The following is a 72089-nucleotide window of genomic DNA, read 5'->3' on the forward strand; positions in this document are numbered from 1 at the left end:
TAATAATAATGTAGTGTATACTGAAATTTGCAAAGAGAGCAAATCTGAAGTGTTCTCACCACACACACAAAATTATTACTATGTGAAATGATGGATATGTTAATTAGCTTGGTGGTAGAAATCATTATACCAGGTATGCTACACCAAAACACCAAGTTGTACACCTTAAATATATACAATTTTTGTCTGTCATACTTCAATAGAGCTGAGAAAGAAAGAATTAAAAATGAAACCCTCCCCAAACCTTCAGGTCTCAGAGACATACAATTCTAATGGTAGATTGGACAGGCTCTTGGTCTAAAGAGGACTCCTAATGTTAAAACAAGCTGAAATAATTTAACTTTCATTAATGTAATTTTTTTTCATTCAAAAAGTTGATATGGCATATTTTTATTAAGTGACCACAATATACCAAACACTGGTCTAGGTCCTGGAAATCCAATTGAAAACTGACAAAGTCTTTGCCCCACAGAGATTAGAAACTAGTGAGGGGAGATAGAGAGTAAACAAGCAGACAAGTAATAATAATTACTTTTAAAAATCCATGTGTTACATATTATGAAGTGCTAAGGAGATAACACCAGGTCATGTCTTATAAAAAACAACTGGCAGACCCTGCTTATTGTTTCCCAGGCACTGTTCTCAGCACTTCACATGCACATTTGACCTAGAACCTGAATTATGTGAAGGAGAAAGTCAAAGCAAGATTTTAGGCTCAGGCAGAATCTCAGACAAAATAAAAGGGAGGAAGGAGCTTAGCCTGTTTAAGGAATTGAAGAGGAGGGAGGGAGGGGTTGGGTCGGGTGTGCAGTGAGGAATCTGCATCGTGATCTCAGTGCAATGGGAAGCAGCTGCAGAATTTTAAGCAAAGGAATGATATGGTTGGATTTACATTTCAAAAAAAAAGCAATCTGGGCACTTGGAAAGAATGCAATAAAGGAAATAGGTAAGAGTGAAGTCAGAGTAATGAGTCTGGACACTTTTATTTTGATGAAACAGTAGATGATGGCTGTTTGGAACAGGATGGCTGTGGTGGAATTTCAGTCTGACCGATTTATTTCTCTTTTGAACCCCTGTAAAATTTTGTTTATAGCCTTGTTTGTGTCGTAGTAATCCTGTACTTTAGACTCTTTTGGTAGCAGGGACTAAATCTTACTCATTTCTATTTTTTTCTCTTGGTTTCTGGGTACTTTCTATATAACAGGTAACCAGTGATTGTTTTATTTAATCAAAGTAAACAAAATTATAATATTCTCCTTGTGCACCTGTACTTTTACATGAAAATGTACATGATACACTTGGGTAACAAAAATTCAGAGCAAAATATTTGTCATGTTTTAAACCTTTGATTACATAAGATTTTTTAAAAATTTGACTTGATTTTTCTTTCCTCTTATAATATTGACAAGTGCAAAGTTTAAATCTACTTTTGAGTTAAACCAGTACAAATAAAACTTCAAGCAATTTTTAAGAGGAGGAAAAATGCTATTTTTTTGCTGTCTCATAAATAACTGGGCCAATTTAATCTACTCTTTCTAAAGTGATGGTGTTAGGGAGGAATAGTAGAGACAGAATGTGGAACAAATAAAACATAACATCTCTCATAAGACTAAGGCTGCAAAATTTCAAACCCAAACAAATGTCTTGGGATGTTGTGAACAAGTAAAGATGGAAGTTGAAATGAAAATTCCTTTCATCTTTGAAGGAAAGTTCCTGCAGCTTGACATCAAAAGTACTAAACTGAGATAAATCTTTTTGGTTTTTGAAAAGAAGAACACTTCAGGAAACCACTGCTTGAGGAAGTCATATGAATATATCTCATACATCCTTGGTGAGAAAAGACTGTGAGAACATATTGTGGAAAGAGAAATATGAGAATAGCAGAGGTTGAATTTAATGATGTATATTCACGCTCATTTTTTTCTTCTCTACAAATTATAACTTCTCATAGTTATTTCCTACCCCTTACAAACATACAATTGTTTTGTCCTCTGTGATCAATATCACTCCACCCTACACTCATGCACACACCCAGGAAAAGAATCTCATGAACTCCATATTATTTTGAAACACTTGACCTTTTACAATTTCAAAAGGAGGGAGCTAATGAAAGAATTGAAGACAGAGGAAATATTTATGAGACTTTAAGAGCGCTCTGCAGAAAAGGCACTGCATAAAGATGTGAGCTAATACTTGGCCAAATGGGAGAAACAGGAAGGAGGTGCTTATTGGAGATTCGTTTGAGGAAATCTGCCCAGCAGAAGCTGAAACAACCCCCAAAGAGATATTCGGTACTGTGCTGTCAGAGGTCTCATCACCTCCCATCAAAGTCTCCTTATTATTGTCTATAAGTTACCATCTCAACTTTGAGAACCAGCTCTAAGTTAAGCAAATTTCTCCTTGAAAAGATAGTTACAGCAGAAAGAATCTCCTGCTTATTCTTCAGATATTGCTCAAGAGATCTTTCCTGACTAAGGGAACTTTCTTTGTTATAGGCACTCTTGGAACTGAATTCCTGTCTGTCTGAGGATATGCTTCAACTTTTTGGATTCACTATCATGATTAATGCCTACCATTAATTCACTAGCACAGTTAACGATTTGACTAATGACTGTGTTATTCACCAAACTGGAAAGATTTGACTCACATTGGTATCCTCAAGGCCTATACCTAGGCACTTCATAAGTACGTTGAACCAGTGAGTGTAGTGAGTTTGTGACTTGAATGTCTTAGCTAGCAGCTGCTATATACATAATACGATTATTTTTATATATAAATTGTATATTAATATATACTGCTGCATATAATAGTCATTATATATAATAAAAATATAATAAAAATGCACAATACATAGTTATTTATATATTATAATATATATTTATTATATAAAAATAAATATTTATTACATATAATTCATAAATTGGGCCCCATCAAAAATATGTCATATATAATATATAGTATATATATGATAATATATAGTAAATATATGATAATATATAGTAAATATACGATATATATTTACTGGCAATTTTAGTTAATTCTTTTTCAGCCATACAACTGCTGAGAACAGAAGAAAGAAAATACATTGAGAAATTTTGATAAAAGATATGTGTGTTTGTACTTATTATACCCAGAGTGGGACTTCCATGTAGGCAGAACAGGGAGTAGAGAGCTAAGGAGCTGATCTTCTCAAATGCCTGTGTAGTGTGCCACCATCCTCAATACTGGGCCATAGAACAATCCTTAACAAGTATAAAAAACTGAATTGCTACAGTGTCTTCTAAACACAATGGAATAAGAATTAAATTAATAACAGAAAGAAAATAGAAAAATCTTTAAATTTTCTGAAACTGAAGAACATGTTTCTCAATAATCCAAGGGTCAAAGAAGAAGTTTCAAGGGAATCTTTGAAAAAATGTGAATCTGAAAATGGGTTATGAACTTCAGTATAAAATGTAAAACTGTAAAGCTTCTGTAAGTAAGAGAAAGTCTTTGTAATCTAGGATTAGGCAACGAATTTCTAGACTTGACATCAAAGGCATGACCCCTAGCAAGGAAAATTCATAAATTGGGCCTCACCAGAATTGAAAACTTTTACTCCATGAAGTATTCTGTTTAAAGTATGAATGATAGATGAGCTACAGAATTGGAGAAAATACTGGCAGATGATATGTATGATAAAAGACTAAGACCTAAAATATATGGAGAACTCTCAAAACTCAACAGCAAAAAAAACAAACAATCCAATTAGAAAATAGGAAAAGATATGAAGAGACATTTTCCAAATTATACATCCAGAAGGCAAATTAGCACTTAAAAAAATGTCAACATCATTAGCCATTAGGGAAATGCGAATTAGAAACCACAATGAGACACTACTACACTAAGCAAAATAACCGGAAACACTTATTTAAAACACTGAAAACACTAAATACTGGTGAGGATGCTAAACAATGGAGTCACTTACCTATTGCAGGTGGAAATGTAATAGCCACTCTAGAAAAAAATTTGGCAGTTTCTTAAAAAAATAAATAAATAAGCAAGTACATATGATCTAGAAATTGCATCCTGGGTACTTATCACAGAGAAATAAAATTACATTCATACAAAAAATCTGTATACAAATGTTTATGGCAGCTTTATTCATAACATCCCTGAACTGGAAACAGTGCAGCCTATCTTTCAGGGGGTAAAAGGTTAAATACTACACAATACTATGAATTCATGCAAAGGAGCAAAGGAGCAAACTACTGACAGTCAGCCATCTGGGCCATCTCCAGAGAACTATGCTGAGTGGAAAAAAAACAAACCCTCAGTCTGAAAAGGTGTCTGTATGGTTTTATTTAAATACATTCTTGAAATGACAAACTTGTAGAAATGAAGAACAGATCAGTGATTGGCAGGTGTATAGGAACCTGTGGAGGTGGGAGGGAAATGAATGTGGCTGTAAAATCACAGTGTTAAGTGATCCCAGTGAAAATGCCCTGCATCTTGGCGGTGTCAGTGTCAGTGTCCTGGCCGTGATGGCGAGCTGGGGAACTGGAGCAAAGGGGGCACGGGTTCTCTCTCAGTTATTTCTTACAACTACAGGGGTATCTACGATGATCTCAAAATAAAATGTTTAACCAAAAAAAAAACCCCTATGAGATAGTACAATTATTATTCCCATTTTAAAAATAAGGCAAGTGAGGCAGAATGAGTTTAAATAATTTGTTCATTGTGATTTGATTATTAAGTGATAGAGCTGGGATTTGGACCTCCTGGGTTTTGACACCAGAATCGTCACTCTTAACCAACAAGCTTTACTGTTTTTACTTTTCTTTTTCTGGTCCACTAGTAAGTGGGCTTTTGCCTATGATTAGCCAAGTATATTTCACAAAATAATATTGTAACATTCTAAGATAACCAAAATTGAACAAGATAACAAACAAAATTGAATAGCAAGGATTCTTATCGATACTTCACTACAAATTTCTTTACCTAACACATTAAGGGACAGTATTCAAACTCTCGTAAAGGATAACAAATGTGTATGACTTATTATATGCAAAATTAAATTCTTCTTATGAACTAAATTTAAGTGGCTATTCTAATTCACATTTTTGTGCAATAGCTTATAAAGACTACTTGCTTATTTATGAGTGATTCAGAAAAAAAAAATGTTTTTCAAAGAACTGCTTAGAAATCAACCAAGTTCTTACAGGTCTTAATTTAGCCACAGAAACCTTCTCAGTTAAAAAGCATCATGATACAAAATACAGCTTAATTCTTAAACCACTAACAGGACTGATTTTTTTAGTTCTATTGAGACAGCAACCCTACCTTAAAAATTTTGTGATCTAACACAGTAAGAGATTGTGGAACTTATCCATGAGCAGATTTAAAGATGTTCTAAGTATCTTCATTTCAATCTAATATAAGTGGTCATAATTATTTGAAGTTATTTCTTTACCTTCTTGACTGGTTTTTAATTTTTTTGTCCATTTTATTCTCATAGCCCTAAGAGGAAGAGGGAATATGATCACCTATAATGACAGATGAAAAAACTGAGACAAAATGAAGGACCTAGTTTTTGCACACACTTCTAACTAATAATATAAGCGAGTGAAAAGTCAAGTAATTTCATTTGAAAGAAAGAAATAATTCTTATGGGTTGCCACAAAGCAGAGTGACAAAATAATGACTCAACACAATCTGAGTCAAAAGGTGTCAATGTATAAATCTTGTCCAGAAATCATTTATTGAAGCACTCCAAAAAATGAGAAATTTCAATCAACGATAAACTGTATCTTTAAATATTTAGGAAACAGTATAATGTAGAGGTTTAGGAACAGAGCTGTCTTCTGTATCAGATTGTTACTGTGCTTGAATCCCAGCACGATTCTTTTCTACAGGCAAGCTATGCAATCTTTCTCTGCCTCACATTTCCCAGAGGATTAAGAGGAGGAGATGCTAACAACCACATGTGGTTATTGTGAAAATGAAATGAGATACTTTACCGAAGTCATAGAGCAGAGTTCCTGGTTCAAGCAAGTGGTCAAGCAGTGATAAAGGCAGTGAATATTGGAATCGTACTCATCTCTGAACAAGGAGTTTTATTAATGCTAAGAGGGAAAGGAAACTATTAGGAGGATAACAGCAATTGTGATGGGTGCTTTGCATTCAGTACATCATTAACTCTAGTCAAGGACAAATACACACCTCAAGGTTACAGATAAAGCATGGATGTTTTGCCAGAGTTTAGCGAGGCATTAAATGAGTTAAAGCAAACATTGGTTCCAAGAACTGACACACGGTAACAGTTCAGTAAGTGTTAGTTCTTATTAATATCAATATTACTACAAAGTAGTGAAGAAAAATTAGATCTTGTCTTGTCAGACACAAGAGCACATGGTCCATCACAGGACCATTTTAAGTTAGCTATGCTTTTGTGTTTAGGTTTTAAGCCATTTGCTAAGAGTGGTAAATATCTATACACAAATGGAAAATTCTGAGTAAAATGTAAGGCCCTTTAAGCTTTCTTTAGTAAGTGGGGTGAAGAAAGACAGAGGGAAAGACATGCCTGGTGCTCAGCTGAAAACAGCCCCAAGTTTTGCTATCACCAAAAGTAGTCTCATTAATCTCACTAAGTAAAGGCCACACGATAAATGGGCTTGGACATTCAGACATTAATAATGTGCTGTCTCCTCCCTTGAGAAGCTCATGGACACGGAGGAGAAACCTTCATATAAACAAATAATCTTACACAGTGTGGCAATGACAGTAAGACATATATAAAGGATGATTGCATAATGTAAATTGATTAATTCTCCCAGAAATCAAAGAGGTAAAACTACAAGGAAAAAATATATAGCAGAGGTATTTCTAAGCATGCTTGTAAGTCAAGTCATTGGATTTATTCAAGTGATAATCACTTTACTTGACCCAGGTATTCAGTCAAAAACCAGACCAAGTAAAATATGGTACAACCCAGAAAATAGTCTGACATACAGTAACTGTTGTCTTTCCTATTGGGGTCATCTCTGATATTTTATTACATTTCAGAAAGATGAGTAATATTTCCTAATAATAGAAACTCTGATTTCAATTGCAAAGTTTATATTAGAAAATTATCCATTGTTCGTCTCATCTGTCCACAGTGTTATCAATAAGAATTAGTCCATGAAAACAGAGATGTTATCTTATTTTTTCAAAGGAGACTATTATTACCTAGAATTAGAAATAGCAGTGTAATAAATATATGAGAATATTTGTTACTGATTGCTTTAAGTAGACATTTTGCTTAGTACATGTTCAGATTTGTCCCTGTGAAGGGTAGCATCTGTTTATGCCAAAAGAACTTCATTACATGGTATCCTCACCCATACATAGGTTTTCCCATGGAAATTAACTGCATTCCTTACAGTGAAAGGTATGTGGAGGTTGAACAGGTTTTTAATACTTTCCTATTCAACATCACACATGGAGTGCCATTATAATAACTGTGTTGTAAAATAATTTAAATGACTATATGGGAAAATGATGGGGCTTGGGATAGAATGATCTTCTGATGTAATAAGATTATCTTTGTGGAAAGACAATACTAACTAGGACCCAACTTAATGCATAAAAGAAAAGAGCATAATGTGTTATGAAATTATAAAACAATAAATAAAACAGCATGGCAAAAAATTCAAAATGCAATTTTAAATATTAAAAAAATATTTATTTAAAATTTAAATGTACTTTCAAATAAATATTTTAAATTTAAAATAATAAACAATGAAAAAAATAAGGATGCAAATAAACTCAAATGTTTGTTCACTGCTCCCCTGCACCACCATTTACCAAATTAAGGTGAGCTCCATTGGCCCTCTAGTGATGAGACATTAGGGTTATAGATTCTCACACTGGAAGGGTAAAAAAGCTATCTTGTTTCAAAACTACTCAAGTGAAACATGTCCCTGCAAATGCCAAATTCTAGAAATATATTTTTAAATCTCCGAGTGGGATGTAAGTAGAAAAATTTTCCTCAGCCAATGTGGGGTTTCTTCTTGTACCCCTCAATAAAAGATATGTCAAGTGAAGATGACAAATTGGGATATCACATGGTATATCATAATAACGCAGTACTTTTGCCACGTTGAATTTTGCAAAAGGTTGCAAATGAGTCACAACACAAAGTTCTGCAAGAGCCGTTGCATATCTCTGTTATACCTTCATCCTTTTCAGCAAGCCTCCTCTTACTGGAGCCCTGGCATTTTCTTCAAACGGACTGCCAGTTGCATTAATGTTCTCAGGTGTCCAGAAATGACACTGAGGTTTCAGACTAAAAAGCAAGTGCAGTCACCTCCTGCTTTACCTTCTTTCTCACAGAGCTTTCTGATTTTTCTGGACGCAATTACTCCTGAGAAAGCCTTCCCAAGATTTTACACCATCTATGGGACATTTGGTTCTTGGTTATAACAAGCAGTGGCCCTTAAGGGGAGGATGTCACAGCTCCCTTGACATTAATGAGAAGCATGATGAACTCATTTTTATAAGTTAATGCACAAATGCTGTAGAATGAATCATTAGCATTTAGAAGCTTCCTCCCCATTTGTCTTGAAAATAAAAGCAAACCAAATCAAAAGCTTTGCTACAGCAGAGATAACCTATAATCATATAACTGAAAGCAGCATTTAGTCAGTTGAGCTTCCCAGCAAAAGGTGATCCCAGAGCTCTGGAATCAGTGGTCAAGGAGAGGTGGGAAGTTAAATATCCATGTGCCTACTTACTCCACAGTTACTGGGGACAGTGTGGGTTCACATGAACAAGTTAGCATTATTGGAAGGAATGAGGGGAGGAAGGGATAGGATGGGGAGACGGAGGAAGGACTCAATTTATCCTGTTTATATGAACACCTTTTAGAGCACACTGCTTCTGCAAGACCAACAAAGAGAAAATAAATCATCTTCCAGTAATTTACTGTGAGATTCTAAGAGCTTTACTTTATTTCTTTCATTTTCCTTTGAATATCCAGATGATAATCAGGGTTAAGATATCATGAGATTGTAAAAGCCAAATATAAAATCAGGTGATTCTTTTGCAACCAAAATTTCCTTTATTGTACACATTTAAGAGAGTTATGGTAATTATTCTGCTTTGCTATAAAACCAAAGAAGTATCATTTGACATCTGCAGATAGAAGCAAGTTATGTTCACTTAAAATTCATGGTAATAGCATATGCTTTTTAATTTCATTTTTTAGAATTAATTTTCCTCTATTCTAATGCCTAGGATTGTGCTAAAGAGAATAATTTTCTAATTTTTTTCTTGTTTTTATAAATATCTAATGCTACTGTGATTTCAAGTATGTTCCTTAAAGAAAGTATGATACACATAAATATATGCAATTGATAGGTAAGTAGATGTATATGTACATTATTTTTATGCATGCTATAATGTGCATGAGTATATATACATGTGCACACACACACACACACATAAATCTCAGCCACTCCTGAGATGCTCAAGTTTTTTCTCATTATAAACTTTATTATATATTTTAGAAATGTGATGAAGTTTGAAGAAGATTGAAAGAAAATACAGCTAATAAAGAAAATAAAGCTAACTAATAACTCAAAGATTTTTCTTTCTGTCTAATGTAATATAATCATGCAATGAGAAATCATTTTAGAATTTAAAAATATTTAGTAAAATCATCAATGTCATGGATACAATTTGGGCTGCAATTAACCACACCCATATAGGTCAACATACATACTTCAGATGCATCCTTACAAATTTGAAGTTGGATATTTCATCTAACTTTTTAGGTCCTTTGAATTCTGAGTCTTTAGGGATGCCTTATAGATTGGTGGCTAACCCCATGAAAGATGAAACAGACAGACCTAGGTTGAATCCTAGCTCTGCTCTTAAGTACTCTTGTGCCCTTAATTTAGATACTTTTAAGTCTCTGAAACTGTTTTTCCAATTGTAAAATACTACCTAGTTCTAGGGTTAGTCAAATGATTAGAAGAGACAAAATACGTCAAGTCCTTTTGCATAGAAGCTTCTATTACATTATATGGATTTGGCAGATGGTAATGCATTATTTTTACACAAAAGAGTGAGTACGGCAATGCAATAATTTGGTGCAAGGATGGGAGTAGGGGGATGAAAGGCCAGGGGGAAAACGAGCAGGCTGGTTACCTGTTTTGTAAGAAATGGGATATTTAGAGGGATTGAATTCATTAAATAATTTTTCAGCTCTCCATTTCACTTTGCATTTTTGTTTATGCCCCTGTGATTTTTGTTTTGTTCACAGTCTAAAGTTTATAATCAAGGCTCTTTATGGTGAGGGAGGTATAAATGCAGGTAAAATGATTGATGGAACACTCAAAAATTAATTGTACTCTCATACACTCAAACAAGAGGGATATGAAATCTAACTTGGAATGTGCTATATTCTCTGGTAAAGTCAAATGTTAAGTGTATGCATACAGAATGAATTATAATTATATCAGCTTTTAAAATGAAGCAAACATTTGGTTCTGCCAAAATGATACGAAAGACAAAAGAATCAGTTATCTTCCTGTCACTGAATCCCATTAACAAGATCAACCTAGAATTAAATACGAAAGATAGAATTGATTTCTAAATATCTTTTAAATGTCTCCTCTTCATAGACCAGACATATCCAAAAATGAGCAGTATTGTGAGCTGATTTCAAATATGAGGAACCAACTAAACAGAAACTTGAAATCCTGCAACCCTGGGATTGTCCTCAATTCTGCTTTCCTGCTTCTTCATTACGATAGTCATCTGAAATTCAGAAATTAAATTAAGATGGAACACTGCAGTCTAAACTGAACAAGAGTGTATGCAATTAAAGCCATAAAATGGTTTACAAGGTAATAATGTTTTACTTTGAAAGTGCTAGATATTGAAAGCAAAACCTTGACTTCAGCAGGACTGTCAGGTTTGGGGGACAGAAATAAATTTCAAGGCTTGAGTCCACAACCGGAAGGTCAAAAGATACATGAAGAGGATGTTTGCAACACTGCCTTTCATCCAAATAATTATGCAAAGACTAACCTGATAGTGATTTTCTAAAAATAAAATTATATTCAAATTATTTCAGTAGTAGTGTTAAATGAGGGCTTATTCTGGGGTTCTGTGGAAATTGGCTGTGTTACATGAAGGACTTTTGCAAGAGAATGTTGCTTTTAAGAGTTTAGTAAGCTTTTTAAAAAATACATCTTTTCCATTCCTGTGAAAATGTTATTTTCTTAAGTATATATATTGCTTTTTCCTGTAACTATAATTTACATTCCTCTAATCCTTTAGTAAATAATAATTTCTTTTCTGTGCAGGATGCAATGAAAGACTATGTTAGAAGAAGACAAGCCCAAAAACCATGTCCTCTATACGTAGAAATTTTGCTTCATTTGTTTTGTTATCTGCATATGGGCAAAAATTGGGAGAGGAAAAATACTGAAAGTTGTGTTAAAATATTTTCCCAATTTTTTGCTATTATATCGTTTCAGAGTTTTTTTCCTCAAATATTCTTAGCTACAAAAGCAAAAAAGAGCATCTAGAGTTAAGGAGGGTTGGGGCACGAAGAAAGAGAAGGGGAATAGGTTTAAAAGGTACTGTCAGAGAGGCAGGAAGAGAAACAGATAAAATGTTATAATGGGACAAAAACAGAAGGTACATATATAGAGATTATTAGGTGGCAGGCACTGTTTGAAACAGTGAATGATCACAACAGCCTTGTGAAGTAGATACAATGATTATCACCATTTTACAGACCAGAAACTGAGGTACAGAGACACTAGATAAAGTGCTCCAAATCTCACAGTTCATCAGCAGAAGAGTTGGGATTTGAATCTGACTTTACAGTTCAAGCACTTAAATACCCCCAAAGCAAGGGAAGAAACAGGTTTGAAAAAAAAGGAATAGTCAACGGTGTCAGCTGCTGCAGGAGTCATAAACGACTGAAAGAAGCTCATTCGTTTCAGCAACCAGGGAGTCATTAATAACTTTTGTTAGAACAGGTTCACTGGGGAGATTAAAAAAACCCAGCAAAGTAAATTTTAGTGTTGTCCACTGAGAACTGTGGCAGTTTTTCTGACTTCAAACTCTCTAGTCCTTTCATCCAGGTAGGGTATTTCCAGAATCAGACACTATGACCACATTTAGGATGCAAGATGTTTGTCACAGATGCACTCACAAGGAAGAGGGAAGGAGCAATGTTGGGGAAAAAAATGTCAAACTGCAAAGCAGACCTGAAACAGTTTTAACTCATCCAAAAGCGGGACCTGGAGGGATTATTGACTACTTAAGTAGCTCTGCATGGAGTTAAAATGGCTCATCTTTATACCCACTCTTGACTCAGTCACCGAACGTGGCTGCCCTAGGAATATGCTGGCCATAGGGTGCGAGTGGAGGGCCTGGCAACTAAACAGACCCTTAAAGAGCTGACAACTGGAAGCCGTTTGCTGAACAAACTATCTGCGAACGTTCTTTGTTGGAGAATGTGTACCGCACCTCTCAATAATGTTTGAGGCTTCTATTTCCTCATATTTAAACTTCATATTTGGATAATAAAAAGTGGCTTCCAACCCCCCTCTGATATATAGACCTAAAGTAGCTTTTGTATTATATTTTAATTATATCCTTGATATTTGTCTCTTTAATAGATCAGTAGCATCTTGAGGTCATGGACCTTATATTTTTATCTTGTTTTTCAGTATCTAACAGCAGTATGACTCATAATAAAATGTGTTGACTATTGAATAAAAGGGGCATTGGAGCTAGGCCTTTAAGGATGACTAAGAGTTTGCCAGTCAGAGCACAGGGCCAAAGGCTAACATCTTGCATACTAATTATGCTTGCAATCATTATTCTATTTTCCTTTGTGTTTTTTAAATACAAAGTGAATAGGCTACTCACTGTTGTTACTCACTGTTCTGTACAAGCTTACTCACTTCCCCAAGCAGAAATCTCTCCAAAAACAATTGGGAGAATAAGTAAAATGCACTTATTTATTTTCAGATAATTCATTAAGTGGACATTTTTAGTGTATGAACCATTTCAGTGATTTTTTGAAAAATTTAAATTGCATTTGTAAATTCTGTTTAAATTCAACATAGATGGGAAAGTAAAGATGACCTTTTCAAAGATTTAAAAAATAAATATATATAAAACCATTTTCTACTTGCATTATGTTAACATTCTTTTCTATTTTATTTTTTGTGAGTTTTACTCTATACTACCTATTTCAGTTCCTTTTCTAAATGGGATAATAATTTATAGATTTTTATAAGAAATTACATAACATTTAAAGTACCTCAATCGTTTGTTTATAATAGATCTTAAAAGATACCTAATTTTTTGGTATCTTAATTATCTCTTTATTTAGGGAAGGGACTACCTTTAATTCCTAGATTTTGAGTACCTAGCACAGTGTTTGATTCAGGGTATGTACTAAATGATTTCTGAATCAATAAAAAATAATGAAGACTGAGAATTCTAAACAATTAGAAGTCAAAGAAAAAAACTAGTCTTAAGAAGATATAAAGTAAGTATTGAAGACTTTTATTATTACATTTCTCCTTCTTCAAATATTAGCTCACAAATGAGGTTTCTCCATATCCCAGAATTTTCATTCGTAAAGTTGGGATGATGTGTGACTCAGAAAGGGAACCTGAGATTACCTACCTCTCTTTTCAGATGAGAATATTAAGGTTGTACAACTAATTTGTGGTAGACTAAGGGCTGGGAATTCAATTTCCAAACATATATAGTAATTCCCCTTTATCCATGGGAATTAAGTTCTAAGAACCCCAGTGGATGCCTGAGATCTGGCATAGCACCAAAACCTATATATGAACTACTGGGAAAGAAAATTTTTTCTACTCTTTAAGGTTCTTTTCACTGGTATAAGAATCAAATTGACATGAGACAGATTCACAGGAGAAAATAAAATTTAATCACGTAAGTACAGGGAATCCACATAAATAGGAAATTCCAAAGTCAGGCAAAATTAGGCATATATTCATCCTGAACTAAGGAGAAGGGAATAGGGTTTAGGAACTTCAAAGGGAAGAAAGTTAATTCCAGGAAGATGAAGAGGAGTAAATGTTTGGTAAACAAATGTTTCCTAGGCCATAGAGAAACAACGGGACATAGAAAGGAATTTCAACAAACATTCCCCAACTGTCTACCGTCCTAGTGGATAATGATAGTGTAGTTATCTATGGTCACAGCTGTCCTCCTGGATTAGGTCTTCTGTCTAAACTAGGCAGAGGGTCAAAGTTTCTTCTTGAGTCCTTTGACCCTTGATTGTTTTCAACTTGAAATCATCTGCATGCCGAAGTGGCACATTTTAGGACATAAAGTGGCATATTTAGCCCTTGGCCCCCACAATACTATGATGTTTCCTATACATACATATTTATGAGAAACCAGCTAGAGAAAATGGGAGCCTGATGACAAATGGGGCGTGAGTGTTGTCTTCTTTATATCTAGTCTTCTCCCCCCTATGATTTAATCTGGAATAGTTCTCCTCATTCTGAATATATTTTTCTCTCCTATCTTTTCCCCTACCCTTGCCTAAGGTTGAAGAAATTATTTAAATGTGCAGTCTGACTGGCTCAGAGTTTAAGGTCTTATCTGGGTCTCCTAAGAACCTTGTGAAGTAAAGTATTTAGCATCTGAATGATGCAGAGGAAACAGGAGCACCATCCAAGTGAGTGAAAGTGACAGAGCTGACATCAGAATCCAGACCTACTGAGGCAAATTCCTTCAAGTTACTATGTAAAACCAGAAGCCAAATAATAGCAGCACATCCTCCTTGCCTTTTGTTGTAGCCTTATTTTCTTTATTCTAAACTTTTTGTCCTGAAATCTCCTTTCCATTGCTTAAATATAAAACAATAAATAGGAGGCACTAACCACTTTGAAAATAAAAACTGAGACTTAGAGCAGTCTTTTAAAAAAAACATCCTGTCCTTCATTATGGGAATAAAATGCATATACATAACATATGGCATAATGTGAGCAATACCTTAATGAAGGATATCTGTGAATTTCATTAATACAAATATTTCCAAAACTGGTAAAATTAAGAGAAAGGGAATTATTTTGAAATATTGGGGCCAATTTTCTCTTTTGCCTTCTTTTTTGGGGTAGGTTTTCTGAGGGATTATTCCAGAACTAGCACAAGAGGATGGCAAACTCTCATCTCTCCCACATTCTGGACTTGACTTATAACATCAGATTTTCTCTTTAAACACTGCAATTAATCAAGTATAACCAATTGAAATTTGAAGATGGTATGCCAAATATTTGCCATAATTTGTAATGTGCTCCTTATACCCAGTTGAACTATTATCTGCAAACTGATTAACCTTGCCCTTTTCTTCTTCTTGTGAAAGCCTGCAGGTAGTTGCCAATCCATTCCAATTAATAGCTAATGATGATAAGCTAAAGACAAAATCCCAGCCAACAGCTTCCATCTGTGGTTATGCATAAAATATCTGCTTCTGGCAAGTGTCACTATATGCAAATTTTTAAATTTCAGTGCTGCAGGAATTATATAACTTATTCATATATGCCTAAAATAGAGAGTTCCCCCCTTTTCACCACCTTTTCCTTTCTTTAATGCTTAGGAACCCTATAAATACAGTTAGAAATACATTTTTATCTTTATGCCTTTTTCTTAATTTGCTTGTCTTAAAATTTTCTCTTGTCATGGTTGCCAATATCAAGGAATACATATTTTGGCTCACATTAAAAAAATATTTTGTAAAATGCATTCAATTTAACAAGTGTTAATTACAGAAATTGGAATTGTTTCTGGTATCATTATAACATTCTTGAGGCTGATGCCCATATGTGATTATTACTATGTTCCTCTAGGACCTAATTATTAAGATATACTTGTTACCTTAAGACCTCTCTGTATTTGCTGCCAGCAAAACCATCCATCCATATGATTCACTGTACTCAGACTTAAAAATGGATGTAAGTAATATATTCCATGTGCAGATATACAGGTTTTTAACTCTTGTTATTTCAGAAAGGAAATTACTCTCTCTCTCTCTCTCTCTCTCTCTCACCCTTTCCCTCTTTGCAGGAAGTTTTAGTTGGTTTTAAGTTGTTTCAGCTTTGGTGACCATATATTTATTAACCTAGTGTTAATTTCAAAAGAGTATCATGCTGAGGGAGCCCCGCCCTTAAGAATGAATTGTCAAATGAATAAATTAACTTGACATGAAATGAATGAGTCTTGGTGGTATTCAAGGGTTCAAAAGGAACGTTAGCAACTTGGGAAGGCTAAATGATAAAATCTTTTAGAGCCAATGTGCTCTTTATGAATGTATCGCGGGGAACTGTGTGTCTGCCATCAAGAAATTGGGCCTTTGTCATTTAACAATACAGCTCTATTGTCTGCTGGTACTTGACTTGAAACAGAGTAGTCTAGAAATTAAAGAAAGGAAAGGTAATGAAAAGTGAGAAGGTCTCTTAGGCATATAAGAACACATTATATAACTTCTACAGAACTTGATTTTTTTAAAACAAGAGGAAGATAAGACAAAACAACATAGGGTTTTTTTTTTATTATCTTGTGGAAAAGTATACATGTGCCTCACATTTCATTAACTCCTGAAGTATACACTTCAATGTGTAAACCACTCAGGTTAATTCTCTCACTTGAGGGATTCAATTATAAAACATTGCCTCAAGTGAGAAAAGTAATTCTTAAAAGTGTATTTATTTGCATAGGTATAGGTATTGTGCTGTGTCTGTGTTGACCTTTATTTTATTCTTTTTAGATACTCATTGAGTTTAGCTGGGCTATTTGGATCTCCAAGGTATTAGAATAATGGCAATTTCATGATCAGTAAATGTTCCAGAAGTAGAAAATGTGAGTTTTGAGAAGTATTGGAAGCCTGGGATGTTTATCCTTTGGGAAAAGGCGTGTAATGAGGAATCACCCTGGGCAATATTTTAGACTATGGGAGCTCCAAGAGGAACAATTTTCTCACTCCCAGATGGATGTTTGGGGGTAATGATTCAGTGAAGTGGTAATCAAGAATAATGGGTTTTTGTTGTTGTTTGTTTGTTTTGTTTTTTAGATTCCACATATAAATGAAATCCTACAGTATTAGTCTTTCTCTGTCCGACTTACCTCATTTTGCATAGTACCCTCAAAGGTGAAATAGGTGAAGGAAATCAAGAGGGACAGACCTCCTTTTATAAAATAAGTCAGTCATGGGAGGGAAAGTACAGCATAGGGAATATAGTCAATAATATTGTAATAGCTTTGTATGGTATTTCTGAGGTCTGACTTCTTCTTTTGGGTTCCCATGAGACAGCCCTGATCTAAACCACTTTCCTTTTTCTTTTCCACCCTTAAGCTAGTTTATGTAGGTCAATGATAGCTAAATCCCAAAGCTTAACTCAAATATTTCTCCTGGTAGGCAGTAGACTGCTCACATTTTTATATTTCCTAATGCATTACATTTACTTCTATTAATAAGTAGAGTCTACTGTGGTGCATATCAACTAATTAAATTCAAATGATAAATCTATTACTTGTTATTAATAAAAAGAAATAAAATGCAGACAAAAATTATTCTTTTGACTGTTTCTGTGGCTATTTACTTCCCTCTTATTAGTGATTAGTTTCAAAATTAAAGTTAATATAAACTACATCTAATTTTAATACTTATTATCAAATATTTAAAATACAAAAAAATACAAAATTATGATCCTTTAAAGGAGAAAGATGTTTTTAATCTTATAAAGGAAGCAAAGAGTATATGTAATTAAGTTCAGAAATTATTTAGTCCATGTGTTTTGAAGCATCTGAGGCTTACTAAGAAAATGTAGGAGGGGTTAACAATTTTGATACACATGTATCAGAGTTGAATGATTAAATGAATGGATGGTAGATGGTAGGAGCCAGGTTTCTCACTGTTGGAATGGGAACTTATGGGTAAGAAAGAAGAAGTTAGAATAACCCTGCTTAGTGATTATAGAGTTGGAGACATCAGTAAGAGCTAATGTTTAGCTTAATGTATTTAGCTTAGTAGCTTAAATACAGATGATTACATATTAATGTACTTATAGATATGTGTATATACACAGATACATATAAACATGTATATTTTCTTGCCCTGTCAGCTGAGAGTACCTAAAAGAAATGATATCCCAGAAGTAATGAGCATACCTAGTACAGAGATCTTGGTGTTTAATGTTTTTCTCCAATAATAGGAAACATGACTCCTCAGAGAAACGGCTGTTTCTACACCTGAAACAGGAAAAGGGAGTCCAGAGAATCTCATGGTGTCAGGAAGTCAGGAAATGCTGAACACTAATGAGCAAAATCCCTCCTTAATGGAGAAAAGAAGACAAGTGAAGGAGATCCCAATGGCCAAAGCTGGAATAACGAGCAAGCAGCATAAAGCAGCCCTTAGATATGGCCCAAAGTATAAAATAAATATCCATGAGATCTTATTGATATAAATAATTGAATAAAGTATTAAAATGGGGGAGAACAGACATTCCTCATGTGTAAGAACTCAAATAACTTATGTAGATACTCTGCCCTAAGGAGAATGATATGGACTTAAGTGTAACATGAGCATAGTAACTTCCTTCTGAAAAAGTACAGTATGGAAAGAGGGGGAAATAGATAAGTACATGAAGAAAACTGATAAACACTACCTCAGCCAGGTGATCAAGTCAACATCAATAGTCTTAAATCAGGTTGATAGTATGTAACTGGATTACAATTGTATTATAATGTAAATGGAAATTTACCTCTTCTATTTTCTTCCCCCAAACCTGTAACTTCAGTCTGCTCATGATAACAACATCAGATAGATCTCCAATGTGCCATTGTTGGTGCATTGTACATAGTTTTGGGGTACTCTCAAAACTGTAAAGGACATCAGAAAATAAAGTCTGATAAACATTCACAACCAAGAGGACCCTAAAGAGACATGACAATCAAATATAATGCAGTGTCCTGGAGCAGATAAAGGATGTGAGGGAGAAACTAAAGAAAGCTGAATAAAGCATTGGCTTTAGTTAATAGTAGTATGTCAACATTTGCTCCTTCAATGTAAAAAACATACCATACTAATATAAGATGTTAAAAATAGGGGGAAATATGTAAGGAGTATACGGACACTCTCTGTATTGTCTTCCCAATTTTTCTGTACATCTGAAGCAGTCGTTTAGAAGAAAAGTCTATTTTTAGGCAGAAAAAGTAGATTCAAAAGTTTCTTATGTTAGAGGACTGAAGTGGACTATTGATTTTGATTCCTCTTGTCCATAACCACATTTGGAGTAACACTTATTTCCCTAGTGTGTGAATATTTTGAAGATAAGAACTGTCTTGTTCACTGTTGTAGCTCCAGACATCAGGTGTAAGTACACAGTAGGCAACCAATAAATATAATGCCTGCTAACTGTTGATTTAATTTGTCATTAGTAAATGTATTTTAGTTATATCTGTAGTTAAATAAAGACAGATACCTACTTTCCTGTGATTATTACTGTTTTACAAGCTTCTCATTTTAATTTTTTTCTATTTTCTTTTTCCTATGTGGCTATTTATTTTAGACATCGCTCTATAATGCTCTATATTAAATTTGAATGTTTTTCCATGAATATTCATGGTGCTATTGATAACTGATGCAATTTGTCATATTTATACTATATTCATTTATGTACAAATTGAAATATTTAAAGAGGTTTAAATATAAAAGTTGATGTTCAAGGAATCTATATTTCCTATCTACATTTTTATGAGGATACATGTGGTCCACCTGGGTAATCCAAAATAACTTCTCCATCTTGAGATGCTTAATTATATCTGCCATGTCATTTTTGTCATATAAGATAACATTTACAAATTCCAGAGATTAGGATGTGGATATCTTTTGGAGTGCTGTTAGTTAACCACAATTAGTTGTAAATCTGGAGTTCCCTTCATAGTTTGTCCCACTGATATCATGACATTATATCCCACCTGTTAACTTCAGGTATGATTTCTTGGTGGAAAGCACCAACATGTTTACATTTCCCCCTTTCCTCTCTTCCAAATTCTCCTCTCTCTTCTCCATTACATTTCTACAAGACATATTTTATGTCTAGTAAAATTCAACATAGCCGAAATCAAAGTCATCAATTGTCTTTCAAATGTGCCCTCCTACATAATTCAAGTTATTTTTTTAAATTAGTTTTGTTATAATCAATCTACTTTTTTCCTCAAACCATGCCCATCTTTGGAACCCAATACATTCAATAAGGCACCACCAAATATACCATTTTCATAGATTCTATAATGTTTACATCATATCCAGTATCCTAGCTTTAAATACTATCTACATGTTACTATCTGAAATGTACACTTTCATCTCTCATGTTTCTCCTGAACTCCAAACTAGGACTCTAACTGCCTAGGCAACATCTCCATCTGAATGTTCAATAAGTACATCAAAGCCAACTGTGATGAGAAAACAGGTATTTTGAGCTGCTGCCTAGACATTTTACAGTATGACAACCCAGCTCACACCCAGAATCTGGACATTTAGACAAGGACTGGAGTGTAGGATTCCCACAAGTTCCTGATTTGCTTTTTCTGTGGCATCTTTAAAATAAACACTTAAAGTTGAACCGGCAAAAAGTGGCCTACACCCCAACCACCTTCACAGTAGTAGTGCTTCCTTCATTGTTGTCTATCTCCTGCTCGTGCATGACCTGGGATGGAGGACTGCCCTTCTCTGAGCTCATTATGCCCACCCACTATCATTTCTAAGATCTGTAAATATTAACTGCAGTGACTTTATTTACTTTGAAAGGATATATTGAAGTTGCACCCTCACTCAAAATAACCCATGTTCTCACTTCCCCAAAGTGGGAGTTCAAGTGCTGACAGAACTACCTGCCATACCCGTGTGGCTGGTTTGTGCCTCCTCATTTGGCAGGTCATAATCTGCATATTCTTAAATTAATACATCAGCTATAGGCCCCTCAACACACCAACCTACTCTAAAGGAATAAAGATCTCACCACATTTTTATAAATGCCTTTCATCAGGTTAAGGAAGTTCAGGTCAAAGAAGTATCTCCTATTCCTAATTTGTTGAGTATTTTTATCATGGATTTTGTCAAATGCTCTTTCTGGATCTATTGAGATAATCATAAGGTTTTAGGCCTTTATTATATTAATATTGTAACATTGATTGGTTTTAGGTTGTTAAACCAACCTTGTATTCCTCAGATAATCCCATTTGGTCAAGGTATGTAAACATTGTTACTTATTAGTGAATTTGTTTTACTAGTATTTTGTTGAGTATATTTGTATTAATTTTATAAGGAATATTGATCTATAATATCCTTTTCTTGTGATGTATTTTTTCTGGTTTTAGTATCAGCTTAATATTGGCCTCATAGAATGAGCTGAATGTGTTCCTTTCTTTTCCACCTCTTAAGAGTTTGGGAAGAAATGATACTAATTCCTCTTTAAAAGTTTGGTAGAATTCAAAGGTAAAACTATCAGATCCTGGGGTTTCCTTTGTGGGAACATTTATAAATTACAAATTCAATGTCTTTATTAATCATTGGTCTATTCAGGCACTGTATGTATTCTTCAGTTAGTTATGATACTTTGTGTCCTAGAAATTTGTTCATCTACATCATCTAATTTCTCATTCATAGTATTCCCTTGTAAATCTTTTCATTTCTATAAGATCAGTAGTGATGTATCCTTTTCCCTTCTTACTTTAAGTAATTTAAGTCTTCTCTGATTTTTATTGGTTAGTATTGCTTATAATTTGTCAGTTTCATTATTTTTTCCAAATAAATAACTTTGACATGATTTTTTTTTCTTCTACATTTTCTTTATTTCCACTTTAATCATTAATGTTTCCTTCTGTCTTCTTGCTCTGGGTTTACTTTGCTCTTTAAAATGGATTTCTAAAATTTCAAACACAGCAATATTTGACACTGTGCAATAGTCTATCCTTCATAGTATACTTTCTTAGCATCTCCTACCCAACATATCATTCATCTTTCTATTATCTAGTCTCCCCTCCCCTTCTCAGTCTACTTTCCTGGCTTTTCTTTATCCCCTGGGCCTTTAAAAGTTGGAGATCTTCAATAGTTAGTCCTAACACCTTTTTCTTTCATTTGTAGTGGATGCTACTACTTGCTTCTCAAAGCCGTATTGTAGGGCTCATTCTCCCAGCCCCTGGGAATGCTAGGAGAGAGCCCTTATTTATTGGAAGAGCCTTAGTCAATAGCTAGTTAACACAGGACTATAAAGGCCTAAAACCTTCCCTTACCTTTAGACAATGCTGAAATTCTGTTCTGGTTTCAGCTGCTCTGTGCTATAAGCTAAGGCCTTTTATATTTCATCATTGTCCAGCTTCTCTCAGTGCCCAACCCTGACTCTTTCTCTTTCACATTTTTTGACCCTGAGAGCATTCCCTAATGAAAAGCCTACATGCTAATTCCCATCACAGAGTCTGTTTCCTGGGAAACTCAAAGTGCAGCATCTATGTCAGTGGTTTCCTTTCCCTCCATATGCTGACAATCATTAATTTCTGTCTCTATCCCAGATCTCTTCCAAGTGCCAGGCAATATATTTCACAGATGTCTCAAAATATTCACTTGGATACCTCACAGTTACTAAAAATAAACATGCCAAAAATGGTCATGTTTTCTACTCTAAATCTTTGCTCTCCTTCATCCTTGTTTAGCAAAGCTGGAATATATTCTAAGAAAATACCTTTGGCCGAGACATTTCCAAGATCTTCATATCATATACAAGACACAATATGGTAATCACAACACTGACTAGATAAATAGAGGTCAATATGTCTAGTGAAAGGCATTTTCCTTTGCACTTACCATGTATTAACTCATTTATTTCTCATAATCCTATAAAGTAAGTTTTATTTTATTTTTTATTTTTATAGAAAATTGCCATAAAGAAATACATAAATTGTCTAAGGTCTTATTACCAAAATGAGACTACAAAGATCAGTTATATGTGTCCTAAAATCCACATACTAATGTCTTTCTTATACCCCCTCACCAACACAAGTGTTAATTTGAACTTTGAATGCATTTCATATGATATTATAAATGCTTCTAGAAGTCACTCTCTTCTCTGCATCTGAGGATGACTCTCTCTATTACCCCTGTAACTGCCTTTGAGACTACCCTCACCTCCACCCTTAACACCAGCTTCTTGCTCATGGATCCTACGAAGATTCCTTACCTGGTCTCCTCCTAACTACTTTTGCCTTTCCATTCAATCCTCTCTCAGTAGTTTAAGGTCATGGCAGTTTTAAAATTCAAATCTAATCATGTTAATTTTCTTTTAAAACCTTTCAGGGACTTCCTTTTGCTCTCAAGACAAATACCACAATCTGTAGTATGGCTTGCAAGGCTGCAATGAGGATTTTTCTTTCCTGCCCATCTTTCCAGTGGCAGCCCTTGGTTATTACTCCTCTGCCTGGCTTCTTTCAGGTCAGTTAGCATGCACCATGCCCCTTCCCACCTCAGGACCACGCATATGCTGCTTTTTCTCTACAGAAAGCTCCCAACCCCATCCGAGTGGACTCCCGTTTCAGATTTCCATTCAATCAACACTTCCTTGGGAAGGTCTGTGAAACTCCCAGAAGTGTGTCAGTGTTCCCTACTTGAACTCTCATAGCCCTATGCCTTTTCCCTTTATTGCCAAGTTTTCCAGTAACTGACCATTAAATATGTTTAACATTATGTCCTAACCACATGCAAGAGCAATATGTATATTAATACCTTTCAGGCACTTTGCTGTACTATACCCTTAACAACTAACCCTTTTAAAATGTTTGTTTGATTTAATGACCTCCAGGGGTAAAAACATTTTATTTCAACTGCTGCATTTGGCTCCCAGTGGGCAAAGGGAAAAGCTGAGCCAATTTACAGATATCGCTCTGGACCCAAACTTTCTCTCCATAAATCCAGCCTTGTTAAAAATAAAGCATGAAGCTCATGAGACAAATATCCCATGCTTTAAAATATAAGGAAAAAATCAATATATCCATTGCCAAGATTTTGTTTATTGATAGAATTGTAGGACATTTGATTTGTAAAATATTTTACTTGATACCTGTATACCTCCCCTACCTATGGAAAGGGTTGTGGACTGAGGCAGATGGGGAGAGTAGCGGCTAAAAGTGAGGGGAAGGCAAGGAATTCAGTGGATCTGGGGACAGGAAAAGTCCTCAAGTCTGATATCCTAGATGAGAAGCGTGATTTAAAAGTCAAGGAATCAAAAAGTAAGTGGGACAGGAGTAAGAAAAAAATGGAGAGACTGGGCTTTAAAAATTCCTGTGTCAGGACATTCACCCTAAAATTGGCTATGCTGCATTCCCTGCTTGGTGACAAACAAGAGCCAGGTCATGACGCCAACGCTTGGGAGTAGGTTATCTTTAATGTGTCAGTTAAATCATCCCCACCTTCCGTTTCTACACTGTAGTTGCATGACCTATCTTGAACAAAATGTGAAGCCTCTGAAGTGTGATTCCACCATATTCTTCTCTACTTTCTGACTTATTTGTTCCTTCTAATGGACATTCCTCAAATCCAGGGAAGGAAAAAGAAATATTTTTCATTGAGCCCCTAGAGTGTACAGGACAATATTGTCACATATAGTCCTTGCAGCAACCCTGATACTGGTGATGGAAATCTCCATTTTATAGGTTGGGAAACTGAAGGTACAAAAGAATCAACATCTTTTCTACATCATAAAATTCCAGAATTGAATCTATGTCTTGCTCTAGGGCCCTCTTTCTCCCTATTAAATACCAACTTAGTCCCTTATTGCCTTCCAGCTCTCTTTATTGGCCCCCTCTATCAAAATGTAAGTTTATTTTTATTTGTTTCATGCAATCTAATCCATACTTTAACTAAAATGATGTCACAACAATTCATTGCCTGAAACAAGACATGCTCATTGTCAGCAGTCTCCTATCTCCTTGTGACCTGAAAGAGTTAAAAAACTCTAATTTACTGAAGGAATTTCAGACTTCAGATGACCTGTGGGGGATTGGAGAGCTGTATTAGGACCAACTGGTTGGCTTTGCATGTATAGCTCACTTAACCTATTATGTGGGCGACTGCGGTCTGAAGGAAGGTTCCTGCTTCCCCTCAGGCTGAGCTCCTGCCCTGTGGAGAATGACCTGAGGGCAGGAGGGGCTGCCACTCCTCTGCCTATTTCAGGCCACTGCAGCCTGTCGCCTAGCCAGGGTTCTCTCTGCACTGCCTTCTAATAGGATGTAGAGTAACCGTTCTACAGTGGCAGAGTAGAAGGGAATCCTTCAAAAAAAATAATAATGATCCTCAGAATCATGGTCCAGATATCTGCCTTTTTATCAAGCCCCTAAATTGATTTTGGTAATGGTGGCCCGAGAATCACACCTTGAGAAACATCAACTTGGGACAGTCCCTTCTGACTATACACCTGCTGGTAAGTGTCCTTTGTGCAGATTTCACTCTTTTAACCCCTCAACTTTCTTTTGCTTTCTTTTGCCAACCCATTGACAGGATTTTAGTAAGTATTATTTGTTCATGCCTTTCCTTTCTATGGTTTATATATATTTCAGTTTATGTAGAATATATATATTTAAAAATATATATCTCTGATGATACAGCTCTTGACAATAATGCAGTAAATGGGAGAGTAGATTTTCTTTATTAAACGAAGTATTACTGTATTGGTAAAGCATACTCCCATGCTATTAATACTGGAAGAGATTCTAAAGTTGGTATCAGCTGTCATATTAGTACGGCAAGTCAAGACTCTGAGCTTCACTCAGAGGTTGCACATTTTTGATATGCAAGAAACAGATAGTAGGTATGTTGGTGAAGAGAACAGAAAAACAATTTTTTTTTTTTTGGTCGGGCTTGACCTTTATCAAGATGATGGATTGCAATGACCCAAAATGTTGACAGAACGCTTTTGCTGAGATGACCAGATACCATAGTCACTTAAGTAATTACAGTTCAGAAACAAAGCCGACTGAAGTTAGGTCATTTGTCTAATAAAGATGGAAAGGGAGGTGAGTTGTTCTATTTATTTTATCTTATATGGATGAGTTTTGGCAGACTGGTTGAATATGAATTAAATTAAACCTTCCCCCTTGTTATCCAGGTTCCTAAATAACATTACCATACATGGCATTTTAAGGACTATCTCTGAAAAGAGTCTCTCAAGGCTTTTGGTTATAAATTCTCTCAGGAGCATTACGTAATCTCATTGTTTCACATATGATAATTATAAAAGTAGCTTTCAAACCTATATCTCAAGTCCATTATTCTTTTCTAGGACATAATCCCGAATCCCCAACACAAATTCACTATGTCCCACAAATCAATTAGTCACCTTTCTCTCACAAAAGCTCCCTCTCTGGACTTCATTCTACTTTTGAAAATGCTACTAGCATTGTCTGAGAAACTAATGTCTAAAACCTGAGAGGAGCCTTAACTTGTCCCGTATTCGTAAATGCTCTAACCAATTTTTCATCAAGTTCTTTACACTTTTGCCTCCAAATATTTTGCTGATTTCTAGTATCAAGACCCTGGACAAAGTCTTAACTTCACTCAGAGCTTCCATATGTGTATCTTCTCACTGGTCTCCTCAGTTTCTTCTCTATTCAGCCAGCTCTATACTTTGCCAGCAGATTAATCTTTCCAAATGACAGCCCTCATTTTGCCAGTCAAATTTTCAATGGTATGCCCATGTCTATAAAATTATTAGCCTTGTGCCCAGGTATTGAAAGCCACTTCTTATTTCTTGAGCTCTATTCTGAAGCTTCTCTTTATGTATTTTTTAATTTCTATAAGAGTACTAGATTGAATGGTGGCCCCCTAAAAGATTTGCCCACTTGGAATCTGTGGATTTGACCTTATTTGGAAAAGGGGTCTTTGCAAAGGTTATTAAGTTAAAGATTTCAAGAGGAGATCATCCTGGACTAAAGTGGATCCTAAATCCAGGGTCCTTAAGAGAAGAGGAGAGAAGACATGTAGAAGACCCTGTGAAGATGGAGGCAGAGATTGGAATAACTCAAGCCAAGTAACACCAGAAACCACCAGAAGGTAAAAAAGTAAAGAAGGATTCTTCCTTAAAGACTTTGAAGGGATTGTGGTCATTCCTACACCTTGATTTCAGACTTAGAGCCTGTAGAACTGTGAGAAAACAAATGTTTCTTGTTTTAAACCACCCAGTTTGTGGTAAAGAGTTGCTGCAGCCTTGGGAAACTAACACAATAATAAGTCAACTGAAGATATCTGCTCTGGTCATTTCCCTTGCTTGGAATGCTTACCCTAACTCCCCACCTACTAAAATGATAGTTAACATTTTACAGCACATACAACATAAGAGACATGGTTCTAAGACTTTCCATATACTGAATTCTTTAACTCTTTTGTTAGCCTTATAAAATAGGTATTGCTATGTCTGCAGATAAGTAGGCATGCATTCCAGATGAACTAAAATTTGAACAGAAACAATCAAGAATCCATGCTCAATACTTTAAAAAATCAAGGCCAAAGCTCAAAACATACTCCCTCTGTGAAATCTTTCCTGATCACCTGACTGGAAGAGATGTTTCTGATTTCCTATAGTGATTTTGGTAAGCACCACTCATGAAGCATGGCATAGACTTCCTCACATATATTTTATTGACTCAGCTAGATTGTAAAATACCTAAAGGAAGTGACTGTCATATATATACATGACATTTAAATTTATATAAAAAAATATATATATCCATTTAATATATGCATATATATGCATTTAAATTTCTTCTACAGAGGCTGGCATAGCATTCTTCTAAGTTCAAAACAAATAAGTCATTGAAGGAGTACATTTAGTAGAAGACAAATAGAATGACCATGTTTAACCCAAGTTAAGAAGAGAGTGGAACCATTTGTCTGAGGTTATTTAAAAACAAAAAATAAACAAAAGGAGGCTGACCTATAGTTTTCTGATTCACGAATGTATTATTCTCTCACCACTGGGTCTCCTCTTACTTTGTCTAACAAACTTAGAATACAGAAATACACTCAAAACATTTGGTTTTAGTAACTTTTATTAACAATAATCTCCATATAGAAGAAATACAAAATAAATCAGTTAAAACTGAGAAGATTTTCAAAACCTTTTAAATAACATGACAGATGAAGTGAGTATATTTGTTAATATAATTGCTTGTTTGGTTTTATTTTCAAATGTAAAAATAAAAAAAAATCTAAGAAACTCAATGTTTTGGGAAAACCAAATCAACAGACTAAATTCAGTGACTTACTTATTCTATGCAGGGATGGAAAAAGTGACTCACCTCTTTCTTTCCTTTCTAGACTCAGTCATCCTCCTCAAACAACAATTTGTTGAAAGCAAATCATCTCAAGAATATGAGAAACCAAGTATAAAGCATTATTTCATAAATCCTAGAGAAAGTTTTTCCCAGGTCCGAGTTTAAGATCTATAAAAATTTCAAAGGTGATAAAGTTGCATGTTTTGATTCTACAAGTTAATCAATGCTACAGTATGAAAAAATATCTAAAATAAGTGCGATTCTTATTTTTTTCTTTGTAGAAATAAGCATGAAGGAAACATTTTAACAAGTAAAAATTTAAAAATCATTCCAAAAGAAACAAATCTGAGATTAACCATCAGATCTGAGTATGTATGTAAAGCATGAAGTTCACCAAGGAGGAATGAATGGGAGTCATAGGAAGTGATCAAGGTCAAAGCACAGTGTGTGCTTATATCAGAAATGCTTCAGTTGTAAGGAATAGAACATGTAAATGCTAATAGTTTAAATAAAGGTTTATCTTTACACATAGTAAGAAATATGAAAGGTGACAACTATTGGTGGTGTTTCTCAGCTTAGCAATATCCAGAATCTCCGTGTCTCTCTTGGCTTTTCCCCATGTTCCTTATCTCATAGAGCCTGAGGCTTTGGTTATCTGCCTAAAACAGTACAGAGCAAATTAGCAAAAGCCACTTAATCAGAAAAGCAAAACACTTCTGGGAAACCTCATTCAGTATGCTTCCTTTGACATTTTATTGTCCAGAGCTGTGTCACAAGGTCTTCTCTGGGGATGAAGCCATGGAGAGGAGGAGTTGGATCATCCAAACATCTAAAATAGTGTCCGCTATGAAACTAAAATGGGAAATGACAGTGATAGGTTTTACTGAGAATTTTATCATCATAACCCAAGGATATGTTTTTTTAAATGTCAGGACTAAGGTTAAATTTGACTGAATATTTATGTAAAGAATTTGACAGCTGTTTGACATTGTTCGTGCAGTGATTTCTGTAGCTGCATTCTCTGTTTTTTTCTTTTCGCTTTTTGGAATCATTCTTCTTGGAATCATCCACATGACTGAATCCTTTTCAACACTTAGGTCTGAATTCAACTATTACCTCCTAATAGTAATTCGCTCATCGTATTAACTAAAATAACATCCTTCCCATTCATCATTCTCTTATCACCATCTTATGTTATTTGCTTATATATTTATTATCTTTCTGTCTAGAATAGAAGCTGTAGGAGGAATGGGATTTGTCTTGTTCATGAGCACATCCTTTATACTTAGAATAGCAGAGAGCCTATAGTAAGTACTTAATAAATGTTAAGAGAATGCAGAAATCTATGCCTACCAACTGTATCTATAACTGAATTTACTACTCATCTATATTTAGAGTTTCACTAAAAAGTTAATGACAACAAGCTACAGAACTTACATCTCATTATAATAAGCTCTCCTGCAACTTTAAACTTTATATCTGATGCTAAAACCAGTATGAGTATTCAGACAGAGTGACCCTGGCACTGGGTTTTATTGAGTCCTCCTGTCTCTGGGTCCTGGCAATCACAAGTAGCACATCTGAACCTAAAGTCACATAGAGAGCAATTTTAAATGATATCAGGTGCATTTCCCTAATAGTAATGCATGTAACTGCTTACAAATATAATCATCGATATGACTTTTTACAAACACATTTCTTTTCCATTTTGTTCCTGATGAGCTTACTAGTTACAGTGATCAAAGGACATTATCTATAAATTAGTTTTTAAAAACTTCTAATTATATGTTTATATATAATAAAGGGCAATATATAAAAGGAACCATTTTAGTGTGTTGTGATTTAACTAGAGTAGCTGCCATTTAAAGGCAGCTAGCTTCTCTGTTTAGCTTCGTGACAGCAAACCACCCTTAAGTGGATCTTTGGTTTTGAGAAGAATTTCTTGAATGATTCTGTAGTTAGATAAAATGCAATTAGGCAGCCATTCTTCCTGCAGAAAGTGTAGTGGGTACTTGACAAAGGTATATACATGTTCATAGGGAGCCATGGAAACATCATGGGATCCAAACAGTTTAGGGCAAAACATTATTAGACTATCCCTGAGGGACTGAGATGACCCATGGAAAGGATGCTCAAGGCACAGATGCCTAGGCATGTGATGCAGATTTAATCACCGAGGCCTGGATTGTCTGGGGTGGGGGTGGGGGGTAGACCTGAAAACATATCTTGACAGGTAACTCTGTTCCAGCACCTCACAATAGGGAGTGGAATGGGATGGTGCTCTTTGAGGCAGTGACAGAAGATAACCTAGTTTTGGCCAAATGGCTGGATTGATGTCACTGGAAAAGGGTGGCAGGAGGTATGGCCATGGTATGGTGATTCAGTAGAAGCTGAGATGGTCTTGCTCTGAAAGGCACATCTAATGACTATGCTACCCTGGACCTGGAGTGGCCTGGACAGGATCTTTGATGTGAACAGCAGTGTGTCAGTCAGAGGCAAGAGCAGAAGTCAAAGCATCAGCAAGTGGACTATCTCTTTGAATCATTCATCATGCATCTAGATAAACTGTGACATCTGCTAGCCTCAAGCTGATGCGATCTGGAGCTAATGTTGGGCTGGGATGAGTCAGACTGAAGTATGGAAATTTGAACAGTGGACCTCTGATTATCTTAGCAAAGTTCCCTGAATGGTAGAAAACAAATCTGATCCATAAAATATACTATCAAAATGTTAAATAAAGTCTACTTTTATACTTGGATGATATACATAATCTTTAATCCAGTCAGTCAAAAAACTAGTTGATACAATGCCCTTTTAGTATTCACTTATTGAAGGTTCAGTAGTTGAATGACTGTGCTGGTTTTTGGGGGCACGGTGAGGAAGATGTGTTCTATATTTTTTTCTTTCTTACTACTGCATTCATTTTGCTCTGGGCATAAAGGTTTTTTGTTCTCCCTGAAACTTAGCAGGGTGCTTCTGTCCTGGAGCCTATTGCCTTTACCTGGAGCACTCTGCCCCAGATACATGGCTTGCTGCTTCAACTCATTAAAGTCTTTGCTTATGTGTCACCTTTTACAAGAAGTGAACTACCTCTTTCTAAACTTGCAAACTTCCCTTACATACCCTGATATTCCCTATCTACCCATCTGTTACCATATTTTTCTTTATACCATTTATTCCCTGGTATACTAACTAACTCATTTATTGAATTTATCATCCCCATCCCCACCAACAAGAAATGTAGGCTCTATTGCAGCAGAATTAGTTTTTGGTTTTGTTTACTGATACATGGTTAAAGTCCGGCAATAAATTCTCAACAAATACTAGTGAATGAATTAATGATTTAGCAAATGAATGAAGGTGGGAATGATGGAGGGAAATAACTGTAGCACAAAACCTGAGTTAATAGCATCCAGGGAAAATGTAAACAATGATTTGTAGGGTTATGTCAGAAAGAGCAATTATAATGCAACTGTGAGGTGTTGGGAAGGCATGATAGGGAAGGAAACTTCTGAGCCGGACCACATGACAGGAAGTGTTAGGACTGAGTAGAATTATACATGTGTAGAAGCAAAGGGTTGAGGGAGTACCTGAGCAAAAGCACAGGTGAACAATTAGCTGGACATCTGGGGTTTTGATATGTCTGATGAGTCAAGCGTATGAAATTGTGTAGTAGGAAGGGTTAGAAAATGTATACATGTCACCCAGATGGCTCTTGCTGTGAGGAATGAAACCATGACTGAAACGATATCCTTGAGAACACTGGCATGTGCAGTGACACACTTACTGCCTCCCACAGTGGCAGGGGAGGGGTGGGTGGCTCTGATGGAGACAAATCAGCAGCTCGGAGAATCATCAGTGACGGGGGTTCTGGCCATATCTCCGTGACCTTCAGTCTTTGGTAGGTTTCCTCCCCATGCTGATTCAGTGATGACTGATGATTCCAGTCTTCACATTTTCAGCCACATCCAGGGGAAGAAGGGGAATTCTCATCTCCTCTACGGGTCTATCTTAATAGTAAACTTTTCTCAGAAGACACTAATCACTTCCCTTCACCCATCGTAGATCAGATCCAGACCACTTGCCCTTTCTTAAGTGGCTTATTCACTTAACAAACGTAGTGAGCACATCTAATGTTGCCATGCACCGTTCTAGGCATTTTTAAATACTGCAGCATAAAACTAAATAAAACCTTTGTCCTTATAGAGTTTATATTCTGCTTGGGAAAAACCAATAATACACAAATTATCAAAACATAATGTCAGATGATGACAAAGCCTAGGAACAAAAACAGTAGTGTAAGAGAGAAAGAAGAATAAGTATATTGCAGGGGAGGAATTTCAGGTTGGGTGGGAAAAGGAGTCTCTGAGGTTGTGACTTTTAGGCAGACACCTTTGCGTGAACTTAAGAAGGGAGCCATGTGGGTAGCTGAGGAAAGCTGTTCGTGGACAAAGAGAACAGCAAACTGAAAGCTCCGAGCCAAGAATGAGCTTGTCATGTTCAAGAAACCCTGTGGAAGGCAAAGTGGCCAGAACAGAATGAGCGAAATAGAGTACATAAGTCGTTGAGGTCAGAAAGTTAGCAAGGGGGCAGATCATGAAGGGTCTTACAGACTTTGGTAAGGATGCTGAAATTTTTCTAAGGGGTGTATTGAATGGCTTTGAAGAAAAGAGGGGTGCGATCTGACTTGCATTTTGAGAAAAACATAAAGATGTTTCTGTGCCTGCAGGTAATCACTTGCAGGGAGGCAGGTACAGAAGCAGAGATAAGGGCAGAAGTGCAGGTAAGAGAACTGTGTGGCCCGGAGGAGGATGGACGTGGTGGACATCGGAAGTGGTTGGATTGAGGACACATGGTGAACTGAGTGCACTAGCCCTGATTCTTTAAACTGACCTGGGAGGAATGCATATCGAGGAGTCAAGCATAATGTCCACTACAGAGTATACTACCATCGGATCATGAAGAAACTTTAGTTATGTGCACGTTAGCAATGTTGGTTGTGTACCTAGCATACAAGTAACAGGTTATTTTGTCTGAGAGGCAGACATGGAGAGAAGTTTTGGTGCTGGCTGATTATTAGGACACCCCATGGGCTCTATACCCAGGAGCTCTGTGCCTTTCACAGGCTTTTCTAACACTCTCTGTAGCTGCAGTTTCCGAGTAGTGTGATGTGCAATATCACCACCAATAGTTTCCATAGTCAGGGGCCCACTTGCACTAATTCTTCGATGTAAATTGCATCATCCTGGTCTGATTTAATGATGTGTGGGAACTCGTACTAGTTTATTAAACATTTTATGAGCTTTTGACTGAGGCTATGTAGCCACCATCTGCCCAGAGATATTTATTTACTGATTACTTTGTTTATTTATGCTTTTATTTACTATCTTGGAGAAGGGAAATTTCAGAGGGTTCTTCTTGCTGTCTCCACTACAACAGTTTCTACCCCACAGGACCGGAACTTGATGTGAGAGTTATCCCAGTTGCCAAGTTTGTCTGTTTCAATTATACATTCAGAAAGTGAGAAAAATAACCACCATCTGTGTCTATAGACTCAGTTGACCCACTGTAGGCTGGATCTTGGCCAGACTCCATTTATTACCTGGCCCCATATGCCCGTACTCAGACAGAAGGGCCGTGATTAGTATGTTGGATAGTCCTCCAAATGTATGAGCTTTGCCCAACCCCCAGGGCACAGTTACCAGAGTAAATGACAACAGTTACTTTTGGGAATGGATGGGGAAAATCACTACCATGTTAATTTGTCAAGGAACTACAAGATTATGGGAATGCTGCCTCTTCTATAGTCAATAGGCTTGGGTCTGAAAACTGGTTCCGATACAGAAATGGAGTAAATGTGAAAGGGAGAATGGATCCTCCCCAAGGTGCCCACACTCCGGTTCCTGGAACTTGTGCATATGTGGGTTAGATGGCAAATGGGACTTTTCCAATACAATTAAGGTCATGGGGCTGGACCTTAAAATCAGGAGATCCCCTTGGATTATCTGGTGTGCCCAATCTGATCGTATGAACCCTTGCAAGCGGAGGACATTCTCAGGTGGAGTCACAGAGGTATGCAAGAGGAAGAAGACAGAGATGCAGAGAAGGGGGAAGGCCAAGAGATTCCAAACAGGATGAGAGTCCAGTGAACTGCTGCTGGCTTTGAGTTGTAGGAGCCCACATGCAGGAACTAGAGAGCAGCCTTTGGGAACTAGGAGCAACTCCAAGCTGACAGCCAACAAATTAAGGACAACTTCAGCCTTCCGACCGCAAGAGCTGGCTTTGGCCGACTTGAATGAGCTGGGAAGCAGATTCATCCCTTAAGCCTCCAGAAAGGAATCCAGCCCTGTCAACACCTTGACTTGGGTCTCGTGAGACTCTAAGCAAAAGACTCAACTGAGCTTCACTGTACCCAGAGTTTTGACCTATAGAACTATGAGATATAAATATGTATTGTTTTAAGCTGATTTTGTATTAATTTGTTGCAGCAGTGATAGAAACCTAACACTGTGAGGCATCATAACTCTTACTGGGCCAGCAACCCTTAGCCTCCTGATTATGTTTAAATGGAGCGGTACCTTTGCTTGCTATCTGCCTATTTTTCTCCTAAGGACTCCATGTTCTAGAGTATATCTCCATAGCTCTGTCTGGATCAGGCCCCATTCTGACTCTGATCCTGTCACTCATTCTAATAATTACATCCCCTGTGGTTTATGCTATTTAAGTGCCACTACCTGGCTTCTGTGTTTTAAGTTTTTATCATTTCCATTTCTAAAAATGAGCCTAGCTGTGTTTCAGGCCTTCCTGCAGTCACCAGAGAACCGCACTGAAATCTGAGTCATTCTGGCGCCTCCCATACCAGAGGATTCCTCACGGTATAGCCCTGGAATACTCAGTCATCTGAAGGATCTTTAAGCTGTGGTATTTCCATCCTACCATGGCCACTTCCCTGAGCATTTTAATCCCTTCTTGTATCATCTTCTATGGAAATTCTAGCATTCACATAGTATAGCCCATCACTTTTTCCACATGTCTAGGAACTATCTTCCTAGGGAGTTGTACCACATCTCTGCCGTTCTCTCCAGGGTGTTAAATGCTGCATCTTGGGCAACTATTTCCAAATCATAAACTCTCTCTTAACAAACTTTATTTTCTAGCTCCCTTCATCTAACACCCAAAACATACAGTCGCACATGTCTCCAGCTCCTGCTAGGTCTCAAAGTTCCTTCAGGATACACTCCTTTCTCCTTTCTTAGGCACCCAAGGTCGCTTTGCTGGGTTATTCTGTTATTCAACACTATTGCTAGGCTCAGTGCCTGAGTGGGAAGGCAGGGCACAATGAGGGGAGGGGTGTGCGAAAGTCTTTCTGTGGAAGAGATTCTGCATTGTGTTCAAGAAAGGGGAAAAAATAAAGCTTTCGATTAGGAGGGGTGGATTGTTTCTGTGTGTTTGGGATGTGATATTTCAGCCAGGGCATCAACCCAGATGTCCCCATCCCATGTGTTGTGATATCATTCTCGCCCAGTGAGGGCCCTGCCCTTCATAGCAGACCTGCTCTGTTGGAGAGTTTAAACTTGTTTCTAGCTCAGTGATTAAAGTGATTAAGTTTCTCACCTAGTCTTCAGTATTCTCCGTCCTCTTACAGAAAATGACACAAGGATGGATAAGAAATTTCAGACTCTTAGGGAGGAAGATACTCATCATTTTGCCATATCATGGTGAGTACTAAAGGTAGCACAGAGTGGAAGTTCATTCTAAGCAAAGTATTGAGGAATGGGGAGAAATTATTTAAGAAGAAGAGGAAGAATATTCCAGACAAAGATCATGATGAAAAACAGAGATGTGGCCAAACCTCTTTATTAGAGGGCCTGCGGGCAGTTCAGGTTGTGGACCGTGTTGCATGGGCTTCAACTTCACTGCTCAGTGGGTGCTAGCAGTTGCCAAGGGGTTGGCTTCACTGGCTAACAGAGGGTGAATTTTGTACTTTAGTCTGACCTGGTGGACACAAACGAGAGGACAGATTAACTGAAATCCTTAAAATGACCTTGGATGCATGCGGTGGTCTTGCATAACAAAGGAAAGCCACTGCAAGATTCTGAAGAGGGAATTGACTTGATCTACTCTGTGTTTTGGTAAAAAACAGAGTATCATGGTGATATGTGGATAATGGAATAGGAGAGTGGATGAGGGCAATCAGCTAGAAAGCTATTAAAACAGTGCAGATAGCATTCTTATAAAATAATCTGTTGCTAAAGAAGGAAATCATATACTGCAAATTTGCAGATGGTCCAAAGATATTTGCTCCTCAAATTCAAATTTATTTATTTCTAGTTGCTGGTCCCCTTTCTATGTACCCCTGACTTGAGATTTTACTTATCATGATCATGTGGACTCTTCTGTATCTTAATATGTACTTCCTCATATTTTTACCATGACACACTCTAGCAGTTACATGTAATATCAGATAATGTGGACAAAATAGAAGGGAACAAATATATAACATGTAACTCCATCCTAGTGTTTAGTGAAAAGAACCCTTTTAGGAAGATATAATGTCGCGTGCCCTGTCCTCGCCGGCAAGAACAGCATGCAACAACAGTAGGATTCTTCTGCAGAAAGCTTTATTCTTCAGCTCTTTGTGAAACAAATGAGTTGGGCAGGACCCAGAGGGGAAGGAGAGGCTTGCTTATATAGTTCTCATGCTCTGACCTGGTTGGTGCGGCTCCATATGCCTTATTAGCATAACCATTTGGTGGTTCTCATTGGTCCTTATGCCAAGGCGCAATTAGCATGTAGTTTAGTGGTGTGGGATGATTTGTCATTAGGAAGTTCGGGGCTTTCCGGCTGCCCTGCATTGGGCGCTATTTTCTGAGCGCGGCTGCCAACATCTCCCCCTTTTTTGTCTAACAGAAGCTCAAGGCGGAACTTGCCAGCAGAGGCGGAGACAGAGGCCTGACCTCCATCATACTTCCTGATGCCCCCTTTTTGGAGAGGGGTTCTGGGCATCTACCCCTATGCAGTCAGGCATGCCTCTCAGAGGGGTCTAAGACCTCTTGCAGTGCTTTGCCTCGCATCCTCTGGCTGGCGTTGGGACCGCTTGGTACAAAGGGTTTGGACCCTTTTTCTCAACCCTCTTGCACCATGAGCTTCTTAAAGAAAGCTGTGATTAAGCATTGAGGTACTCGGGCCTGGTGCAGTGCCAAATGGGCTCAGGGTGCAAGAGCTACCTCAAGCTAAAGCCGAGCTTCCTTCTTAAGCATGTTGAGCCACACTTGGGGAGAGGCGCCAACGTCTATCACCATTAGGGCTTGAGCAAGGATCACCTTGTCCTGCTTATGTTGGTTGCGGAGTCTGCATAACAACCAGAGTAAGAGCATGAGACCTCCAAGCAGGAACACGCCCATCCCAGCCATGCCCGCCCACTCCTTGACGTGGGAGAGAGCTCTGAGGAACCAGGAAGAGAGTCCTTCCGCTACGGAGATATCTAGACGGGTGGAGTTGATGTGGATAATTTCTTGCCGCAGCTCTTCTAGTGTCCCATCGAAGTCTTGGGACCAGTTTCCTGAAAGATACTGGGACAGGTCTCGTGACAGATTAGCTGCCCGTGTAAAATTTTTATATTGAATGCTAGTGATGCAGAGGGCACGATATTTCCGCTCACATCCCAATTGGGCCATTTGCCAGAGCACCTCTATTTGTTCCTCCACGAGATCTATGCGTTGATTGAGGATCATTATTCCTCCTTTCAGTTTGCCATCAAGTGTGGACTGTTGGTCCAGGGCAGAAGCTACTGAGGCTGCAAGGTTATTGAGCTCTGTAGCCGATTTGATGGAGGTGTCTAAAGCTATACCAGCGGCGGTGGCTGCGACCGCAGTCGCGGAGATCAGGAGCACTATGGCGGCTGTAACACCGAAATCGCGCCTTTCTCGAAACAGAGTCATGGTGTTAGGGGCATCTACGGGAACAGGGACCCAACGGGGGATGCGGACTACCAAAGCATTGGTAAAGTTACGCGCATCCCAACACTGAGACAGAAAGCAGGTTTCATTGGAGCAGGAGTCAAAGCCACTATTGGATAAGATAAACAGAAATGGGGGGTATACGCATACTGGAGAAGGTGGAAAAAGGGAATTAGGTGACTCTGGACCTGATTTTGCTGAACACGTGTAGTTCTCGTTGTTATGGGTCATGATCATGTTCCAGTGTGCGCGCATGTGGTTATTCTCGCACCAAAAGGTGATATTTTTTACACCGATTCCCCCACCCTGGAGGGCGGAAAAGGGGGAGAGGTCGGTACACGAGCCATTGACTCCACACAGCATCCATTTATGGAAGGGGTTCATGCTCAGCTGCTGACGAAACTCGCCTTCGAGCACCTTTACTGGCCACCAAGCCTCATTGGCTGGCCGTCCCTCCATATCTGGGGAGATGGTAAACTCCTGCCTCTCAGTTGCCCACGTTACTACAGTTGACTGACAGTCAGTCCAGGGCCACAGCTCTCCCTCATAGTCGCCCACACAATGGGAGGCATATTTGGGTTGACGAGGCCTGTCGGTGGAATTGTTCCTGGGAGAGTGTACAAATGTGCCATTGATCCAGAGAACCATCTGGTGGATAGTCATGTTCTTATAGGGCGGGCTCCCTTCCTTATTAGGCCCTTCAAATTTAGCTGACATAACGGGGAGGCTACTGGCCTCTAGAATTATGTCACTGAACTATCCGTATTTCCTCCATTTCAGGGAGATACAGCCAGCTAGATTCTGAGTGGTGAAGCATAATGACCCATTAGTTACGAAGGATCGGTTTTCTCCCAGGGGAGCTACTAGGGTGTCTTTAACTAAGTAGGGCAAGTTCATACTAGCATTGGTAGTGAAAAAGCGCGGAAAAACGGCTGCATTGAAATGGACAGGCATAGGCTTAGGAAAGGCAGACAGGATTCCCCATCTCAATACTCCCTGAGTCGGGGTCTCCAGTGTCAGGAGCAGGGTCAGGAGGTATAGCGAAGTCATCTCCTTTGTTTAGGACTTTCCTCGTTAGGCGCTCCGGGATCCAGAAGGGATTTTCTTCACCCTGGGGGAAAACACACACAGCTCCCCTGGATCTGATTATGATTGGATCCGGGCCCTTCCATTGGTTAGATAACACGTCCTTCCATTTTACTAGTTCTTGTGGGTCTTTTGGCCACTGATTATGGCGATCCGCTGCTGTATGGCCTTGAGCATCCAGATTCAAAAAATTTATAGTGAAAAGTGCTAGGGCTATGGCAGTTTTTGGTGTGGGGGGTATATCTTCAATTCCCCCTTTTTGTTTAAGTAAATAGGATTTGAGCGTGCGGTTCGCGCGTTCCACAATCCCTTGACCCTGTGGGTTGTAGGGAAGGCCAGTGATATGTTTTATCCCCATGTGATGACAAAATTGAGCAAATTTTGTAGAGGTATAGGCTGGGCCATTGTCTGTTTTCAGAATCTGTGGTAACCCCCATGCGCTCCAAGCCTCAAGGCAGTGCTGGATGACATGGGAAGCTTTCTCTCCTGACAATGGGGAGGCAAAGATGACTCCTGAACAAGTATCCACGGATACATGTACATATTTCAGTTTCCCAAAAGACGAAATATGCGTCACATCCATTTGCCAAACTTGTAAAGGCCTAATACCTCTGGGGTTGATCCCAACATGAGGTGTGGGAAGGAAGCTGCAGCAATGTTGGCAGCTAAGGACAATGTTCCTAGCTTCGGCCCTGGTTATGCTAAACCGCTTGCGCAGCGTTTCAGCAGTGACATGAAATTGTGTGTGGAATTTTGAAGCTGTGGTGATAGGGTCTAGCAGGGGAAAAGCTATATTTCTGGTTGCGAGGTCTGCCAGGTGGTTGCCTTGGGTCATAGGCCCGGGAAGGCCTGAATGTGCTCTGATATGAGTTATATACAAAGGAGATTGCCTATGAAGTAGTGCTGATTGTATCTGTTTGAACAAAGTGGCTACTGGGCTGGACGCTTTGATTAGCCCGGCCACTTCTAGAGATTTGACTGCATTAACTACATAACAGGAGTCAGACACAATATTTAAAGGTTCAGGAAAGATTTGTAGGACCTCTAAGACTATGCGACATTCCACTATTTGTGGAGTGTCAGGCGTGTAGCCTTTTGTCACAACTTTGCCATCATGGACATAGGCACCTGTGCCTGTCTTAGACCCGTCCGTGTAAACTGTTTTTCCATGAGGCAGCGGGGTTAGGCTAGTGACCCAAGGAAATACTAGGAGATGATTTTTGGTGAAGTTGATGAGGGGATGTTTAGGGAAATGATTATCAAAGGTTCCTGAGAAATTGTAAGCAAGTATGGCCCAATCATCGTTCATAGCACATAATACTTGTATTTGTTCTACGCTGTAAGGGGTTATAATTTTAGCTGGAGCCTCTCCGAAATGTGTCATGGAGGTTTTTACTCCTCTCAAAGCAAGTTTGGCCACGGCTGCCGGATAGTACTCTATTGTCCTAGCCTGAGAGGCTTGGGGATGGATCCAGATCAGTGGGCCGTGCTGCCATAAAACTGCTGTTGGCAGCTCTGGGGTGGGAAGCACACACAACTCAAAAGGTTCATTCGATTGCACTCTATTTAATTGTGCTGTCATCAAAGCCTGTTCTACTTTGCGAATGGCTTGTAATGCCTCAGGTGTGAGGGAGCGCGGTGACGTTAGTTGTGGGTCTCCTTCTAGGGTTTTAAATAGTGGAGTCAATTCAGTGGTGGGTATCTTTAAGTATGGGCGCAACCAATAATATCCCCTAGGAGTTTTTGGAAGTCATTCAAATTTCGCAATTGATTATGTCTTATCTCAAGCTTTTGGGGGCAAATTACATCTGTGTAAATGGTTGCTCCTAGGAATTTGCTAACACTAGATTTTTGGACCTTCTCGCTTGCTATATTCAGTATCCAATTTTCTAGGGATCTAGTGAGATCTATATATGCTTCTTCTATTTCCGCTGGTTGTGGGGAGCAAAGAAGGATGTCATCCATGTAATGGATGATCTTTAGCGTGGGATAGGTCTTACGAATTGGGTCTAGCGCTCGCTGAATGTACAGTTGACATATGGTGGGGCTATTTGCCATTCCTTGAGGGAGGACCTTCCACTGAAATCTGGCATCGGGTTGTTCATGGTTAATAGCTGGCAAAGTAAAAGCAAATCTTTCCCTGTCCTTGGAGCTTAGAGGTATAGAAAAGAAACAATCTTTAATATCTATTATGAGCACTTTCCATTCTTTGGGTAAGGCAGAGAGGAGTGGCAGTCCCCGTTGTACGGGTCCAAGCATTCTCATTTGAGCATTTACTGCTCTCAGATCATGAAGCAACCTCCATGATCCTGACTTTTTCCTGATTACAAATATGGGTGTGTTCCATGGGGACACAGAGGGTTCTAGGTGTCCCACTTGGAGCTGCTCTTGCACTAAGCAATGAGCTGCTTCTAATTTTTCAGAGGATAGGGGCCACTGAGGAACCCATACGGCCTCCTCTGTGAGCCAAGGTATGGGCATGGCATCTTCAATGGCCCCTATGAAAAACCCAGGCCGTGACGGTCATTCTTTACTTTGGGCAGGATGGGCTCTATGTGTCCCTGTTGGTGTTTCCCCAGCCCCTTGCCAGGGATGTATCCTATGTCCATCATCATGCCTTGGGCGGGGGTGGAGTATTCATTAATGAGTTTGAGGCCTAAGTCTCTCATGACATCCCTCCCCCATAAATTGACCGGTAGAGGGAGTACATAAGGGGTGACTGTACCCTCTTGTCCTTCAGGGGCTCGCCATTTCAATGGTTTGGCACTAATTGAAGGGCTTGACTCATATCCTAAACCTTGTAATGAATGTGAGGATTGGGTCACAGGCCACTTGGAGGGCCACCAGGTTGCAGAGATAATACTTTTATCTGCTCCAGTGTCTAAGATTCCCTCAAAGCTCTTTCCCTCTATTTGAAGAGTTAATTTTGGTCTGTCTGCTAAATCTAATACTATGAAGGCTGAATCCCAGTCAGAGGAGCCGAAGCCCCTTTCTCCCCTCTCCGTGTTGGTAGCAGGATAATTGGCGTGGAGACTAGGTAAAACTAAGAGCTGGGCTATGCGGTCTCCCGGAGATATAGGGTAGATTCCTCTAGGGGCCGAACACATGATTTTTACCTGTCCTTCATAATCTTGATCTATGACTCTGGGATGAACTACCAGGCCTTTCAATGCAGCAGAAGAGCGCCCTAGGAGTAACCCAATGGTATTTGGTGGTAGGGGGCCTTTAAAGTCTGAAGGGATAGGCTGAACTCCCATCTGTGGAGTCAACACTATTCTGGTGGTGGCACGGATGTCCAATCCCGCGGAACCTGAAGTGGCTCTCCTTGGGGGGCCTGGTTGTTCCCGAATGACACTTGCGTGCTGGTTGCCCCATATATTTGCGGGCCCTGGTGACAGGGGCCCCTCTGGGCGTTTTTTGGCAGTTCTAAGGGTTTCCCTTCTATATCTTTAATAGACCGGCACTCATTGGCCCAATGCCTGCCTTTCTTACACTTAGGGCACAACCCAGGGGTCTTTTGGGTTGTTTGTTCTGAAGCTGGGCTCCTACACTCTCTCTTTATATGTCCTAATTTCCCACATTGAAAGCATTTGATACTTCTGTTAGTGATCCTGGCTTGTTTGTGGCTCTGTAATATGGCCGCGGCTAGGCCCGCATTGGTGAGTGGCCCTCCTATTTCTCTACAGGCTTTCAACCAGGCATGTATCCCTTTTTGTTTCCAGGGTGTTATCGCCTGTCTGCATTCCTTGGTACATTGTTCAAATACTAATTGCTCCACTAGGGGCATTGCTTGTTCCTGATCTCCAAATATTCTGCCTGCGGCCTCCATCATACGAGCGACAAAGTCAGAAAATGGCTCGCTCAGCCCCTGAATAATTTTTGTCAAATTGCCTGATACTTCTCTTTTGTTGGTGAGGGCTTTCCATGCCTTGGCGGCACACGTGTTTATTTGTGCATATACCTGTAAGGGGAAGGCGGTCTGGTTGGCTACCCACTGTCCTTGGCCCGTCAGCATATCATATGACCACGCAGGCTGTCCTTCGGCCGCGTTTGCGCGTGCCTGGGTCATGCTGATATCATGCCACAATGCCTTCCATTCTATGTATTGCCCCATACTAGAAAGGCATGCCTTAGTTACATATTGCCAGTCTGCGGGTGTCATGGCTGTCTCTGTTAATCTTTCAACTTGTGCTATGGTATAGTTGGCACTGACCCCATACGCTCGGACGGATTCCGCTAAGTCTTTAACTTGTTTATGGCTCAGGGGCTGGTGAGAGCGTACACCGTTATCCTCAAATACAGGAAACATTTGTCTAATTCCCTGAAGAGTATCTGGGTGGCAAAAGGAGAGTGCGCCACTCATGTAAGGTGGCGGGGCAACGGGCGTCGGGGGACACCCTGCTTTCATTTTTTCCTTGGTCCGCTTTTCAACTTTGCTGGTTCCCTTACTTCTACACTCTGCGGTTTTATTTTCTTCCCCTTCCTCTGCGGACGTTAATTCCTCCTCAGATTCCCTATTGGAGAGTTGGAGGTCCCTCAACTCTTTCCAGGGGTATTTACTATTTTCTCCGAGGCGATCGTCACTCGCTTCTCGGGGCTCTTTCGCTTTTGCCCTAGGCGGGCTTTCTCCCTCACTCTGAGATTTCTTTACCTTCGTTTTTGTGGCCTTTTTTCGGCCGCGCGCGCTCTCTGTTTCCCGTTCCGTTTCTGACATGCTCTCTTGGATATCTGTCAATGCTCTCTGACCTTCTTTTATTACCTTTTCACATCTCTCATCTTGCAGACAAGCTCTAATCAGTTTCCAGAGGGGCCTGGTGCCTCCCCTCAGGCTACCCTCCTCCTCCTCTCTATCAAGATCTTTCCCCAGTTTGTCCCAGCTCGGGATTGAGAGGGACCCTGAACAAATGAACCAGGGGGCCACACGGTCTATCTCCTTCACAAAAGATCCTAAGACTTTGCTGGAGACCTTCAAGTTTCGCTCTTTGAGAGCTGTCTGCAGTGCCGTGACTAATGACGGTGCATTCCCCATGGTGCCTCCTTATTTACAGAGAACCATCAACCATCATCCTAAAAAGCAGGGGCCTCTCGGAACTTACCCCTCCGGGCTTTCTTCTGACCTGCAGTTCTGAATCCTCTCCAGATGTCTGAAGGGTCCTCCCTGTGCCGGTGATGTTCTGGTTCCCAGGTTTCGGCACCACTTGTCACGTGCCCTGTCCTCGCTGGCAAGAACAGCACGCAACAACAGCAGGATTCTTCTGCAGAAAGCTTTATTCTTCAGCTCTTTGTGAAACAAATGAGTTGGGCAGGACCCAGAGGGGAAGGAGAGGCTTGCTTATATAGTTCTCATGCTCTGACCTGGTTGGTGCGGCTCCATATGCCTTATTAGCATAACCATTTGGTGGGTCTCATTGGTCCTTATGCCAAGGCGCAATTAGCATGTAGTTTAGTGGTGTGGGATGATTTGTCATTAGGAAGTTCGGGGCTTTCCGGCTGCCCTGCATTGGGCGCTATTTTCTGAGCGCGGCTGCCAACAATATAACTCAATGCGGCTAAGAGGAATAGAATTATGTGGTGAACTACAATGCTATTTTACTGTCAGACCCCTATTGGATGAGAATGATTGAACCCCATGCACCTGACCTCCTGGACAAGGGATATGGAGGTTATGACATAGGTTTGCATATTACCTGTCTATGGTTTCTCCCTAGTGGAGGTCAAAGCGGTGTGAAGGGCACAAGTGACAGGAGAACACCAGAGGGACTGTCCCTCCTGCGCTTAGCCAGCATATTCAAAGCTGAGGAGGTGGGTGTGTGGTGCTCACTTTGGACCTGCAGCGGCAAATGGGTTCTTTTGTCTTCCTATGGGGATGAGTGAGGTGAATGCCTGTCACCCTCGGCTGGCTCAGGAAAGGTCTGAGAAGGTAGAGTTAGAGGGCCCAGGGACTCCTCAGAGGAGGCCAGTGCTAAAGAGAAGACGAGTGCATCTTAATTATTATAATCAATAAAAAGACATAATTATGTGACTTGATAGAAGTATGAACTATTGGGACATTGACCATCATACTTCAGTATATACATGTGTCAAATCAATATGCTGTGTTCCTTACATTTACACAATCTTATCTGTCAAATGCATTTCAATTTTTAAAATGTCTAATAAGAAAAAAAAAACAAATGAAGATGATGCCAGGAGCCAGAAGCAAAGAGGGGAAGAAACTAAGAATTTGCTGGTGAGGGATTCACCGGTTAAGAAGGTCATCTTGGGATAGATCAACAAAATACTATCTCTGCAATGAAGAGAGTCTTGCAGATGTTTGGCAAGGACATCAGCAGAGTGCTGGGAAGGTGGTGCTCTCCCAGCTGTAAGGAAGGAGATTGCTGAAAGCTTTAGCTCTAATTGAGGGAAGGCCTTTAGCACGGTGAAAACACTGATGGGGCTCAGAGCACAGCGAGGAGCCGAGGAACCTGGCAGGCAACGGCCCCAGAGGAGCGAAGGACCACTTAAAATACATCAAGGAGAAGCTGAAGTTTTTTGGGGTTTTTTTGTATCATTAATATACAATTACATGAGCAACACTGTGGTTACAAGATTCCCCCATTATCAAGTACCCCCAACATACCCCATTACAGTCACTGTCCATCAGCATAGTGAGATGCTATAGAGTCACTACTTGCCTTTACAATGCCCCGCCATACATTATGTGTGCTAATCATAATGCCCCGTTTTCCCCCTTATCCGTCCCTTCCCACCCATCCTCCCTAGTCCCTTTCCCTTTGGTAACTGTGAGTCCATTCTTGGGTTCTGTGAGTCTGCTGCTGTTTTGTTCCTTCAGTTTTTTCTTTGTTCTTATACTCCACAGATGAGTGAAATCATTTGGTACTTGTCTTTCTCCGCCCGGCTTATTTCACTGAGCATAATACCCTCTAGCTCCATCCATGTTGTTGCAAATGGTAGGATCTGTTTTCTTCTTATGGCTGAATCATATTCCATTGTGTATATGTACCACACCTTCTTTATCCATTCATCCACTGATGGACACTTAGGTTGCTTCCATTTCTGCAATATGGAGAACACTGGTGGGGCTCAGAGCACAGCTAGGAGCCAAAGAACCTGGTAGGGAATGGTCCCAGAGGAGCAAAGGACCACTTAAGATACAGTACTGCAATAAACATAGGGGTGCATATGTCTTTTTTGAACTGGGCTCCTGCATTCTTAGGGTAAATTCCTAGGAGTGGAATTCCTGGGTCAAATGGTATTTCTATTTTGAGTTTTTTGAGGAACCTCCATACTGCTTTCCACAATGGTTGAACTAATTTACATTCCCACCAGCAGTGTAGGAGGGTTCCCCTTTCTCCACATCCTCACCAATATTTGTTGTTGTTTGTCTTTTGGATGTTGGCCATCCTAACTGGTGTGAGGTGATATTTCATTGTGGTTTTAATTTACATTTCTCCGATGATTAGCAATGTGGAGCATCTTTTCATGTGCCTGTTGGCCATCTGAATTGCTTCTTTGGAGAAGTGTGTTCAGATCCTGTGCCCATTTTTTAATTGGATTATCTGCTTTTTGTTTGTTGAGGTGTGTAAGCTCTTTGTATATTTTGGATGTCAAGCCCTTTGCAAGTCTGTCATTTATGAATATATTCTCCTATACTGTAGGATGCCTTTTTGTTCTACTGATGGTGTCCTTTGCTGTACATAAGCTCTTTAGTTTGATATAGTCCCACTTGTTCATTTTTGCTTTTGTTTTCCTTGCCCATGGAGATGTGATCATGAAGAAGTTGTTTATGTTTATATTCAAGAGATTTTTGCCTATGTTTTCTTCTAAGAGTTTTATGGTTTCATGACTTACATTCAGGCTTGTGATCCATTTTGAGTTTACTTTTGTGTATGGGGTTAGACAGTAATCCAGTTTCATTCTCTTGCATGTAGCTGTCCAGTTTTGCCATCACCAGCTGTTGAAGAGGCTTTTATTTCCCCATTGTATGTCCATGGCTCCTTTATCATATATTAATTGAGCATATATGTTTGGGTTAATATCTGGAGTCTCTATTCTGTTCCACTGGTCTGTGGCTCTGTTCTTGTGCCAGTACCAAATTGTCTTGATTACTGTGGCTTTGTAGTGGAGCTTGAAGTTGGGAAGCAAGATCCCCCCAGCTTTATTCTTCCTTCTCAGGATTGAGAAGCTGAGTTTTTAAAAGCAAAGTGGTTGAGAGTGCCAGCCTTACTCTTGAAGGACCGGCCAATACTGTGAGCAGACAGCCAGAAGCAGCTCTGCTGAGGCCACCCCTTTCCTCTCCCTCGGTTTGTCTGCCTCTCCACACACCAGCCTTCTCAGTGCTTGGTGCTCCCTTGTAACTTCAGTTTGTATATGGCTTCCTCAGGCCTGTTGTGTAATTGGAAAGGTATTCCATGTGTTTTTTATTTTAATTCCAAATTTAAATTTTTAGTAACAAAAATTGGTTGGGCCTGAGTCATCTTTCCAAATTAGGGCCCAGAGGTCATTGTTGTCTTACCGGCTTCTAGTCAAAGGACCATATGTTACATATATGACAGCTCAGGCAGCCAGTGTTCTCACAGAGGTAATTTCATTCCAAGGTGACCGTGTTCAGGAACGATGCTCCAGTCAATATCTATGGGGCACACTGTCAGAAGTTTTCATATAATGCACCTAGGGCCCTTTAACAGTGCACTTGGGCCATCCATAGCTTCCTTTGTTTATACACTGGGCACTGCAGGTTGCAGAGGGAAGTCATTAAGAAGACATGACCGCCAGCTGACCTGTGAGCTGAACCCAGGCAGTCAGAGGCTCCTCACCGCTCCCCACTACCCGTCCTTGGAATGTGAGTTCTGCCTGCCTTCCTGGCTCCCAGAGACTGCCTCAGGGATGTGATCTTGATAGAGCGATGTGGGTTTGAGAGCATCTGCACAGTATACATGACTGAACCCAGATCAGGCATCTATAAAACCTTTTAAGATTTGGCAGCCTGTGTGGAGATCTACTTGCAGACACTCAAGAGAAGCTCATGTGTGAGTTCCTGTGTGTATTAAACTTGCCACCTACCAAAGTGGAGTGGCCTGCTTCTCTTAGGCCTCTCCCTGCCCCCAAGTAAAGGGGTGGCATCAGATTACACCTGGGAAGCTACCAAGGAGCCTGCAAATGCAGTTAGAAAAGCCCATGGACTAGATCTTGGGAATACAGTGTTTTTCCAAACTGGGGGCTGTGGGGGTTGAAGGGGAGAGTTTCTATGGCATCTGTTTCCTGCTCTCAAACACTTTTCTCACCTTTGTGGCAACACTTTCTAGAATAAACTATCTGATTAAAGCCACCTGGAAGCATCCATTTCTGTCTGTCCACAGGTCATCAAGCAACTGTCTTTAGGAAGCTTGAGCTTTCACTGCCCTCTAGTGGGAGCAGAGGAGACAGGTTTGCTGATAATAGTTAAGTGGGGGTCAAGTTTGGAAGGATGTGCAGGACTCACCTTACTGTCCAAAAAAAGCCATGGGAGAGAAAGAGAGAGGAGAGGGGTTTTGGACGAAGGATAAACAGGGAGTGTGTAGAGGATGCCAAAGCAGTGGGAAGGAAAGAAGACCAGGGATGCCAGGAGCCTGGTGCCAGGAGCCCAGACTGGAGAACAAATGTGAGCGAAGGTGAGGCCCAGGACCTACCAGGGAACCAACAGTCATCTGAAGGACGGGACCTGCATGAGAGCAAAGTCCTCATTAGAGGAAGGCCTGCACAGTCTTCACCTGAATGGGAGCACCGTACCCAGCGGTCAACCATTTTTAGCATTTTCACTCCAAGCCACCTGCACTCAGGTATGGGTCTGGGATAGCGCCCAACCCACGCCACCTCCGAGGTTTCCCATAGGATGCTGCCCTCCCCACAGTGTCCCCTCAGCAATTAGATCAATACCTGGAACATAATTAAGTGCCCCAAAGCTTGTTTTGTGATCTGTAACATCAATAGGGGCCTTTAGACTCTAAGTAAATGATTGAAAGGAACTTCTGCACAAGTATTTGAAGGATGCAGTAAAAATAATGTGACATCGTAGCTAAGACATTAGAAAATGGATTCTGATATTATACTTAAATGTTTTTCTTGAAGTGACTTAACTGAGTATTATTCACAAGCAAAATAGCTGGATGTAAGTAGACCTATTAGAGGCCCAATGTAAATATGAGGCTTATGGTTGTCCTTTATAGCATAAAAGTGTATTGTTGAACAGCTCACCTGAAAATTGTCAGGCTATGAAGCTGCTTAGGTAATTAAGTATGGAGTCACTCTTAAAACTTGAGAATAAATGCACAGTGATGCACAACTTCAACATTTATAACCAAGCTAACCCTACCTAAGTCAAGAAGGCCTGTCTGTCTATAATGGGGCTTTGTAGCATGTTGTCTCTATGCTCAGTACACTGTGTCAATGGAAGACTGCATGCTAGTCATTATGGGTGGTGATCCAGCTGGTTGATACAAAAATATGACACCTTATATCATCATCAGGAGATTTCTAGCCTGTGTGAGTCAATCGAATATTTATGAATGATATGCTAAAGACATGTTGTCAGAGAAAAGTGATAAATAGTGCCTTCATAGGGCATTCCTGAAAAGTGCCTGGAATAGTCACCAAAAATGACTTTCAGTACCCTTGATCACTGTTTTAATATTTATATTTTACATAAACTGAGCAGGGAGAAACTATGGGAGTTTCACCCAATGAGAAATCAAACTGTGAAAAGAATCCCCTTGATTCTGAGGATCAAACACTAAAGCAGACCATACGAGTCCCCAAAGGGATACCTAACTTTGTACCATAAGCAAGATGCAGGAATATAGTATTAATGTCATATTATAGTGTCTTTGGCAAGCACAAAATAGCTAAGCCAAGAAATATTTCCCCAACTCTGTTGAACTGCTGGGGATACATTCTGTGTTTGGGAAGAGAATCATATGGGATTGATAATGTTAACTCTCTGGCATAAATTTCTGTTTTGACAGTAATTAGCAAAGAATGCAATCCCTTATCGCTGAAGCTGGGCAAGGAGGTCTTGCAAAAGAGAGTGAGAAATTCCTTATTGCCAGTGGTTCTTAATGTTAGTGTATATCAGCATCCCCAACACAGATTGCTGGGGTCCTAACCCCAGAGTTTCTGACTCAGTTGGTCTTGAGTGTATTTCTATTTCTAAGTACTCAGATAAGTCCAATGATACTGATCTGGGAAACCACATTCTGCAAAATCACTGTCCTTTATATCAGGTCGGACTTATTATTTTTGAAAACTTTGGGTTGTGGAGGTGACATACATGAAGTTAGAAAGTGAAAAAAAGAAAAAAGAAATGCAGATGACTTATTTTCCCTTTATCCATTTTTATCCTTTAAGAAAGGAAAAATACTGATTATTTTTCTTATGACCTAGATTCTTTACACCCATCATCTCATTTAATAGGCACAGCATTCTTGAACAAGTATATAATCCAGTAACCTATGTAGGATATAAATAATAAAAGGTATTAAGCCGAAGCATCCTGTGATAACAATTTATTAACAGAAAGGTGAAAAACACTCATAAGCCATACCAAAAATCTTTCCTGGCTATCTCTCTCCCTTTCAATATCTTTGGAGGCATATATATCATAGTAAGATTTTTCTTGAGACCATGAAAGATTTTGGGCCTCAAGAACTCAGGGGTCAGATCGAGCTTGCTCAATGAACTGAGAACCCAAGGAACCTGCTTGGGTTTCTCTCTGGCTCTTGAAATTTCGGTTTGAATTATATTCACCAGAAAAAAAAAAAAAAAGCCCTGTGAACTGGGGTAAATTCATTTCTCAGAGTCCTCAGTTCACTAATCCAATCCAGAATCTACTTCAAAGATTGCTATATTTAACTTTGGAGGCTACCCTAATATCTACCTTCAGGTGGTTTTAGAGGGACCAGTCACTGCTGGTTAAATGTTGTCATGTGACTGAAACCTAGACAATCACAGTACCACATTTTCAACCTGACCACATTCCCTGCTGGAACATTACACCTGAGGTAAAAGAAAGTTTCTGTCTTTCCATCAGGATTGCCAGTGGCCATCTTGTTGAAATGAGAGACAGTATGTAAAGAAAGAAGAGAGAAGCAAAGCTGGAGATGGACAGAAAGAGAGGGTCCTGATAAGTCAGAAGAGAGCATCCTTAGAAGAAAAACTTAGTCCACACTGCCCATATTAGAATTCCAAATTGTCCTCATACCTTGGGCAAATTTCTTGACCCCTTTGGACTTTCAATCATCACCTCTAAAATAAGCATTTCCTAGGGTTGTGAGGACTGAAAGAGTTGGTGTCTGATACATAGTAAGTGTTGATATATGTTGAGTATTTTTATGACATTCTTTGGTCCCATGTCCTAACCACTAAAGTGAATAAATAGGTCAAAATAGCTTATACCTGCTACTATCATAATTAATAGGCACAATAGGTATCTGCATTTCTCAGACTGGAACTTTAGTGCTAATTACTGGATGTATTAAATGTCGTATACCTTAAAAAAAAGTATAATATTCACAGAGTGGTATTATTCTCTCTACATATATTATAAAATTATACTTTATTTTCTTAGAAGTAGCTACTGATCCCTAGTAGTTGATATGGTATGTAATGATATTATGAATTGGGAAAGTATAAATCAATGAGGGGAAACTATACTGTTCAAGCACATACTATATCATGTCCACTAATTAATTTCTTCTTTGTTAAATAGGGAATTTAACCAAGTTATTTCCCATATATATAACTTTTTGCTGTAAAACTTCTTTAGAATCATAGCTTCTTAAAAATGTATCTTCAGAATTCTAGAACTTCATTACAAGATGACATTTAAGATTCAGAAGCTCAACATGTTTATATTAAAGATAGAGGTCCACATGACTTAGTAAGATTTCTGTAAGATTGTCTAACAGGAGGTGCTTGACTTAAAAGCTACCAGGAAAGAGGAAGGACAGGCTTAAAATGGAAGTACAGTCAAGTAAAATAAATTTAATTTTTTGAAGGGCAGTGAGTGCAGGAAATTGAAGGCAGAAGGTCAGGAACCCATATGAAACTACTCAAAAGAACGCTATAAGAACGATGTTCTAGAAGGAAGAACAAAGTGGTGGGTTTGCATCCAGGTGGAATGTTTCCCTTTTTTTCTTAATAAAATACTGTGGATTTTTCAAATAAAGATTGGTTGACTGGACATTAGGGCTTTAGTTGCCAGAGACACAGGTGCGTTCTGTAATTTTGATTCATTTTTTGGTATTAATTACCTTCCAACAAGCCTCTTTAGTTTTTCAGAGTGATTGTGATATTCTAATCCAAGTGAATGGGGTGATGTATTAAAAAATGAAACAAATAAAAAGAGGAACTCATATGAAACCACAGCTATTCTTAGCATAAGAGCTATTCAATGGATCTAAATTGAGACTATCATTCCCTCATCCTAGGTCCATAAAGTGACAACATCCTGGTTGTCCTCTTCTTTTAAATATGACCCTTGAAATACCAAATGCACAGCTAACTCAAATCATAATGACTCTGTGCTGGTATCAGACACAGCTCTTTAGCAGAGAGAATTAAATTATTTCAAAATAAATCCTCCATGAGTTCTTCAAGATCAAATATGCTGCGTGTAAAAAACAATTAAACAGTTATCTTTAGAGTATTTTTCTCTAGCAAATCTGAAGAAAAGTTTTAAAAAGATACAAATATATATTAGTATGAAGACATTGGGGAAAGGAAGATAAACTACTGTGTGCCAATAAGCTATTTTACTATTTCTTCACTTCTTAATTTTTACCTTCATTCTTACTTGCTCCCATGATAGGATTATTTCTAGTCTTATTGTGGATCTAGTTCATCCCCTGTGTTCTGGGACTGGTTTAGCGCTAGGCTCCAAATCTCAAAAGATATTATTTGGCATCGAGACCATGCTTGCTTCTGAGCCTTGTACCCACTGTTCAGGCTGTACTTAAAACCTTCACTTTCTCTGGAACTGAGTCCTGGAGCTTCTTTTCCTTGGTGCCTACCCCACAATCCCCAGGCTATTTTTCAAATCCTTTTGCTATGGCTTTTCAGATTCTCGCCAAGTACCTCAAGGTGGATCTATTTTAACCTCTTAAACCTTCCTCCTGGTCTGATGACCTATAATACTTCTATTCTCTTGTTCCCTGAGTGGAAAGTTGTCAAGCTCTTTGTCTGTGTAGGTTGTACTCATTATAACCTTTTTTGTCCACTCTGATCATGTGTTAGAATATTCTGGTATGTATGGTTTTCCAGTCCCAGCCTCCTTTAGTTTTGTACAGTAGCATCCAGGTCTTAGTGTTAACTGTTTATGACAAATAGTCTCATCTCTGTAAAATAAATTGAAATGGCAACTACAAGAATTGAAGGACTCATGAGATCTAGGACTTCCAGCAACGCTTCAGTAGATATGGACAAGAATGTATGGAAAATTCACTGCAGAATGAATAAGACGTGGATAATGAGACTACAAAGGCCAGTAGAAAATAGAAAGCAAGGATCCATTGTTTAGTTCTTCGTGATTTTTTTTAAATCTTTCCTAAGGATTACTCTGTGTGTGGGCTTGTTAGGAGAACTGAGGCAGTAATTACTATGGATGAATTCTGATTTGGGATTGACATCGATGGCTTGAAAAGTTTCAGGAAGATGAGGACATTAATTGTGCCAGTACTGAAATACTAAGCCAAAAGTTTAGAAGTGAGAAGAGGTGCTGCTAAGACACCTAATTCTAAATGCCTTAATTATATTTTTACTTATTAGGTTACACAGCAGCTGAGTGGGGGTATTAAAACTGATCTGTGCTTCAAGAGAGAAGGTACTGAGTTGGAGGTTTCATAGAAGATACAACATCTTTTAATGGTCCCTTCCAGCACGACGAGCCATGAGAAGGCAGTTCTGTGGGGGCTCAGCAGTAATAAGGAATGGGCACTAAAATGGATAAAACTGATGCAAGGAACAAGCTGAAGGAGAGACATGTGACTGAGGGGATAGTACCCATAGTGATTCTAAACAACTGACACAGAAAAATGGGATGGACTGGATCTGATAAATATGTATATTTTTAATGTGACCATTCACATATTCTTAAAAATGACAATATGAAACAAAGAGAAAGTTGACTCCTATAGACCCTTTGGTTTGGCATTAGGCATGACAGAATAGAACAAATAATCTCCCTGCAAGACAGACAAAGGTGACAGAAGAAGTACCAAAAGCATTTTGAGAGAAGTGAGGTTTTTTGTTTTTGTTTTTTAACCCATAGTGGATGAAGAGGATAGGCATAAGATGGGATAAACACTGCAGAACAGATTCTTTAAGCAGCAAAGTTATAATTGGAAGTTGCTTAGCGTCATAACAGAAATGACAGGAGAATTGAGGTGGACAAAGAGTATGAGACAAAAGCAATAATTATCATGAGGTTGGCTGGAAACACTTTGACACAGAGAGGAGGGTGTGTGGGTTTGAATATTGGCAAAAATCGAAGGTGATGTAGAATTTCTATTAAAATCTGTTATTGTGGCATTTGTTTTTGGTAAGTTGATTTCCCCAAACCATCAAATTATTAATTTTATCCAATTCTGTAACAACACAAAACTATCTTGAAAAACATACTTGGAAAGTCCAAGGTGCAAATTGGCTTCAGGAGATTAACTATTTTTAATACACATTTGCATTATAAAAAATTGCCCAGAGCATAAAACTCTTGCTTTGTAAAAAAAGCCTAAGAAGTCATGTTGACTCTGATTTGAGATAGTGTATGCTGGATCTCATACAAAACTCCAAAAAGGACGAAAGTGAAATGCAGTTGTAATGACCTAAAGCCCTGAAAATTTCTCTTGCCCCTGCTGTGTTTTCAGTAATGTAACATCTTTTATCCATTTAGAGAACTCCATTGATAGGCAGTTTGCCAACCTATTTTAGGATCACACACATTGAGTAAGAATTAAGATTTCAATTTGTGCTTCTGAAGCTGCATATTGAGTCATGTCCCAAAGGAGTCAAACCTAACACTTTATTATTTTATAGGAGCAAATCCGTACAGACGTTATTTAAATTCAAACATAACCTTATGGGCCATGTTTATAACTCTGATTGTATATATGTAATGAAGAGGGACTGATAGAAATAACATACTTTACAATCTGTTCCACAATAGACAGACATTAAAGCAGACCCTAGTTTTAGCAAATACTTGCTGAAGCACCATTCTTCATGACACTCCTCAAGCCTGAGCAGGTCTAGGTTGTACAGAATGCTACAAACACTGGTTACACTTGGGAAGGTTTCATGTACACTCAAGGCAAGTTTCAGTTTAATTTACTCTGGTGATATTAACATTTAGCTGAAATTGTTCAGCTAACATCAGCTGGTCTGGCTACTTGGGCAACTCAGGACTGAATATTTGCTCGGGGCATGGAAATCAGAAAAGGGTGTCAGCGTATTATAGTTGATCTAGAACTTGTAGGCTAAGTAAGATTTTGCTAGGAGTGTTTGGGAGGAGGTGGGCTTGGAGGCAGAAATACCAACAGCAGACAAGTTTCACAGATGTGTGTGCACATTACTGCATCTGGGAAATGCCTAGTGTCCCAGAGTAAGCTTGGCGCCGAGGATGGGGAAGGAGACTGGAGGGGACTTTAATGTTGTGATAAGAAAGGAAGGGTCCCTAAAGATGTTTAAGCAAAGGGACAAAAGTTTATAGCCAAAATGTTAATGATCAATCTGGCAGATGACTGGAGCACCGATGAACTGAAAGGCAGGGAAACTGGTTAGAAGAATCCTAATCGAACGATCCAGATAAGAAATCCTAGGCACCTGCACTAAGGCAAAAGCACGGAAAGAGTCTTTGAAATTTAAGAGCCATTTCCACCATGCTGTGGCCTCATTTTCATCCTTCTTGCCTGGCGGGGTCGGGGACATGTTTTTCATTTTCCTTTCCCTTCCCGATTTATAAATCAAAGAGTTTTTCCCCTCTTGTTTGTTCTATAACGACCGACTCACAGAATGACACTGAGAACTCAGTGCGACAGCACATTTGAACCCACATACATGCCAAATATTTGACATACACTCCTATATTTATAATATGGTTTTGACAGCTTTTACTTGAGAGTGAAAGGATTGTCACTGTATAGGACTTAAGAGTGTTTTTTAAGCAGATGTCTTTGAAATAATGAACCCTCTTCCAATTACTCTCACAATTCATATTTACCAACTGCCCACTTGTACATTCCCACTTACACATCTATTGCTACTTTAAACTCAACGTGTGTAAACTGGAATTCAGCTGGTTGCCTCTCCTGAATTTCCGGCCACCTCATACGGCTCACCGGGTCTGCTGGTAACACAGGCTGCAGGGCTCGGCTTCCTAGCTATAGTCTCTGCCCGGGTGACGTGTTGGTCCTCCTTTTCCATTCTTCTGCTACCACCCTTTTGTGGGCCTCACAGTCTCTCTCAGAAATGATATGCAGAACCATTGCACTGTTCAGCGTGCCTCCTCCAGCTTGCTGTCATAAGATGGAACGTTCTCAAGTGGAATGCTCCTCATATTCCTCTGCTCAAAACCCTCCAGCTGTATTTAAGAGTGCAGCCTGCTTCTCCAGTCACACTTCCTGAGTACAAAGTCTGTACTCAAAGCAAAGTGGATGCTTCCTTCCCTTGATATACCTCGTGTTTTCCCGAGTCTGGGCACGTTCTTTCCAAGGCCAGCTCGAACCTCATCTCTCTCATGAAGCTTTCTTCTGATACTCTTTTTCTCCTTAGCAAGTACGGTCTTGAGCACCATTAAAACTCCATAGCACTTTAATTCATTCTCTTTGGGCCTCCATAATTCACAGTAAACAATTGTCTTACCCCCGAAAATGCACGAGATTGTAAACTTCTTGGGGGCAGCAGCAGTGATGACCGTAATTCATCCTAGCACAGTCACGCATGCAGAAACAATTCAGTAAGCATCAGATTTATTTAAGTATGCTATGAATACCTTCCAAGTATGTATTTTCCTAGTCTGAATGTAGCTGCTCCATTTTAGGTGAATGTGCAGTATTTGCTCGTGAGCCTTTCTGCTTTTCATCAACACCACCACTACCATTATACTCATCCTCAGCAAATCCACATTGGATGTCTACAAACGCAAGGCATGCCCAGTTTAGTGGAACTGCACGGTCAGTGCAGATTTAATGTTGATAATTTTTACTCCAGGACATCACTGGAGCATGGCTTTGTGATACTGAAAATGCATTTTAAGTCATGAAATGAGATAGCTGTAGCTATCCTTCATATTGATAAATATAGAAGTTTAGGCACTGCCATGATTTTGTTTGGAGATGGAGCTCATTTCTTATTAGTTTAGTCTTATTAACAGTGAAGCTCATCTCACACACGACTTTTCATAAAGCACAGCACAACAAAAAGTACAACAATTTTGTACTTAGGACCACTAAATAGCATTTTAGCACTAGGCTTTGGGGCCATTTTTAGTAGTAAATCACCAAGAAAAAGCACCAAAATGCAAAGACACACGACACTAAGTAGCTCGAAAGGCTACTTGCTTACAGTCTGAGAGCTGAAATAAAAAAGCTGAGGCACCTTGCCTGACCTCAGATGGACTGCACAGGTTGGGTGACTTTAAGTTCTTTACTGCTCTGCGCATGTCCACAAATGACCACAAAAGAACATGTATTGATTTGGAGGTTACAGGTACATTTTAGCAGGTGGGCAAATTCATAATCAGTGAATAATTGGGATCAGCTCTACTAAGGATGAGTAACCACCAGACACCCAAAGATTATATCAATTTTATTAGCTCTTTAGTGAGGCTGAAATGTTGTTTATTAAAGTTTCTCCCCATTCCTTAGACTGCATTTTCCTAGTGATTAAAAGCTGTTTATAGTCCTCACATATGTTTTCTGTTATAGGTCTCTAAACTTTTGATTGTGCAGTTCCCTCTGTCTGGAATGCTGTGCCCTATCGTCTTTGTTATTTAATTCCTGCTCAGTCATTACAGCTCAAGTTAGCATCATCTTCACAAGGAAATCTACCAAGTGGCGTCCTTATGCATGTATGTGTTTCTCTATCTTGGCACATGGAATTTTCTGTTACCTCTATATTAAGAAATTCTTAGTAAGGCCAGTATTTACCTGTTTTGTAGCCTTAATGTCTAGCACAGTGCCTGGCATGTAATAGGTGCCAAATATTGGGTTAAATTGAACTGGACTCAGAAGGGTCTAGGAGGAGTTGCTAATTTTAAAAAGAAAATTAAAATTTAACTTGAATGTGTAGAAAACAACTTTGAAAAAGGAGGATTGAATTTAATAAGTTTACATGAGAGATAGCACATGAGGAATGAAAAACAAATTCAAATGATTTATTAAGAAAAGCTTTGTGTGCTCACAAAGTACTGAGGGGAAATGGCTTAAAACTCATCACATAACACAAATGGGGTGATTCAGCAGCATAAAGCAATTATTTAAAAAGCTAACATTATGCGGGAGTATATTAGTAGGGGTATGACAAGCTTATCATGAGTAGTAATCTTTCTCCCATATTTGGCAATAATCAAGCCTTTCCTGAAGTATTTATGAGAATTGTAGAGAAATTGGAGCTCATTCAAAGAAGATCAACAAAAATGAAAATAAGGCTATTAGAGAAGATGAAAGGGACTCCGGGACTCCACCGAGGTCAGAGAAGGGCAAAGAGGATCATGAATCAGAACTTGTCATTGAGTCCAGCCCAATGCTTGGCGCAAGGCTCAGTAATAACTCATTGATTAATTAAAGTACTGGCAGGGAGGCTCAAAGGATGGAGATCAGTGGTTGTGCATTAATATAGTAGCCAAAACTGGATGAAATAGATTAAAGTTCTGGAAATAAATTAAAAGTTATTTGAAGGAGAATCTTGATCAAACACTGGAAAAAATTTCAGTGAAAGATCTTGAAATACACCTTTATCTGTACCTACCAGAATCACATTAGAATAAATGAATTCTACTTCATATAGAATACTAGAATTATAATACTTACTGGTATTATTGCATTATTTTTCTGATCTAGAAGTTTCTGGCAATAATTTAACCTAATTAACCTGTGTCCACCATGACTATTTTCATATTTCTCACTTTCACTCTTACATATACTTTCCTAGGGATGATGAATAGAAGAGTCTCCATTTATTTCCTTCTTCTTATTCTCACCTGGTAATAGATTTGAACCAAGCTACAGAAAGAAACAATTCTTGATTTAAGAAGTTGACTATAGCTCTTGCATAAATAAAAACAGTAATAATTATTTTTATAGCATCTATTAAGAATTTAAATGTTCCAGGCACTGGGATGTGGGACTTATATGCTTTATCTCATTTAATCCTAACATGAATTCTCTGAGAAAGGTACCATTACAGTCTCTTTCATGAATAAGGAAAACTGTTAATTAAATAATTTTAAGTCATAGGATTTAAGAGGCAGAGTGGGAATTCAAATACAGATTTTCCTGACTCTTGAACACAAATCCTTAACCATTATCCTCTCCTCTCTTTTCCTATCTTACTCTATTCTATTCTGTTCATTTATTTATTCAGAAGATACTTACTGAAGCATCTACTCTATGCTATGATCTATGTTGGTGCTGAGCACAGATTCGGTTCCCAAGGGAACAAAGTCTGATTTGCTTGTGGGAAACTGTAGGCCTGTGATTTCAGAAACAACATTTTGAAAGAAGTGAAGGAAGTGGAACCAGGCAGAAGAGGAGTTGTGACACAATAGTGAAAGAAGAGGGTTTCAGCCCATCTCCTTCCAGTTCTGAAGCTGAATGGCCCTTCAGAGTTGTCCCACGGTGTGGCCAGGGGTCTGAGCCTTCGTACTGTCATCCACCAATCACTGAATGAGGGCTTCCCCAGGGAAGGGTACTTGGTGAGGCAGATGCCCTTCAACCAAGGACAATGACAGGAAAGGGACTCAAGTTACAGCCACTCCCAGGCGGGATGCAAGCAGAAACACACAAGACTACTTACCCTCAGCACACTTCTCTACCAGCGGAGAAATGGGAGAGACTGTCAAATTAGTTTCTTTTCCTATGGTGGCTAATGATATGCTGTAAGGAAAGAAATGAAGCAGGGTAGAGGGAGTTCCAGGGTATGAGCAGTTTAGGTAAAGCTTTAATAAGGAGGTGACATTTGAGCAAAGATTTTAAAAAGATGAGGGGGAGCTATATGAGGCAGTATAAAAAGAGAATTTTTGTTCTGTGCAAAAAGCCCCAGAGGGAGTATGACTACACAGCTTGGGGAACTGCTGCTTGGGGGGCTGGGGAGCTGGCCATGTGGTTGGGTCAGTGCAAAGGACAAAATAATAAGAGATCAAAGCCAAAGAAATAATGGGAAATAGGAGCCCAGATAATGCAGGGGCTCTATGACTCATTAAGAACTTTGGCATTTATTCTGAATGAGTTAGAAAGTTATTTGAGGGTTTTGAGCAGAGGTGTGAATGATCTGACAAATTTTAAAAGGCTCCCTCTTATGTGTTAAGAACAGACTGTAGAGAGACAAAGGCAAAAATAGGATAAGAGTTAAGCTATTGCAATGGTCCAGGCAAGACTGGGTGGTAGCCTGCATTAGGGTGGTATTCGTGGAGGTAGTGGGAAGTGGATGGGTTCTTGATATACTTGGAAGGTGGAACCAGAATTTGCTAATCAAGGCTCCACAACTTACTATTTGACCTTAAACAAATTACTTAATTTCTTAGAGCTTTAGTATCCTTTTAAAAAATATGAGACAATATATGTACTTTACAGAGTAGACTGTGAGCATTAAATTTAAAAATATACGTGATGTGCCTGGCAGGGTGCCTTGGGTACCAGGGATGTCCCAGAAACACTACTTCATGTAGCGGGGGACTACACCTATTGTGGTGAGTCATGTGTATAATTATTGAATCACTGTCGTGCATCTGAAACCAATATAATATTGTACACACCAACCTAATTCCAATAAAAAATACACACAACTTCTGCCTACTCTCACCTCCCACCTTTATCAATGTGCTTTTAGTTTCATCACTTTGTGTGGTCTTAAAAAATATACTCTCAGATAACAGGGCAAGCATTATTAACTTTGATTTCCAAATGAAGACACAGAATGCCATTCATTGAAATGACTTATAAGAAACTGCACCAAAAGTTAATGGGCACATCTCTGGACTGAACTCCCCTTCCACTGCACATTCAAGTGTAGAGTGAGGCTTCTTACATGCTGATGTTTGAGTCATTCCAGATATAAGTCCAATAAGAAGTAAAATTCATGCTACTGTTTGGTGGATTTTGAAAGTATGCTCTCCAAATTTTAAATTTTAAAGGTTCCCTTTAAAGAACATATGCTATGCCAGCTGTCTCCATCTAATAACGCAGCCGCTGACATAAGGAGGAAAAAAAGGAATGGAATACAACACTTCAGAGGTTCTTCAGATACACTGGGGACTTTTGAATAATATGAATGCAGCTCAATCAGGTAAACAGGCAAGTGTGAGAGTTGTGAAAGTGTGAAACCCCCTGTAGTGCATGTGGAATCCCTGACTTTCAAAGGCAATGCTGTTTACAAAATATATACTATTATTAAGCCAGAAAAATCACAGGTTATTAAGCAAAACTAAAATGCCAGCTGTTTCTGCTATTAATGTATTTGAGTGCCAAATTTCATGTCTTTATATAATTTTTATGTAATATTTTATTAGAAGTTTTATGTTATTCTCTAACTCATAATCACCATGTGAATAATTACACGGCGAAGTCAGTAGGTGTCTCCATGTGTTTTATTTTTTTCTCATGGGCAGAACTAGAAGTATTGCAAGAATTTCTGAGTACTGTTGAAATTTGTTATTAAAAGTCACAATGGTCAAAATCTGAAGAAGGAAAGATATCAGAAAAAAAAGAAAAAGAAATATTAGGTTTGCAAATAATGCTAATGTCATGCTTTTGAGTCCATACAATAAAGCCATGTTTCATATATTTGACAGAGCTGATATTTTATGTTACTTAGTGTATGATTTTTTTTTCAAAGTCAATTTGGTTTTAGACACAGATCATTTTAATCTTTCTTTGCTCACAAGAGGGCAATAGTGATAGGACTGCCAGGGCCCCAAAGGAATAATGAGGGCTTTCCAAGCCGCTTTCCCCTCTTGATTGTCTTCCCTCTGCCAGGAGGAGTCCAAACAAAGAACTCCTGAAAGGCCAGTTAAGGAAGCTTCAAGCAGGAGTCATCTGCGAGTTTGTTCAACAGTTTCCTATACCACTTGAAAACTCTCCCAAATCAGAATCTCCAAGGCAGGGCCCAGAAATCTTAAGATCTCTGGATGAAATTTTTATATGCTGAAGATTGAGAATCACAGATTCCATCTTCAGAAATAACATAAATATGTTATTGACACTCACTGATCCTCAGTGTCCTTATCTGTAAGTTGGGGATAATTATACTCACCGGAGGTCATTGTGAAGATTAAATTAGGTAAAACCGAGATGAAATATCTGAAGCATGCAATATTTAGTACAATTTTTGATCATTGTTGTTGACCTAGAGCTCATTGTCTTCTGGGCTGGTTCAATGGAAAAAAGGATTTGGGGATATTTTCAAGAAAGCAGGTCAAGTAATAGTTGATGAAATGTAGACACATTACTGATTAAAATGAAGCCAGAAAGGACTTGGCAGAATGAAAGAAAAATGAGTGTCGGAGGGTCTGAGAGTCTCAATGAAGTCAAAGAAAAATGTGCAGTGAGCCTGCAGAGCTGGTGCAGGGAGAGTAGAAAGATTAAGTGTGCTCCCTTTTCTCAAATATCTAGAATGGTACTGTGTTTGTGTGTGTGTGTTTGTGTGTGTCCAAAATGGTGGGAGATACAAAAACAATTGAAAGTACATGACATCAACTACAAAATAAAGCATAAGACATGGGACAGTTTGCTATGGGACCATTTAAAACCCTCAGAACAAAATCAAAACCTTATTACTACTGCACCCAAAAATCTGGTCCTCTCCCTTAAAAAGTTGTGTCACTTTTTATGAGAGTAAGGGGTTAGAGAAGAGAATAATAAGAAAGTTGCCAAAGAATAAGGGATTAAAATGTGAGATTCCATTGGCCCACTGGCTCCTGCTTCTGGCAAGATGAAGAATAGGATGACAAAATTAGGTGACTAAAGTAGGGTTGAAAGCCAATGGGGCTGAGGCCACGGGTCTATGAAATAGCATTTGTGGTATGGGTTTTCAATAGAGCTAAGAAGATGGAAGAGTTTGGGGGTGGAGAGGAAGATTGTGCTCTAGAGACAGCAAAATGCACAGTGGAAGGTGGATACGGTGCTGCAGGCTGATAGATGGAAAGGAGGAGAAATGTACAGGAGCCATGATCATTGGCTGTGATGTGACGTCATTCGCATTAGTTGAAAGAATAATGGCTTTTAAGTGGGAAGCCCCGGGAGCTGGGAGTCATGCTTCCCACCCCACCACAGTTTCCACGAGCGAGAGAGCGAGCAGTGCTGCCCAGGCAGCTTTGGAGGAAGCCAAGTAAGCCGGAGAGCACCGAATTTCAGGAAGACAGGGGCCCCGACTTTGGAACGGTTGAGGATGCTGGGGAAGCAGTGCACCACTGTGGGGCCAGCCCTGCCCCCTGAGAGTGCTCCTAGCACCTGTGACAGCCGGGGACTCTGCCTTTGGGGCTTAATGCTCTGTGGACATCGCCTTGCAATTCTTATCAATTTTGTCTTCGGATTTGTGTTTTGAAAGGGAAGCCTTCATGGCTGACCGAGAATGTGCAGAGGCTTAGAACCTCAGCTCATCTTCGGTCCTGCCTCCCCACCACCTCCCTGCTTCCCTGGCCAAGGCCTCAGCACCTTGCTCCCCTGTCCCCACCCCACTGCCCAGCGACTGGAGCTATCCACAGTAGGGGCCAACGCTTGGGCTTGGGGAGGAAGGGGGTCATGAAGACAAGCCTCATACTGGAAGTTGTAGGGTGGGACCCAGGATCTTGTGAGGGTCTGTACTTAGACCTCAACTCAGGAAGCATGGCATTAAATAATTTTTAAAAAACACTGTGACTGAAAGAGATCTCAGGAGAAAGAAGAAAATGTTGTCCCTGCTTTTTACACAAGGGACTCTACATTTACATTTTGCACTGGGCCCTACGAATTATGTAGTTGGCCTCAGCTGGAGAATTCCACAGGTGACCAAGGAAACATTATTGGAGGAGGAAAATGGTGAGAAGTAGGAATTGAGAGAAGGAACATAAATGAGGCTTTATGGGGGGGATGCTTTGATAGATTGAGAAAATAGGATGATGGACTTTGTGTGTTGAGCAGTGCCAAGGATAAGACGGTGAGGGATGCGGAAATTACCCCGTCAAAGATCCAAATGGAACTCTGACAGAAGTTTCATGTGCACTGATCTCCAATGCTTAACTTTATTGCTGATGGCCTCTGCTCAGGATACCAGACAGAAACTGAGAGGGTCTTATAAGTTGGTTCAATAAATCCTTTCCCAGGGGAAACTTAGAAAAATTTCATTTCCAATTTGAAACAGCTCCTCTTGTTGAAATACACCAGTAAACTCATGGTATGTGTGGGCAGGTTAGAAGCCAAGGGAACGCAGTAGAATCTGCACCAATAAACAAGTGTGATAAAAATTAATTAATTAACAATTTAAAGAGATAAATGAAGCATTTTATTAATAAAAATGTCAAGGTTTTAGAAAAGGAGTCATAGACCATCCAGAAGCTAAAATTTGAGTAAAATAGTGTAGTTGCCTTAATGAATCAAAACGAACTTAATTCAAACTTTAAAACATTTTTTTCAAACATGTATTTACATTTTTTAAGTCGATAGCATCCATAGCTTCAGTTTTGTGAGATTTGGGGAACAGAATTCAAAATATTGTGTCCCAAAATTGTATCTTCCCCGACCCATAAGATGGACATAGAGCTGATACACTGTCGGTTCTCTTTAGTGGAGATGCTGGCATCGCTTCTTTGGAAAGATCGTCACCTAGAGGCCATTACTATGAAAGCAACATCTGCAATGCACCACGCTTGATAAATAGTATATCTAATCATTTAAGAACATGTAAAATGTTCTATTTCAGTAAATGAAAAGGGCCACCTAGAAAACACTACTGTGCCTAGAATGTTTGTTGTGCATAATTTTCTTTTTATTCCAAAGAAACATTAAAACGTCATATAGCTTTTATTTAAGCATTAGGGCTTGACTTCTAATTTTTTCCTCCATATCTAGAAATATTTTTAGATAATAAATAGGTCTGCTGATATTTGGGTACAGGGATAAATATTGCATTTCAGTCAAAATCTTCAACTTAAAAATTATCGGTAATTTTAATTAGTTCCCTGAAAATGTTTGAGACTAACATGTAAAGGAATTTCTATCTCAGTTAGTCCTTAAAAATTAACAAAAACATTTCTCCTTAAACTCATTTGTTCCTGAGCATTTCTGACTGGGTTTCAAATCAGAGCAAGAGGAGTAGGAAATAATTTAGTTGATTGATTCAGGTAAAAATGGGCTATTTTTCTTTGCTTCAACTTCTGATGTTTTAAAATCATTGCACTTTCTGAAAGTATATTTAACATGAAATATGATCCACATTGTTAGTATCCTTTACAAATATGGGAACTTGAAAGAAAACACTAAATCTTTAAGGTATGTTTAAATGGATGATGTAGGAGCTGTGGGAAATTTGATCATTTTCTTTTTAAAGACTACAAACTTCAAAAATCAACTTTCTTAAAAAAAGTCCCTAAAAATAATTTCAAATTAAATAACACATTCTAAAGATAACAATTTTTGGTTAACTAGATGTACCTGCATTATCAATTTTTAACACACCAAGACTTATGGAGTAGGCAATTGTATAAATAGAGAGCAAACTTTACTGATTATTTGAAGTAGTCTTATTGTCCTGTTACCTTTATTAGAACAGTTATCATACTGTTTTGTGACTGCCTATAAACTCATCAATCTTCCCAACTGTGTGTAAGCCCCTTGTAGGCAGAGTAATTTCCAGGGTGCTATTTGGTCAGTCTCTGTCCTAATTAATCGGTGCCCACAGTATCAGTGGTTAAATATTTTGAATATGACCCTTAGGTATATCTAGGTCCTGACATTTAGGAGGGATACAAAATACAGTGAGTGAATAAATAAATGAATGGCCTCCCAAATTATACCTACCCTGTACTTTCAGTGTATGTTTACTGAATGTGCTCTTTTTCCACAAAAGAAAGAAAAACATAACTAAGAAGTTATTCTACTGTAGAAAGCATAATTTACATTTGTAAGACAGAGGCAAATATAGTCTCATCTTTTTTTAGATGATCACTAGCCTAAGCATCTTTATAGGTGATCAACAGATAATGGCACAACAAAGGGGACTATTTTGTCATGTAGTATATGATTATATGCATATATATGCAAATATAATTTTAGGAATAAATAATATATTTGGCAATGGGACAAGGAAAGATTCTTAGAGGCAGTAAGATGAATTATAAATTTACCTACTTGGATAAGTAAAATTGACATTTGATGGCTGCCTGGTAAAATTATTTAAAGTACTTGTCAGTCCTCATGTAACACCCCTAAGGTATATTAAATTAAACAAACATTGACTATCTTCTGTGTAAAAAATAGCCATTATGAGTTTTTAGTGTCCTACAGTTTTCATGTAAAAAATGTGTAATAATAATGAACCCCTAAATACTGAAAAATTCTGCCATCTAAAACATACTTGGCCTCAAGGATTTTACCAAAATCCTGTGGATCTGTCTTGTGTCTGTGTATGAATCTAGACCAATCAGCTTCCTCCCTCTAGCTCCTATCAACAATGCATCACCACATTTGAATCCCATTAAATTTTATCCTGTTTATTCCCTACAGGTCCTCTTTTCCTCTAAGTCAACGACTTTGCTAACCTGGATGAACTGACCTATGCTAATATAATATATTCACTGGGCATCATTGTTAACTCTTTCTTGATAAATGCAGAATCAAATTGTTCTTATCCAATAGTAAGGAGCAGTGCAGCTTCAGATGGGCTGTTTAAGCTAGAGAGAACATGTACATGCATTGCCCAGGAAAACTACTTTGAAGAAAATAAGGTTTTGAAGTACACTAGAATTTAAATGCCCTGTCTTTTGCCCCTGGGTCTCATGGTCACGGCTGGGTCTCATGGTTACCTCCTTGACAATGGAGTTGTGTTATTTCACATGGCATTATTCCTAGATAAGTCTTTATTTCCTATTAAGTTTCATCCTTGTTCCTCTTCAGATTGTGCCTACCCTAACTCCTGATAACTATCCTTATTGTAAAACTTCTCAGCTTTTACACTTGGGTTCTTCATTATATCCATATGCTTTCAGTGGACCTGATATTGGCGACTGCTTTTTTTTTTCATGCTGCATTTTATCTAAAACATTTTTTTTCTTAACTAAGTGCCATGTTGCCACCCTCCGGCTTTTGTCCTGCCAGTACCTAGCAATTTTCCATTTCCACCTACTTCCATTGATGTCAGCTGATTCCTAATTTGGAAAATTAAGAATTCTGCAACCAAAATGAGGTTTATACTTGCACCTTAGAAAAAAGGAGAAAGGGGCCATGTAACAGCTCTACTGATGGGAATATTCCAGCATAGTTCTGCACTCTGCTTCTTTCCTCTTCAAAACTTCTCATCCCATAAACAATTTATCACAGAATCTTTGGACATCAATCACTGAGACTCAGCATTTCAAGGACAGCATTACAATACATAGTGTGACTGCAAAAGCTTGACTTTGGATGTTTACTCTGAGTTATGTCCTTAAAGAATCTGCGGTGAATTTAAAATTTTATCACACTCCTCTCCATTTCAGAGTAGAGTTAATGATATGAAGAAATGGACTGTGTGGCTTCCAGCACCTATTAGATGACTGACTGAGTCAGTTGTTCCACAGCTGTTAGCCTCAATTTTCTCACTGGTAAACTGAGCATATGTGCTTAGCATAGGCCTGGAACAGGGTAAGGACTCAGCAAATGCTAGCTTAAACATGGAATAAAGTAAGTGTTGGCTGTTTTAAATTTCTAAACCAGGTACACTTTGAATTCTAGAATTATTAGCAAACTTGAAATGTATTGTGAGGTGCACTTTAAGAGGAGAATTGCTGCTGTGAGCATTATCAAGGCAGTTCATACTCAAGATTCTGTGGCCCAGCAAGTTTGAGCCAAGCGCTTCCTTGTTACATTGAAGGACTTTGTGTTCAGGTCCTCTTGAGGACCTGACTACTGTGTAACAGAGAGCTCAGGGTGTAGTTTCGTGCCTGCCACTCTAATGGTTTCCTTGCTGACTCTTCTCTCGGTTTTCCTACTGAAAGTCGGTTTAATACACAAATCATGAACTAAGTTACTAGGCTACCCTGTTAGAACTACCTAATGATCATAATTCATTTCATAGATTAAGTTTGATTTGATTTGATTTTTTCACAATATTAAACATGTTTATTGAGAGCATTCTATCTGCAACACTGTGCACTGGAAATAGAAAATTAGTTCCTTGCCCTGCAGGATTTTCTAGGCAAAAGAGAACCACAGACAACTAACTATAATTTAGAAAGGATTATGGAATTACCAGGGAGGTTAGTGGGAAAGTAGTACAATGCAGGAGTACCCATTCTTTCCAGAGGTGTTCTGGAGCAATTGATGAATACATTGCTAAGAAAGTTGTAAATGTGGAAACTGCCTTTCAGGTTATGACAGACTTAATCCTTACCACTGATTTATGCTATAACCAATAGAAGTCGTTAGGTGGATGAACAGAGCTGGAAAATAGGGCAGTAATAAAAAAATTAATTATCTTCAGGATGCCAGATAAATAAGTAGGTTTGTCTCTCTCTGTGCTCTAATTAGTATCTGTAATCGTTAACAAGTTAAATGATGCTCAAGTCCCAGGAGGTAATTGACTATCACAAGCCCTGCATTTAAAACTAAGCCAGTGGACACATATTCTCATTTTTATTTCTCAGTATTAAAGTATTAGGCATTATTTAGCTTAACAATTTGGATTTAAAATTTAAGCCTATAAAGATAAATTCGAACTTTGTTGTCTTCTCTACCTTCAGTAGTAAAAGCAAAGCAAATCTACTTTGGTGCAGATTGCTAATGTCAATTAAGTATTAAGTATTAATGTCGAGAGGAATTCAAAATAGATTTATTGTAGTAATGCCTTTACATAAGCTTTATATTAATAATTAAAAGTTACAGCAATAACAATATATTATATTATGTGCTTTATATTAACAATATAAAGTTATAGCAGTAACAATCCATGGAAATCCAAGGACTCTTGTGGGTTCATGTTTTCCCTCTTTCTTTTTCTTTTTTAACAAACTTTGATAGTTTGTATTTATGGCTATGTCTCAAAAGTCAAAAGGCTAGTATTATTAAAACCCAAGCCATATAACATTGCATTCACATGAACAATATAAATATCTTAATAGAAGACTTTGTGTCAACATCTTTACAATACTCCTTTTATGTGTATTAATGTGTTTTGTTTCCCCAAAAATGCATCTGCAATTACAACAGAAACACCATCATTACTTCACATTTAAATATTTTACCTTTGCCACTAGGTGGCACCTGCATATTAATAATTGTACAGCATATATTCTGCATATGAGAGAAAAATGGAGAGTAAATAAGAGAAAGTTCTATTAACTTTGTTTTGTATTTAAATATTTGTGCTAATATATATTTTGAGATAATGGATTTATTGCAGGAGAAAGTGTGGAATTCACAAAACATTTTGAAAGAAAAATAAAAATATGAAATATTCCTTTTTTTTAAAGAAAAAGTAAAAGATGAACATCAACTTTGGGAAATCCAATGGGTGGTGAAGGGGGGATGTAAATCCACTTAGTCTTGACCTCATCTTGTCATTTTATATTATAGTCACTCAGCTCAAGGGAATGCCACAATCAACAGAAGTTACAAAAAAATTACTATTATATATATAGCAGTGCTGTAATTTCACTTTTGGTAGTGCTATTTGATGGCAAATGTCACATGAAATGTCTAATCTACTAGTGATTTTTGTGAAAACTAGTAAGTTTAATTAACACCAGTTAAAAGTTTTAAATTACTAGAACTGAAAGTACATGCTGAAAATCTAAATACATTCATTGGAGAAAACTCTCAAACATTTTATGATAGCAGAAGTATCAATCATTGTAAAAAGGTCAAATACCATATGAAAACATCAGAAGTTGGAAAAGAATGATCTTGACTTGACTCAGTAGTTCTTAGCCCTATCCATTAGGATATTAAATAATGTCACCCATAAGAAGAATGGAAACATCATTGACTTGGTGGTAGGGGAAGGTGATAAAGGCCAGAAAGTGTATTTTGGGAATGAGTCCAGCTCTAGAGGTTTAATCGGTTTTCATGGTCCTGCACAATGGTATGTGCAGCTTGAAATAACATATCTGATTGCAGTTACCCAAGGGAAAACTTGACTATTAATGGATCATTTTGTCAATTATTTTGTAAGATTTTACATTTATGGTTGTTTTAACTACTAATAGGTAATGTTTAGACACTACATAATATGTCAGTGGTATCATCTGTGCTTCATTCAATGTTTATTATTATAACTAGTAGGTATAAAATGTCACTGGTCTAGGTATTAAATACCACTGTTTTGAGTGCTTGGTAAATACTGACCCATATGATCCCATGGGGCAGATACTACAGATGAGGAAAATGAGAACCCAAAATTTCAGTAACATGACTGAGATCATTATTTAGTAAGTAATAGAAGCTTTGAACCCACAAACTATAGTCTTAATCATAAAATTTGCATGAGGGTCCTACAATGAATCTAACCCCTGAACCGCAGAGGTCTTTAAGGTCCTTAGTGTGCATGCATATCACTTAGAGTCTCACCACACAGTAGATTCTAACTCAGTTGGTCTGGCTGGAGCCGGGGCATCAGCATTTCTGACAATCCCAGATGGTGCCAATATTGCTTGGTCCTTGAACCACACTTTCAATATCAAGGCACCATACCACTGCATTTGTCCATTATTTCACCAGAAGCCAAAACCGAATTTCCAGGACAAGTTGGTTCAGGCTTAGATCAGTGGTCATAACTAAAATATCTTGGTAACTCAGTCCAGCAGAATTGCCTTGAGATGACATTTCCTGAGCCTTGTTAATAAATCTAGACTGATTTAATGTTCAGAAATTGATGATTTTGATTATAAAAAGTTTAGTGTGTATAATGATTAGCAGTGACTTAGTGTCTATAATGCAGTTCTTCTTAAACATTGGGTTATTTGGTCTTCACAGTAGGCCTGAGTGGTAATGGAGCATGACAAGTGCCACTGAGGCAGCAGAGACCCAAGGCAAGTGGTCGCCACTCGCAGTCTCCGAGGCAGCGGTGACAGCACAGATGCCCAATTCTGCTCTTCTATGCACCGACCTTGATGTTGAGCTAGGTTCCATTAACTGTCTAGAAGTAAATAGGTGCAGAACAACAATAGTACTGAAATAGCTAAGACACAGCAACATTCTGATTTTGTTTTAAATACACAGATAAACAAGGCCAAAGTGATTTGGAAGCATTAAGGGTAATTTTCAATTTTATTGCATTAAT

The 72089-nt window shown here is 38.6% G+C and overlaps 1 long non-coding RNA gene across 1 annotated transcript; it reads left to right on the plus strand.

Annotated features, from left to right (window-relative positions):
* The first annotated feature begins 25316 nt into the window (after positions 1–25316).
* Positions 25317–28491, plus strand: LOC140843815 (uncharacterized). The gene is made up of 3 exons (XR_012121772.1): positions 25317–25505; positions 27032–27133; positions 28397–28491. It is a non-coding gene; the product is annotated as an uncharacterized lncRNA (long non-coding RNA).
* Positions 28492–72089: the final 43598 nt, after the last annotated feature.

This window comes from Manis javanica, chromosome 10 (genome assembly GCF_040802235.1).
Source record: "Manis javanica isolate MJ-LG chromosome 10, MJ_LKY, whole genome shotgun sequence".
NCBI lineage: Eukaryota > Metazoa > Chordata > Mammalia > Pholidota > Manidae > Manis > Manis javanica.